Below are 72,089 nucleotides of genomic sequence, written 5' to 3'. Positions count from 1 at the left end.
ACGTATGCCTTTGTAGTGGAGGCTCTGCAGACCTAACTGGCTACCCTTCCAGAAAATGGAGGTGATATTCTAGTGCTTTTTATGGTCTTTCTGGGGAAGTTTATAAGATGTTGGTAAATTTGCTTACACTCACTACTCATGGGAAAATCCCATTAAATCTTGGTTCAGGGTTATTTTATTTGGGAAAGAGAGCCTTCCCCTCACCTTCCAACAAAGACTTGCATATGTTATTCCCCCTTAGTGCAGATATGCAGATATTTTATAAGAAACTGTGCAGACCTTATTTGGCATTATTTATGTAAGGAAAGGGCTTCCCTGGTGGCTCAGATGGTAAAGAATCTGCCTGCAGTGCAGGAGACCTGGGTTCAATCCCTGGGTCAGGAAGAGCCCCCAGAGAAGAGAATGGCAACCCACTCCAATATTCTTGCCTGGGGGATTCCATGAACAGAGGAGCCTGATGAACTACAGTCCATGGGGTTACAAAGAATTGGACACGACTGAGTGACTGACACACATTTCAGGAAAAGAACCACAATTTTGTTGGCATTCACCATTTCTCAATATTAATTTTTTTTTGGCTGCACCACACAGCATGTGGGATCTTAGTTCCCAGACCAGGGATCTAACTCACACCCGCTGCGTTGGAAGCACAGTCTTAACCACTGGACAGCCAAGGAAGTCAGCATTCACAATTTTTGCAGGGAGGAAAGTCATCCCATGGCAGGGGCTGGGCCATGCAGTATCAGGTGGAGAAATTTCAGAGAAAGTCCCCACCGGAGCACCCTGCAACCAGAGCCCTGTTGAGAGCTCAGATACACTTGGGTTTTCTAAAGATATGAACAACTGGGCCAAACCCTGAGTATTTTTCAGATATGCTTGCATGGAAAAATCAGACTAAGAAAGCAAGTCAGATTCTATCTTGAGAAGAGCTTTAGTGATTCACCCCCACCTATTAGGGAGCCCCCTATAATGACTTAAACCGGTTCAGGTGGAAAATTATATTCTTGGTCATCTGACCGTGGAGATTTTTCTTAGCAAGACAGGAAGTGGACTCAGGCTGTTAGTAATGTGGCAAAAGCACTGAAAGTTTTCCTTTCAGACAGAGACAAGGCAGTGAGGCTCTCTGCCTGAAGGTGTGGTGAATTGTCATTACCAGATTGGTCCTTTGTTTGTATTACTTGGTCCACTCACTTTCACCATCTACAATTCACACACACACAAATCTGCCCCAAGGTGCATTGTGTAGAGTAATGCTTTTCTTTGTGCAAAGTAGATGTTCATTGAGAAAGGAGGCCTGGCCCCTTGTGATCCCTCTGTCACTCTGCGGTCAGATTGAGCTCTTGGAAGACAGAAATCTTTCTGACCCTGTTAACTTCCTGCTTAAAATCCCTTAGGCTTCTGGAAGATACCCAAACTCTTTGATGATCTGGTCACAGACTATCCCTCTAGCCTCTACTCTGATGACTCCTCACTCCGCGGTTTGGGTGCCAGTCATACCTAACTATTTTTTTCTAAGGTAACATTCACTGAGCTTCTTCTGTACTACAGAGTCTAACAGGATTTTTACATGGGTTTTCTCATTAGTCCTGATGACAACTCTAGGAGGCAGACACACAGAGATTACAGTGACCTGAGATCCCGGAGCTCATAAGTGCTAAACCAGGGTTGGAACTCAAACTGACCACTGAACCCACATCCATCACTGCTGGGCTCCACCACCTTCTCACCTGAAGGCACCATGCTGTCTGTTGCGTCACTCTCTTTGTTGATGCTGTTCCGTTTGTTCTTCATTCCTCATAGCTGCCTTTCCTTGTTTGGAAATCATATGGCCATCACCTCCTTCAGGAAGTCCTCTCACACACACTCTCCTAGCACCTGTGCTTAATTGTCATGTACTTGTCACATGTGTGTGTGTGCCTGTGTATGATATTTTTTATAGTCTCCCTTGTCACTAGGCTAACAGCTTATTTTAGGTAAGAACATCTTTTATCTCCATAGCCCCACTCAGAGTTCCCAGAACTTAGAAAGTCCTAAGTATATAGTAAGACAGTTCTGCTTTTTGTTTTAGGCAATGAATGCATGATGTATACCTTTTTCTCACCTAACAGTCTGGATATAAGGATCCAGGGCTGAGCAGCAGCACCAGAGTGAAGGGCCCCAGTCTCTGTGTATCTTTTTGATCCACTCTCCTGCTCTCATCCACGTGGCCTACATGGACAGTCTCCACCATGTTCACCTGCATTCAAACCAGTGGGGAGGGAGAAGGGGGTAAAGGGAGCCCTCACTCTTTCCTTTTAAGGGCCCAAATTGGTATTTGCACTACTGACCTGGGCTCACATACCATTGACCGGAACTGAATGATGCGGCTGTAACTTGCTGCAGGGGAGCCTGGGAAATATATTCTGAGAGGTCATCTGCCTAGATGAAAACTATTAGCATGGGCCTTCCCTGGTGGGCCAGTGGCTGAGACCCCATGTTCCCAATGCAGGGGGCCCGGTTTTGATCCCATATACTGCAGCTAAAGGTCCCACATGCCACACTTGAGACCTGGCAGAGCCAAATAAGTAAATATTTGGAAAAAAAACTATTAGTATAACTATACTACTATGCTGCTGCTGCTGCTAAGTTGCTTCAGTCGTGTCCGACTCTGTGCGACCCCATGGACTGCAGTCTACCAGGCTTCTCTGTCCATGGGATTCTTCAGGCAAGAACACTGGAGTGGGTTGCCATTTCCTTCTCCAATGCATGAAAGTAGAAAGTGAAAGTGAAGTCGCTCAGTTGTGTCTGACTCTTAGCGACCCCATGGACTGCAGCCTACCAGGCTCCTCCATCCATGGGATTTTCCAGGCAACGGTACTGGAGTGGGGTGCCATTGCCTTCTCGCATACTACTATAGAGAGAGGGAAATGAATATTTGAAGATAATTATCATTTCTGCCACAGTGAACAAGAATTTTAAAATCACTGGAGAGTCTATTATTATGAACATGTTAAGTTAAAACAACACTTGGAGTATCAAACTTTTAGTTTACTGAATATACAGACTCTTATTGTTTGTTGTACAGTTACTAAGTCGTGTCCAACTCTTTGTGACCCTGTGGACTGCAGCACGCCAGGCTTCCCTGTTCATCACTATCTCCCAGAGTTTGCTCAAACTTATGTCCATTGAATCAGTGATGCCATCCAACCATCTCATCCTTTGTTGCCCCCTTCTCCTTCTGCCCTCAATCTTTCCCAGCATCAGGGTCTTTTTCAATGAGTCGACTTTTTGCATCAGGTGGCTAAAGTATTGGAGCTTGAATTTCAGCATCAGTCCTTCCAATGAGTATTCAGAACTGATTTCCTTTAGGATTGATTGGTTTGATCTCCTTGCAGTCCAAAGGATTCTCAGAGTCTTCTCCAACACCACAGTTCAAAAGCATCAATTCTTTGGTGCTCAGCCTTCTTTATTGTCCAACTCTCACATCACTGCATGACTGCTAGAAAAACCATATCTTTGACAATATGGACTTTAAGACCTTCAGTGATTCTCTGGTTGGAAGTGTTGGTCAGTGTATGTATGAATCAATTCAGTGGAACCATGGAGGAGTGGCCTGTTGGGGAAGGTTTCCTGGAGGAGGAGCATCTGACCTGATATTTGAAACACTTGTAGGAGTTAGCCAGGTGGTGAGCAAACCATGTCTGCAGGTCCAGCTGCTGCCATGGTGACCAGCTATGTCACCCTTCCCCTCCCACCCACAGCTTCATGCTTGCTCCTCAGACCTCTTGCCTCCCTGCTGACAAGGAGGCATGGGAAGTTATGAAGCCCCCACACATACACAACCAGAAATGCAGGGCAGATAATGCTCCCCACCAGAGTAGACCTTCAACCTGAGATGAGGGCTGCTGGACACATTTTTGTCCCTTTCTCGCCCAGGTGAACTGTCCTGAGGTGCACTGTAAATGGCTTCTCAGGAGCGGCAGGAGGGCAAGCATCTGGTGTCTCCCCATGTGTCGCACCCCTGTGCATCCCTCCTCCTTCCCGCCACCCCAGCCCGTGTCCCTCACTCCTGTTCCATGGAGTTGCCACTCCTAGATAAAGGGGACATTCAGAAGCCTTTGCCTGCCAGACTCTGCTTTCTGGAGAATACCTGGTTTCCTCTAATCCCATTTGCCATTCCATCCACAGCATAAATCCACTCTCTTCTGTGCTATCTCTGTGAAAGGCGCACAATAGCCATCCACATGAGTACCCCCCCACTGCTGCCACCTGTCTCCTTTCCCCAAAGGAGACTGCAACTTCTGCAAAGACTTAGAAGCATGGGACATTTTCAGAACGCCATTCAACCACACATTTCAATTTAGATCTCATTGATCCCATGTTAGCATGGAGAGAGAGAAAGTTATTAAAGTCTGCAGTTGAGTGGTTCCTGCCCTGGCCTCTGTCTCTCACAGAAGAGCTGTCGGCATGGCGATGGGGCGGGGAGCCAGCAGGCAGGGAGGTGGAGGGATCATCATGGCTTTCAGCAATAGGAGACATTTCTCTGGAGTCAAGTTAATGTGAGGATGAAAGTCCCTCCTCCTGACCCCATACCCACAAAAAATCTCCCGCAGAGACTCAGAAAAGTGCAAGAGTCTCATCTAGACTGTGGAGTTTCTATTTTTTTTTTTTTTGCCACACCCCAGGGCTTGTGGGATCTTAGTTCCTGCACCAGGGTTCGAACCCATGCTCCCCCTGCAACGGAAAGATGGAGTCTTAACCACTAAACTGCCAGAGAAATCCCCCTACTTTTTAAAACAGTTTTTTAAATTTTTGTTTTTTTAATTGAAGCATTGTTGACTTACAGTGTTGTTAGAATTTCGGGTGTACAGCAAAGTGATTTGGTTATATATATATATATTCTTTTTCAGATTATTTTCCTTAGAGTCCCTACCTCTGTCCTGGCCTCTATTTCCTCCTAATACCCAGAGGAAATGTTATTAAGGTTAACTTGTTGACCAATCTTGATTTTGCCTTTTATTCGTTTAATTGTGAGAACTTGACATTAAAGAAATTGAAGTAGAAGATCAATGATCAGCCATGGTCCCACCCTCTGAATGCAGTGTCAGGGAGCATATAGGGTGGGTGACGTTCATGGTGTCACCTGCATGTAGGAGCCTGTGGATCTTGAATGTGATTTTGCTTCTCTTCTCTACCCTGTTGAGGCCGGGTGACAGCTCATCCCTTCCCAAGGCCCACAGTCTGCCCACAGAAGAGCCCCCGCATCCACCCACACACTGCCGTTCTCCCCTCTGCCTGCAGTGGAGCAGATCCTGGTAAGGTCTGAACTGGAGGGTCCAATCCAGGTAGTTCCCTCATTAGCCCTAAAAGGGCAACCCTCTGGTGTGGGAGCATTTTCTTGCTATTAGGAGGAACTTGAATGTTTATAATACAACAGCAACACACGTGAGTTTGCAGTTTACTTTTCTTATAGAATCGTAAAAAATAAAGTGTAAAGAAAGTCATCCACAATACCGTCATCTCCTGGGAATCGTTCTTACTACCTGAGTATATTTTCTTCTGTGCGTGCTGGTGTGTGTGCTCAGTTGCTTCAGTCACATACAACTCTTTACGACCCCACCAGGCTGCTCTGTCCATGGGATTCTCACCATTTTCAGCCTATCCAGGTGACGCCACTGGACTTGGCATTGGGAGCTGATGCACACAGTTGGCACACTCTGTCCTGGGAGTCTAGCCAGCTATGGGACGCCACAACCTCCAGAAGGATGCTGAGGGCACCTTTCATCTTTGCCTACAGAGAGCTGCTGGAAGCATTTTCTGAGTCAGTAAAGTATGTTGTTGTTGTTGTTATAAGTCGTTCAGTCATGTATGACTCTTCGTGACCCCATGAACTGAAGCACACCAGGCTTCCCTGTCCTTCTCTATCTAAAGTATACCACATTATATACTTTAAAACTGAGATCATAGCAAAAATATATTCTCTAAATGTTATTGAAATAAGGCTTTTGGTATCCAGGGTTTTTTTTTTTTTTTTTTTGTACTTATCAAATATCTCAGAGGAGGTTGATTATTTTGTGTTCAATTATTAGATGTAAGCCTATGGCTGATTCATGTTGATGTATGGCAGAGGCCATCACAATATTGTAAAGTGATTATCCTCCAATTAAAAGAAATTAATTAAAAAACTGCCCATCATTTGAAGCACCTCCTTTCCTCTCCTCTCCTCCCCGCCACCCCTGCTATACAGAGAGCACCCCCTTCTGGGGCAGCTCCCTCCATCACGTTTTCCTTCTGGAGATTTTGCTCGTGGCCTTGAAAAGACATGGTGGTAAGACGTAACTTAGTCAAAATAGAAAAAACTTATATAATCTGTGTATTGATTCAGCATATTTTTATTAAGAGTTTATGAAGTTCCAGGCACTATTGTAAGTGCTGAGATTTATCTCTGAACAAAACAGACAAGATTCCCGTCTCATAGCGTTAACATCCTAGAGAGAAGAGGCAGACAATGAATGAATGAGTGAGTGAGTGAGTGAGGTCTGTGCAAACAAGGCCCGATAGCCTGCTGGGGCAGCATTCACTTTTTGCTGGAGGAATCAGAGGAGTCCTGGTATCTTTCAGAAGAGTTCCAAACGCCAGTTATCGTGTTTATCCTGTCCTCTTGGAGGGCACTGTTTGAGGTCAGAGAGCTGGCAGAACAGCACTCAGCTTTGCAGTCCCCCTTTTTCCCTCAGCCATCAAGACTCAGACTCAGTGATTCGAGAGCAGTGCCAGGTACCCTCGTCTAAAGGTCCTTAGAGAAGATGGGTTAACCCCTCGTCCCCATGCCTTACCCTGTGAGTCATGTACCTTGAACTAATGTAACACATAGATTAGAGGGCAGAGGGAGGGCTAAAGGAAGGAGTCCTGGAGGGAACTGGAAACTCTTAAGTCCTGGCCTTGCAATTCATTAGATGTTAAGACTTCAGGCAGCTTGCTTACTTTTTCTGAATCTACTTCCTCAACTGGAAAATAGATTATTAAATCTAACTTCAAGATCATTGTGAAGCTTACAATAGCTGATACATGGGAAAGCATTTTGAAAACCTAACACAGTTTAAATGTCATCCATTTGATATCATTTTGATTATGAACTAAAAAATATAGCGCTGAGATTAGTTACTCTGGAAATTCACCATGTGCTTTCTTTGTGATTCCCTTGCCCTGTAAACAGCATTTCCAATACAACACTAAATTCTGAAGCTCTTTTCAAGTGGGGATTTGAAGCAGAGATTAAAGAAATGTATATGGTAGCCAGTGGGAGTGTGCGACTTCTGATTGAGTGTGAACCTCCAGTGTTGTAGCAGCGGACTCTTGGAATTCGACCTAGTAGGAAGGTTGCAGCTGTGCTTCCTTGTTCCTGGATGCTGCTGGAAGAAAGGGAGGTGTTCCCAGGGTGTGGGACTCTGGTGCAGGTGGGGTGTGTTTGCAGAAGATTCAGGTGCAGGAGTGTTGGAGGAAATATCCAGTCCATGTGGACAGTGGCCTTTTTATAAGTCTCAACCTTTCCACTGTCTTGCATCACATTCCATCCTGTGGAGTTTAAGGAAAAAGCCCTTTCCTCCGGTTGTAAATTGCACACACAAGGTGCCCCTTATTGTAACTTCATAACAAACTTAATTTTGGATCATTGTTTCCCTGTTAACACAATGCTACTATCATTTCATAGGCAGCTCGGAGTGTTTACTGATGCTCTAAAAACATCCAATTTATGTCAAGGCATTTGCATGAATAAAGTGGTTACTTTTAAAATTTGGTAGTTAAACACTCTTTATACCCGGCAAGGCAGGAGTGGGGAGAGAGAGAGCAACTGGCAGAGTGTGGACTTGAGTCAGTGTTAGGAAACATTATGTATAGTCTTCAATAATTTGTTGTTCAGTCACTGAGTCATGACCGACTGTTTTGTGACCCTGTGGACTGTAGTCCGCCAGGCTCCTCTGTCCATGGAATTCTCCAGGCAAGAACACTGGAGTGGGCTGCCATTTCCTTCTCCAGGGAATCTTCCTGACTCAGAAGTTGAACCCGCATCTCCTGCATTTGCTTGTTGTTCAGTTGCTGAGTTGTGTCAAACTCTTTGCACCTGACTGCTGCATGCGAGGCTTCCATGTCCTTCAAGTAAACTCCAGGAGTTTACTCAAATTCATGTCCATTGAGTCGGTGGTGCCATCCAACTGTCTCATGCTCTATTCCTCGCTTCTCCTCCTGCCCTCAATCTCTCCCAGCATCAGGGTATTTTCCAATGAGTTGGCTTTTTGAATCAGGTGGCCAAAAAGTATTGGATTCAGCTTCAGCAGCAGTCCTTCCAATGAATGTTAAGTGTTGATTTCCTTTAGAATGACTGGTTTGATCTCCTTGCTTTCCAAGGGACTCTCAATAGTCTTCTCCAGCACCATCCTGCATTGGCAGATGGGTTCTTTACCACTGAGCCACCAGGGAAGCACTATGCTCTTTAATAACTTGTGTTTAAAGTACAGACACATTGTGTTTTAAAATGTATGCCAAGTTCTTAACTATTAAACTTCCACTAAAGCGTGAATCTTTTTTTTTTTTTTTTCTTTCCTTGGGGGCTTCCCTTATGGCTCAGCTGGTAAAGAATCCGCCTGTAGTGCAAGAGACCTGGGTTTAATCCCTGGGTTGGGAAGATACCCTGGAGAAGGGAAAGGCTACCCACTCCAGTATTCTGGCCTGGAGAATTCCACAGACTATATAGTCCATGGGGTCACAAAAAGTTGGACACGACTGAGTGACTTTCATTTTGGTGGTTGTTTCACTATTGTCTGAAGGAACGTAAAGTAGTTATTGTAATTGCTGTCATCCTGTTGGTTTTGGATATAGAAGGTGGGTTGTAGTTATTTAAAAATGAGAAAACTGGAGCTCAAGGAGGGAATACTATTTTCTTCTGGTGTAAAATATCAAGGCAGACTAATTATAAGAAGTCAGCTTTTCTGACTATAGAGGTATCTGCTGCATCTTTTCTATAAGATATATGTGCAATTACTGCGCTGTGCTGTTTTCTTTCTTCTCAGTTTAGCTCTCTGGGCAGCTTGCCCCTTACCAGTCTGTCTTGAGATATCCTGGAGGTTCTTTCTGTCTGTTTATCTGTGTCTCTCTCTCTCTCACACACACCCATCAGCATCACCCCTGCTTTATTCCCTATTCTTTTCATCCAAAAAGTGAACTGTCTTGATTAGACCACTGAAAGATGCCTTTCTATCAACATGAAATGACTGATTGAATGTATCTGTCAGGGCAAAGATGACTCATAAGGCAGTGTGTGAAAAGAGAAGAATGGGAGGGGATAGATGGCTTTAAGAGTTCTTGGCTCATAGTAATAGAAAACAAGCTTACAGTTACCAGAGGGGATAGCAGGGGAAGTGGGGGAGGTAAATTAGGAGTTCAGGATTAACCCATACACACTGCTAAGTATAAAAGAGATAAGCAACAAGGACGTACTGGATAGCACAAGGAACTATATTCAATGTCTTACAATAACCTACAGTAGAAAAAAAATCAGAAAAATAATATATATTTTAATACAAAGTGGAAAAAAAAAAAACAGGGCAGTTATGGCCTGTATGTCGGATTGGCGGTTGTTCGCACAAATTTCTTTGATTGTTCCTGGGAAGGGGTAGCACACTGAGGGACAGAGCAAGGAGGCCCATCACACCCTATATCCTTGAATGTCTTAAATTCTTGGATCCCGATTTCATTCCTCCATTATGCTGGCAGCCGCAACCTGAGCACACAGGGCAAGGTGACCTAGATCATTACAGGGAGCAATGTATTTTCTGTGGTGCTCTGTTCCCTTTTTGAAATGGGAAATCTCATTCTATGGAAAAGACTCCAAATTGGCTTTTCATTTTACACACCAATAGCCGGGGCAGCTGCTAACGACTTTAAGTGGTAATTACAGCTATGGGCACGTAACAACTTTCTGCCTTTTTATTACCCTGGGAATTCAGGCTCCGGAGTAACTCTGATGTTCCTCTTGGCTGCATTCAGCATTCAGAAATGACTCATAGTGCGCGTGCTCACACCCTACCTCCCCAGTGACCTGGTGCTGGGTGCGCCCCGAGACTGTCCTGGGAGGCGCCTAATAGCCAGAGGCTATTATACTTTCTATGGTGACAGTTGAGTTCACTTAAGCCAGCTCGTTTGCGTGTCTGTGTCCTCCCTGGTGATTTAAAATTGCTTAGTTAGTGACTCTCTCTTACCTCTAAGCAGCAGTCAAGCAGGTTGCTCACCTGCTACTTTCGTTTTGCCCGTCAAGGCTGCCCTGTCTTTCTATCTGGTCAAGTCTGATTAGTTCTTGCACCCTGTGGCTTCTTGGGCTGCTGCTGAGGGGTAACCTGTGTGTTCCCTGCAGCACTTCTCTCGTGGATGGTGGTCAGCCATTCAAACACCCAGGGCAGGAAGGGGAGGGAGTGCAGTGAAGCTGGGGTCCTCTGGAAGAGGAAGGGACCATTTGCACTGTTGCCCTGTTCCTTGTGGGTTTATAATTTTAGGCAAAATAAAAGCTAATTAGAGGTGAAGCAGCTTCATCAAGTAGGGGAGGGTCTGATTTCAGGTGTGAAACAGACCAAATGCCAGTTTGTGTTTAGGGAACTGTGTGGTTATATTGGGTAGGGAGTGATGATGAAATTTTCACCCTCTTCCTCCCTAGACATAGTCATGCCTCTCAAAACATGTTGGTCAGAGGTAAAGGCTTTTTGTCTTTGCAGATCTGTCAGATCCTTATTCTTTTACTATGGCCCCTTTCAAATGAATGGTGTTATTAATAGTACCCTTTATAAATAGCTCTTTTTTTTTTTTACAAACAGCTTTATTGAGATATAATTTACATTCCTTAAAGTTTACCTGTTTAGCTGTTCTTCAGTGTATATTCAGAGTATGTATTCAACACTGTGACCTAAGTTTAGAACATTTTCATCATCCTGAAATGAAACCTTGTGCCGGTTAGCAGTCACCCTCCCCTCATTCTAGTCTACCTTCTCCTTCTCCCAGCCCTAGTGTGTGGTCGTGTTGGTTGCTCAGTCATGTCCGACTCTTTGCGACCCCATGGATGGTAGCCTGCCAGGCTCCTCTGTCCATGGGGATTCTCCAGGAAAGAATACTAGAGTGGGTTGCTATTCCCTTCTCCAGGTGATCTTCCCAACCCAGGGATAAAACCCGGGTCTCCTTCATTGCAGGCTGGTTCTTTACCATCTGAGCCACCAGGAAGCCCCTCCCAGTCCTGGGAAACCACTAATCTACTTCCTGCCCCTATAGATTGGCCTATTCTGGCCATTTTATGTAAATGGAATCATACACTATGTGGTCTTCTGTGACTAACTTCTTTCACTGTTTGACATTCATCTGTGTGATAGTCAACTGTGATGTGGTTATCTGTGTATGCCATTGCTTTTTATGGCTGAATAAGACTCCACGGTATGATCTATGAACACAACGTATTATTTATGTGTTTGTCAGTTGATGGACCTTTGAGTTGTTTCTACATTTTGACTGTAATAAATAATGCTGATATAAACATTTGTGTGCAAGATTTTGTGTGGACATAGGCTTTTCTTTTTCTGGGGTACATATCTAGGGGTAAAATTTGAAATTGCTAACTAATACTGTAATGTGGGATCTTCCCAGGTGGCTCAGTGGCAAAGAATCCACCTGACAATGTAGGAGATGTAAGAGATGTGAGTTCAATCCCTGGGTCGAGAAGATCCCCTGGACTAGGAAATGGCAACCTACACTAGTATTCTTGCCTGGAAAACTCCATGAACAGAGGTGCCTGGTGGGCTGCAGTTCATGGGGTCTCAAAGAGTTGGACACGACTGAGCATAGACACATACACACAAACACACGGTAACTGCGTGCTTAACGTTTTGAGGAACTAGCAAACTACTTTCCAAAGTGGCTGCAGCATTCTACATTTCCACCAGCATGAAGCAATCAACACGCTCACCAACACTTGTCTTTTTGATTACAGCCATTCTAGTGGGTGTGAAGTAGTGTCTCTTGTGGTGTTGATTTGCATCTCCCTAAAGGATAACGATGTTGAAGATTTTTTTGTGTGTGCTTATTTATCCGTTTGTACATCTTCTTTGGATAAATCTCTATTCAAATCACTTCACATTTAAAATTGAATTGTCTTCTTATTATTGAGTTATACAGTACAAGTTCTTTATATATTCTGGGTACAAGTCTCTTATTAGATGCATCATTTGCAAATATTTTCTCCCAGTCTGTGGTTGTCTTTTCTTGATGGGGTTCTTTGAAGAACAAATATTTTTAATTTTGAGAGGCCCAATTTATCGATCTTTTCTCAATGAATATTCAAGACTGATTTCCTTTAGGATGGGCTGGTTGGATCTCCTTGCAGTCCAAAGGACTCTCAAGAGTCTTCTCCAACACCACAGTTCAAAAGCATTAGTTCTTCGGTGCTCAGCCTTCTTTATGGTCCAACTCTCACATCCATACATGACTACTGGAAAAACCATAGCTTTGATGAGACGGACCTTTGTTGGCAAAGTAATGTCTCTGCTTTTTAATATGCTGTCTAGGTGGGTCATAACTTTTCTTCCAAGGAGCAAGTGTCTTTTAATTTCACGGCTGCAATCACCATCTGCAGTGATTTTGAGCCCAAGAAAGTAAAGTCTGACACTGTTTGCATTGTTTCCCCATCTATTTGCCATGAAGTGATGGGACCAGATGCCATGATCTTTGTTTTTTGAATGTTGAGTTTTAAGCCAGTTTTTTCTGAGATACCATTGCATAGTATGAAATCACAGATTTATTCCTATGTTTTCCTCTAAGAGAATTATAGTTTTAGCTTTTGCGTTTAAATCAGTGACCTGCTTGGAGTTAAATTTTGTGTGAGATATGAGACAGGTGTTTAACTTCATCTATTCCATGTGAATATCTAGTTGTCCCACCACCATTTATTGAAAAGACTATTCTTTGTTCCATTTAATGGTTTTGTCCTCTTTGTCAAAAATCAATTGACAATGAAATTTAGGGTTTATTCCTTTCCATTGATATATTTGTCTATGCTCAAATGTCCTAGTCCAGAAAAAATATTTTTTATTAATGACAATATATATATATAGAAAAGAGCATAAATTTAAATGTATAGTTTTGATTAATTTTTGCAAGTGAACACAGTTGTGTAGCCAGTACCCAGACTTGGTAATTTAATATTGCTGCTGCTGCTGCTGCTGCTAAGTCGCTTCAGTCGTGTCCGACTCTGTGTGACCCCGTGGACTGCAGCCTACCAGCCTCCTCCCCAGGCAAGAGTACTGGAGTGGGGTGCCCTTAATATTGCTAGCACCCCACAACTCTCTGTACCTCTCCTGATTGCTTCTCCCAAAGGTAACCACCCTCCTGACCTTTATTACCACAGACTAATATTTTTTTGTCCATTTTTGAACTATATATAAGTGTAACCATATAGCATGTATTTCCTGTCTGGCTTCTTTCCTTCAGCATTATGTTTATGAGCTCTATCCATGTTATTTCATGTAGCAAAAGTTTATTAGTAACTAATATGAGTTTTTGATATGGCATTATAAAATATGACCACATTTAATGATCTTCATAATTCAACAAGCCAGTATTTTCCAAATGACTAATGCATGGGAAAGATGGATTAGGAGTGCAAGATACACCAATAGATTCTAATATAACAGAGTTTGAAAAGCACATTAGTGCAGTTTCCTTTTCCACATTGCAACGAACTTTTAAAGAAATAACTAACTGTAGAGTTTTGGTGTAGTATCAAAGAAGAATAACCACAAGGTTATTACATTTTCCATTGTTTTCCAGCTAAATATGTAAGACCAGATTTTCTTCATGTGTTTCAGCCTAAAAGCAAATCACAACAGATTGAAGTAAGAGGTAGATATGAGAATATATGGCCATCTCGCATTAAGCTGGCCATTGACTAGATTTATGGAAATGTAAATAATGCCACTGTTTCCTTTGGAAAATATAGTTTTTTTCATAAGATGGCTTCCCTTTGGCTCAGCTGGTTAAAAATCTGCCTGCAATGAGGAAGACCTAGGTTTGATTCCTGGGTTGGGAAGATCCCCTGGAGAAGGGAAAGGCTACCCACTCCAGTATTCTGGCCTGGAGAACTCCATGGACTGTATAGTCCATGGGGTTGCAAAGAGTGGGACACGACTGAGCGACTTTCACTTCACTTTCATAACCTATTATTTTAGTTAACATATAATAGCTTTATTATTGTTATTTAAAATGAATGAATAGATTTTTAAACAAATGTTCAGCTTTAATTTCTAACAGGATAAATATTAATAGAATAACCCTGATAAACAGGGTTGTTGATAATTTTTCAGAACATAAAAGGGTCCTGAGAGTAAAAAATTTGAGAACCACTGTGCTAGGGGGTAGTCAGGCATTTTAACACATAATCATACAAATAAGTGTGTAATTATAACCCCCCACAGTGAGTGATAAAAAGTAGAACAAGGTGCTAAGAGAGGCAAATTGGGGGATATTAGATGGGAATCAGAGAAGGCAATGGCACCCCACTCGTGTCAGAGAAGGCCCGTCTGAGAAAGTGGATTTTAAGTAGACATCTGCAGAGTGAGATCAGGGTGAAGATCGTTGTTGGCACAGGGAAAAGCATATGCAGAGCCCCTCAACTGGGGGTGAGCTTGGCTTGGGTGAAAACATGGTGATGATCAGGAGTTGGGTATGAGATGAATCAGAAGCTAAATCCCACAGGCTCTTGGAGATCATGTTAAGACTTTTGGCCTTTTTGTCCAAGGTCAATAAAAATGGCTCTATCACATGATCAAAAGTCAAATTTTTAAAAGATAACTATTGTGTTGAAAAACAATTATTAATAGAAGGGGACAAAAAAGAAGGTGAGGGTAACACCTGGGCAGCTGTTTAATAGTCCAGTGGTGTCTGCACCAAGAAGGTGGTGATGCAAATGGGGGTATTTTAGAGCTAACATTTACAGTTCTTGCCGTGCCTTACCCATCCGCTTTCTGCCCCCGTTGGAGTGGAAGAGAAAGGAAGACACCTACAAGAGCAGTACTACCTACCATGCTTAGTGACAGCGCTTCTAAGTATCACAAAGATTAATACCCATTATATCGTTTATAATTATTTGCTTTTTTTTTTTAACGTGGTACCTGAATTGACCACATTTACTTTGATAATTATTTTTGATGAGGAGATTGAAAAAGTCACTCTCATAGCACCACCTTGTGGACAGTGGTGAGACGTTTTTAAAATTGGGTTTGATAACTTAAAAAAAAAAGGACGTACCAAGTTCTCCTGAAAGTTTCCTAGTTATCAGCCACCCTGTGTCCTTCTTGGAAAGGGATGGGATATGAATGCATTCAACAGAATTAATTTCAGCCTTAAACCTCATGTAAGAGTTCAATCATGTCTGACTGTCTGCCACCCCATGGACTGTAGCCCGCCAGGCTCCTTTGTCCATGGGATTCTCCAAATAAGAATACTGGAGTGGTAGCCATGGCTGCCGTCTATGGGGTCTCACAGAGTTGGACACGACTGAAGTGACTTAGCAGCAGCAGCAGCAGCAGCCATTTCCTTCTCCAGGGATCTTCCTGACCCCCTTCTTTCTGGTTGAGTTTTGACATAAAGAGTCACTGAAAAGACCTTTTATTTAGATATCAGTTGAGGGTCACCTCCTGTGTCTCGGGCTGTTTCCTCTCTGCTTCTTTTCCAGGCTCATTGGAACTTACTTGACCGCTAACAATGGGATTCCTCTGGGCTCAGATTCAGGCCAGCTCTCTAAATAGTCTCCTCAGGCAAATTCCCTCCCTACCACCATCTTCCTCACCATCAGTGCCTCCCGAATGTATTTTTGTGGTTCAAACCTCTCCTGTGAGATCCATAACCTTATTTCTAACCCGCTATTCTACCTCTCCACGTGAATCATGGTTTCACATCCAAGACTGAACTTGGGATTTCTTCCCCTCCTAACCTGCTATTCTCTTAGTGTGTCTTAAAATTCAACGAAGGCACAAACATCCATCCAACTTTCAAACCTGGAACTAAGAAACTATTCCTGATGCCTCCTTCTCCTTCATGTTCTGCCCCGACCCACCCCCAGTGTCAACCTCTTGGCCTTGTCTGCTTTACCCACCAAGTCGTTTCTCTTGAGTGGCCCACTTCAGTCTGCCTTAACTGCCACTACTCTGTTCTGGTCATCTCTTGTCTAGATCCCTGCTGTAGTCTTCTAACTAGTCTCTATGTCCACTGTGGGCTCTCTCCACTCTCCACAGAGACATCTTCTCAGAACGCACATCTTCCCAGGCCACTTAACCTTCCAAGGCTGCCCATGCCTCCTCATCTACAATGCCTAGGGTGTGTCCTTCCCTGCCCCTCCAGCTGCTTCTCAGCCATGCTGCACCTCGCGTTCTGCAAATGGCAGTCCCACTGGTTCTCTGATTCTTGAACTCGTTGGAGGCAGGGATTGGCACCTGCTCGTCCCTCTGTCCCTCTCCTGCTTCTCACCACTTAGCCTCCCTACCTCAGTTTAATTGTCTGTTTCTCAGAGATGTCTTTCCCTGAACTTCCAGGCCTTTGTTACAAGCTATTGCATGCCATGAATCCTCTCCCTCTGAACACTTATCTCAGTTTTCAAGTTTCTATTCATCACAGTGGTTTCTTGATGAGTGCCTTCACCTCAGAAGACCTCCAGAGAGAAGAGGGCCTGTGGCTGGTGTTGCTCACTGTATCTCTCTAGCACCCAGGCGAGTGCCTGGTACATGGGGGATATTTAAAAAGTTCCCTGAATGAGTAAACAGTTGTGTCTCTAAGGCCTTGACAAGGCGATTACAACAGTCCACAGCGTATATCCATTGTCTGTGCTATTTTTCAGTTGCTAAGTCTTGTCTGACTCTTTGAGAACTCGTGAACTGTAGCCCGTCAGGTTCCTCTGTCCTCCACTATCTCCTGGAGTTTGCCCAGAATCATGTCCATTGAGTCAGTGATGCCATCTAAACATTTTGTCTTCTGCCACCCCTTTCTCCTTTTGCCTTCAATCTTTCCCACATTGATTTTCAATCTTGCCATATCCTCCTTGACTATGTCCCATTTACCTTGATTCATGGGCCTAACATTCCAAGTTCCTACGCAATATTGTTCTTTACAGCATCAGACTTTACTTTCACCACCAAACACATCCACAGCTGAGCATCATTCCCACTTTGGCCGTCACTTCATTCTTTCTGGAGCTGTTAGTAATTGCCCTCCACTCTTTCCCAGTAGCATATTGGACAACTTCCGAACTGTGGGAACTCGTCTTCCAGTGTCACATCTTTCTGCCTTTTCATACTGTCTGTGAGGTTCTCCAGGTGAGAGTGGTGGATGGGTTGCCACTCCCTCCTCCAGTGGACTACAGTTTGTCAGAACTCTTCACTAGGACCCGTCTGTCCTGGGTGGCCCTGCAAAGCATGGGTCGTAGCTTTCATTGAGTTACACGGTCTCTTTGCCATGTCAAAGCTGTGATCAATGAAGCGGATAGTTTGTGTTACTCACTCATAGATAAAATTAGGCTCAGGTGTAACTAAGGTTGCACACAGCCTGGAGATGACCAGGGAATTTCAGGCCTGCCTGGGACCTGGCTTGGTCCCACCTGGTCTTGTGACATTGGCGAACTTACACTTAACAAAATGATACATACATCTTTGCTAAAAACAAACAGTAATTTTGAGGGACAAACCAAAAGGATTTGCCATCTCCACAGGGACATGGTCTCACTAAAGAGATACTCAGTTTAGTAATTATTCAGAAAAATTATCATCTGACAAAGCAAATAGCGTTTTCCTGCTTCATGTTTTAGAAGCTGACAAGACAATTAAAGTCATTTATCTCAAAACACAGAGAGTTCAAAGGTGAACTGATGGTCCTAGGAAATTTCTAGCTACTTAAAAAAAAACATGTTTCCACCTTACCAAAAAAATTAAAATATTATTTATAAGATGAAATAAACACTCATTTCACTGAACATTGACATACAAAGTAATTAATACCTTTCTGTGTCAAAATGATTATACTACTATATATAAAACATGTTCTTAATATTTATTATTTTGCTTATTAATAAGTTTGTTCCAGGAATAATAAGACAATATAACAGCTTGTAAAATATGGTAAAATACATAAATTATAAATGAATTTCCCAATGACTCAGTGGTAAAGATTCTGCCTGCCAGTACAGGAGACACAGGAGACACGAGTTTGATCCCTGGGTCAGGAGGATACTCTTGAGGAGGAAATGGCAATCTGCTCGACTATTCTTGCCTGAAAATCCCATGGACAGAGGAGCCTGGCAGGCTACAGCCCATGGAGTTCTAAAGAGTCGGATAAAACTGAGCATGCACACATAAATCAATTAAGAATCCAAAGAAAAATAGAGTAGAAATAGAAAGTAGATTCAGATATGAGGCCAATTGAAAAAGCACCTTTTGTAAGGACTAATACACTGCCAGGCAACACTGCCACATCACAGTCTACACCACACTCATCCTGCCCCTTTTCCTTCTGTAGAGTTCTGATTATGTCCTGGCTCTGAGACTTCTGTGCTTAGGCCTGGAGGAGAACCACAGTTGACCTAGGAGAGTCACGTGGATCCCTAACTGGCTCATTCTTGTTAGAGAGGAATGTCCTCACTGTGTGAGACACTTTTAGTGAGCTCTCTTACTTGTGGCTGGGAGCTTTCTGACCGATATACTTGCTATGGTTCTCATTAGGCTCTAAGTTTTCCAGTAGTCCACACTGAAAGGGAGATTTAATTAGAAATAAGTCAGTGTTCATAAAACCGAAACAGGCCTGCGCCTCAGAAAAGCACAATATTGCAAAGACCAAGAAATATGCTGAGAATCTATCAGGATCCACTCATTTGTCTGATGTATTTAAAATCCCAAATAGAAGCATCAATGATAAGGATACTGAAATCAGCAATCGAAGCCAAATTGGCTTTCTCTTTTGACATAATTTATGATTCACCTTGAAGTTTCATTTTCTACATGCTTCTTAAGTTAAAACATTGTTCTTGGGGCCAAAAGAAAATGCATTTAGCAAATTAATTTGGACAATGGGTGCAGAAAAGTTGTTCTTTGCAAACTAAAGTTTGGCTTGTGAATAAGAAACCCTATATCTGTGAGTCAGTAGACCAGTGGGGTGGCTAGGAGAAAGGTCTAAATGGTTCCCATGGGCTTCTTTTAGAAAGAATATGTATCTTGCTCTGTGTATTTCTTCAGAAAAAGTGTAGGCATTCAACAGAACAGGGAAAGGTCAAGTTCTAAAAAGAATTGTTTTCCCCTTTGAACATTGACAGAAGGAGAGATTTTACTTTTGTATATAATTTTATTTCATTTAGGAATCAGGCTTCTCCGTGTATGTTTGTCCATTTGTATATTTATATCCAGGGGCTTCCCAGATGACTCAGGGTAAAGAATCCATCTGCCAATGCAGGAGACATGGGTTTGATGCTTGGGTCAGGAAGATTCTCTGGAGAAGGAAATGGCAACCCAGTCCAGTAATCTTGCCTGGAAAATCCCATGGATAGAGGAGCCTGGCCGCCTACAGTCCATGGGGTCGCAAAGAGCTGGACCTGACTGAGCACACACCCATTATTTACATTCAGCTTATAAAGAAATTAAGCAATCATAGCACTGATGGAAAGAATGTCTCCTGTGTGCTCACAGGATGGTTTGCACCCACAGCCAACTACAATAGCCAGCCTACCAGGAATAGCCCCCGCTTCAATCCCATTTACTATTTTAATGACAAGAACTTGCTAATGTGGGCACTTTGAAATGTAACCTTGGAAAGGAATGCTCTTCATACCAGGAAATCTTTGAGAAGGCTTGAGTTCTTGCCATAACTAAAAATCTAATGATTTATTACTGATGACTTCATCCCCAAATGAAAGCTAGCTCCCTCCTTCTGTAATCCCCAGGGAGAATCACACTGAGGAGAGAGGAATTTGGAAATAACATGAAGGAAAGAGACTTCAGTTTTTCTTTTGAATAAAAATGAGGAACCCGTTTATATGAGCATAAAGGATACGACTTCCAGACCCTGAAGTAAGGGTTCTGTGTCTCCAAAAATACCAATAGCAACTGCAGAGAGTTCATAGAGACAAAAGAAAAAACATACTGCTTATGGGAGTGTTTTGGGTGGGGTTTCTGAATAAGGAACATAAAATGGTCTTCCCCAAGTTAGGCTTTTGTGTCCCCATAGTACTGATGCTTCAGACTTCATTGTACATCTTGGCTTCCTCTTTAGAAAAAGGGAATAGATCCATTCCAATTGATGGTGGCATCTCTCCACTTGGTTCTGATCACCATCTCCAGTGGGGAAAACCGTCTTCCTGGTCTGTGTTCATCTTCGTGTTGGACGCTTTCCCAGTGATGGGAGTGAGTGTCTGAGGAAGGAATAGCCAACATTTAGACCCCAGCATTTGATAGTATATTGAAAAGCAGAGACATTACTTTGCCAACAAAGGTCCATCTAGTCAAGGCTATGGTTTTTCCAGTGGTCATGTATGGATGCGAGAGTTGGACTGTGAAGAAAGCTGAGCACCGAAGAATTGATGCTTTTGAACTGTGGTGTTGGAGAAGACTCTTGAGAGTCCCTTGGACTGCAAGGAGATCTAACCAGTCCATTCTGAAGGAGATCAGCCCTGGGATTTCTTTGGAAGGAATGATGCTAAAGCTGAAACTCCAGTACTTTGGCCACCTCATGTGAAGAGTTGACTCATTGGAAAAGACTCTGATGCTGGGAGGGATTGGGGGCAGGAGGAGAAGGGGACGACAGAGGATGAGATGTCTGGATGGCATCACTGACTCGATGAACGTGAGTCTGAGTGAACTCCAGGAGTTGGTGATGGACAGGGAGGCCTGGCGTGCTGCGATTCATGGGGTTGCAAAGAGTCGGACACGACTGAGCGACTGAACTGAACTGAACTATGTATACCATTTCAGAAGAAGCCAGGAAGGAAGGAAAATAGGATGAGTGGGCAGGAGTTGGGCTCAGCAAGCTGTGTTCCTAGAAGTGAGTGAGCTGATGGGGATTCAAGTGGATGGTGTGTACATATGCCCCACACAAGACATGTCCATGATAGTCTGGGTTGTTGTAGATTTTGAAAACTCAGTATTGATGTCATGTAATGGTGTGGTCCCGCACCGTGATGGAACACATAGAGTTAGATGTATCAATAAATCACTGAATGTTGTCAGGAAAAAATAAGAAAGAGAGAGCTTCTCAATGCTAAGAGTACATTTGCATTTGGGGGTGAAGTGCGAGTATTCTCGTGAGGTGGTCTAGAACTGAGTTCAAGGCCCAAGTTTGTCGCAGATGACCTTTGGGAAGGTACTTAGTATCTCTCAACCTCATCCATTAGAAATCATTTTTTGGCCACTTCAGTTTCCTCTGTGTAAAATAAGCATCATAGTGTCTACTTTAGATGACTGTTAGGAGGATTTAATGGAATAATGTATGTAAGGCTTTCAACACAGTGCCTGGAACACAATGCTTGCTATGTGTGTGAGCTAAAAAAAAAAAAAAAAAAAAATCCCAGTGCTTTCCTCAAAGAAGAGAGTAAAGTAGAAGCAATAATAGTAGAAAAGTAGAAACAATAAATATCTTAAGAAATGTATTGGCAATATCCCACTAAATGAAATGGGTGTGTATATATATAATATACATTTTTCTGGGGTCATATATATATATATACACACACACACACACACACACACACACACACGCACACATATATATATATGTATGTATTGGGCTTGCCTGGTGGCTCAGATGGTAAAGAATCCACCTGCAATGAGGGAGACCTGGGTTCGATCCCTGGGTTGGGAAGATGCCCTGAAGGAGGGCATGGCAACTCACTTCAGTATTCTTGCCTGGAGAATCCCATGGACAGAGGAGCCTGGCAGACTACAGTCTATGAGGTTGCAAAGAATTGGACATGACTGAGAGACTAAGCACATGTATGTGTATACACATACACACAAATATAAATTTCTCATAATTAAAGAAAAAGAATTAGGAGCTACATAGACAAAGCAGTCACTAAAACACTCTTCTAGATGCAGTCATAATAATGAAAAGTTGCCTAAAGCCAGACCTGTGATACTAAAGGCAAAGAGTCAGACACCAAATCAGCAAGGCTCCATGCATGGTGCCTTGGTAGCAAATACGGGCTCCTGGTTTCATCATGTTTATTCCCTTGTCCAAAAGGCTAGTGTTTTAAGACAGCTTAAGGTTAATCTTTTTTCTTCGTGTTTTGTTTTTTTTTTTAAACATGGTGGGAATTGGAATGAAATGGCTTATATGATCACACTGGAACCTCTGCCAAGACTGTGCCTTCTTGCTTTCCTAGTGTCTGGTATATGCCTGGTGCTTAGTAGGCCTCAAAAATGCTTTTTGAACTGATCTGAATACAAATGCACTCTCAGTTTAGTTACTGTGTTCTGGGATGATCAGTCATCTGATACTCTATCTTGGGATTAGAATTCATCAGTTGGAACCCCAAGATTACAATGCTTAGGTTAGACCCATGACGTTGAAGCCTAGGTTTCATTTTAGAGATCAGGCCTCCACATCTTCCTGCAGAGCTAGCCCAAGCGTCCACACAGCTGTAAACCAGCACAGCCTCGGCTCTCTGAGCACATTAAGCTGAGAGCACTGGGGTCTGGAGTGCTTACCTATGGTAAGGTGCGCAGGCTTTTTCTGTGCAGGCTGGCCACTGTAGAAGTACAGATCAAAGAGGCGCTCCACTTTCCAGTCTGATAAGAGCTGCCTGTTTGTGCTAAACAGGACACTGTAATTTCCGTTGATGTTGCACAGCCAGACAGGTAACTTGGGAGTCTTCAGCATGCTGCCCACCTGCAAGAGGAGAGAGGACCGCAGATGAACATTAGATTTGGCTGCCTACGAGAGAACACATGTCACCAGGATCAAAAAGCAGCTCGGGGACTTCTCTGGTGGTCCGGTGGTTAAGACTTTGCCTTCCAATGCAGGGGGTGTGGGTTTGATCCCTGGTAAGGGGGAGCTAAGATCCCACATGCCTCATAGCCAAAAAACAAAAACATAAAAACCAGAAGTAGTATTGTGACAAATTCAATAAAGGCTTAAAAAAATTTTTTTTTAAAGCAGCTCAGAGACTTGGCATTGCGCTTATAGCTGGGCAGGGCACTGTGCATGGAGGAAGATTTCAAACAAAGGCTTTCTTGTAAATGAATTTGCATTTATGAATGATGTGGTGGTGATGTTCCAGTTTTTCTCTTCATGGATTTTATTTTAAAACATTTTGAGGGTGGGCTTATGGAGCTGGTGGAACCATCTCAGTTTGGTTTGTTAGTGAGGTGGAGAATAAGTAGACCGAAATAGAAGTGTAGGAATGGAATATGAGAACTTGAACTGGTCTTTTTGTTGACTAGTGTACTTATTTCTGTTCCCAAGATAGGACAGTATTTCATTCAGCAGGTGGTCATTCTGGCAGCACTAACCATTTAGATCCTAGGAAAAAGAGCCTAGAATATGGAAAGAGAGGATATTTTGAATACAGAAAAAAGCTTCTGGGAAATGAGTGGAAAGCACACAAACACTCTCACAGATGTACACATAACTGCGTGTTAATATGTAGATCAATTGTGAAGATGTACTTACAGCTGAATGTACTAGTTCAGTATTACGCATAATATTAAGTTCACTGTTTTTAAAAATTATTTGTTTTTGGTTGTGCTGGATTTTTGTTGCTGCATGGGCTTCACCCCAGTTGCGGCAGGTGTGGGCTCCTGTCTAGTTGTGATGCATGTCTTCTCTTTGTGGTGGCTTCTCATGGAGCAGAGGCTATCGGGGACATGAGCTTCAGTGGTCGCAGCCCCTGGACTCTAGAGCACAGGCTCAATAGTTGTGGTGCACGGGCTTAGTTGTTCTGTGGCATGTGGGGTCTTTCTAGATCAAGGGTCAAACCTGTATCTCCTGCATAGGCAGGTGGATTCTTTCCAGTGAGTCACCAGGGAAGCCTAAGTTCAATGTCTTAATCAGCTTGTTTTCTGGTTTTTCCAGGCAATCCAGGCCTTGAATTCTCAGGCCAGTGAATTAGATTCACCAAAGCACCACTCAGGAAGGCTCACTAGTAAAGGATCCTGCATACTCCAGTAACCCCTGAGGTTCGTTGTTGCTGTTCAGTCACTAAGTCATGTCCAATTCTTTGCGACCCCATGGACTGCAGCACGCCAGACTTCCCTGTCCTTCACTATCTCCCAGTTTGCTCAAACTCATGTCCATCGAATCAGTGATACTACCTAAACATATCATGCTCTGTCATTGGCTTCTCCTCTTGCCCTCAATCTTTCCCAGCATCAGGGTCTTTTCCAATGAGTCAGCTCTTTGCATGGCCAAAGTATTGGAGCTTCAGGATCAGTTCTTCCAATGAATATTCAGGGTTGATTTCCTTTGGGATTGACTGGTTTGATCTCTTTGCAGTCCAAACACATGAGGGAATCAGGATTATAGTGTTTTTCTTGATGATATCTCCCATTTTGTTTAAAGAGGCAGGGAAGCACAAATTTTTTTAATGCCATTGAAACTCATTAATGTTTTTTAAAAAACATTAAAAAAAAACATGTAAAGAGATTAACGTGAGCTACATGGAAACCCCCATCATTTCCCAAGATGCTAGGGAGAGCTCTGGACCCTCAGCTGTGGCATATCTTCCCATAACAGAAGGATTCAATTCTGTTTCTTTTCTTCTTGGTCCTCAGAGTTGTACTGTGTGTTCAGGAACAAATTCTGTTGCATGGAAAATCCAGTTTTGAAAAAAAATGACTGCGTGTTTTGTCAACCCAAGTATTAAAGGCTAGTAACTTGACATTTTGATTTCTCAATCATTCTATTCAAATCCCTTCTTTCTCCTAGAGTTGAAATTCTTCAGTTGTGGGTGAATCAGAGGTGCTTTTGTGTTTAAACTTTACTCTTCAGCTACTGGAGAAAAATTATACTACTGTGTTTAAAAGAAATGACCTAGGTTTTAGCTGATAGTTGAAAAAAGGGGTGTAGGCCCAGCACCCCAGTCTGGACATGCTCATAGTGGGCATGCTCATCTGCTCACATCAACACCAGCCCTCCCTGGACTGAGTATAACATGAGTATAATACACCAAACTTGGGGCAAGTCACCCACTGGCTACATTGGAAATAAAACACAGAGGATGTGCCATTGAAGCAACCCCATGTATTTACATCCCAGAGTCCACCCCCTACATTCCAAAGAACATCGTCACCATTCACTAGTTATAAAATAAGCTCTTTCTTAGGCCTTCTTGTGATAGTACTAAGGTTATGTATAATCAAAATACGATCCTCAGGACTTGGAATTATTAAGTTTGAAAATATGGATAAACTAATTAGGAAACTGAGGGCTGTTTGTAATAAAGTGCCACTGCATTTTAACTCCAGATGCATATTCTGGCTGATTTTAAATCAGTGAAAGTTCCTGTAAATGATGTGTGGGTGGATGTAATTGACTGTAGACATACATGATATTGTTTCACAAAATCTTTGTGACGTTGGCAAAATTCAACTGGAGCTCAGATTCATACTCTGTAAGGTGTGGCCACTGCACTGTTGTGATTTTATGCAACAATGCAACAGTTTTCTCTCCTGAACTCAAAGCTACTCATGATCTTATTAAAGTAGGAGGAAAACGAAGGAGTCATAAATATAGCAATCTCCAGCACTCAAAGTGACCATTCAGAGACCCTACACTGAGTAGGCAGAGTCCCACTTGCCCTGAGAGATTCTGGTCAAGAGAAATATGTCTGTCACAGCACTTTAGGTTTTAACTCCAAGAGGTGAGCCTCAGGTTACAGCTTAGAACATGCTTGGTTTAAAGGGAGTTCTGCAGAACCAAAACTGAGTACCTCCCAACTGAACCCAGTCAAATATCAAAGCCCTTTCCTCAGTGCACCATGGAATCTGTTTGACTGGCATCTTCAGTTAAGAATTTGTATTGCTTTGGGATAGACACAATTTATCAGCTAACCTCCCCATGAAAGAGAATTCTAAGTATGTTTTACTGGTGAGATGTCATCAATGCAGAATTTGTGCATGTTGCCTCATGTTGCCATGGTAAAAAGGAAATTAAATTGTGATAGAGTGGTGCTATAAATAAAATACCTTTCTCCTTAAATTCACTCATTGTGTAATAAGCCCAGTCAGTTCAGCCTTCCATGCGGCAATCAAACCTTCCATAGCAGGTGTCATTGAAGGTAAAGTTACAAAGATAGGAAGAAGGGACAAATTCTAAGCACCAGAGAGTGAGGATCCATCTGTCCGTGTGGTGGCTTAAGTGGTAAAGAATCCGCCTGCCAATGCAGGAGACCTGATTCGATCCTTGAGTCAGGGAAGAGGAGCCTGGAAAATCCCATACACAGAGGAACCTGGCGAGCTACAGTCCATGGGGTTGCAAGAAGTCGGACCTGACAGTGACTGAGCACTGAGACTGAGCCATAGGCCGGCTCCAGAACAACGGCTCTTGGAATGCGCCTCTGCATAAGGAGCTTGATGTGGAAGTCCCAGGGCCCCCATCCGGCGATCTGATTGGGAGAAAGTTGTGGAAATGTGCTTTCTTCGCTGATTCCTGGTGACAACTCACATGCGTGGCTCTTCACAGTCTGGCTCTCATCTCTGCCACCCGGAGCACGAGTTGATGTAATTTCTCTTAGCCAGTTTGCAGGGGTGTTGTCATGTTTTCCAGGCGCTACCCCAGCGACTCAGGGGTAGAGAACAGTGGGTGGAGCTTCATCTGGTACTTTGAGTGTTGGATTTCTTCCTGTCAGTCTCTTTAAAGGGAAAAATGTAAAGAGGGAAGAAGGTAGGACTCAGATGGTGATGTGCTCTGCCAGGGTTGTCGGGGGAATAATTCCAGCAAGACCTAAATGGCTTCCGTTCCTTCTAAAAATCAGAGTTGATTTTTCTTCTCGGTGGCAGGTGCGAAGATAATGTGAACCTCCTGAGGTTTTCCAGATGGTGTTAGACTCAAACTACTTTATGTTCTCACTTAGGTATTGGAACCACACACTCAAACCTGTATCTTCAAATAGAAAAGTGATGGGAGGCTTCAAAACAGTGCCTCTTCTTGCGGGGAGCTGGCTGTGTGCTGCAGGAACTGTCAGTCTGGTGGGTTCTGGGGGGCTTGCATGTCATCTAATGAGAGCTCCTTTTTTTGTTTTTTTTTTTAATCTCACCTACTGGGCTGTGACATTGGGACTGAAAGACGTGCGTTTTTGCAATCTCTGCAATTTTATCACTGAGTTAGAAGAGATTCACTTAGGGAAGACAGATGCAGTGGCGGATGAGGGGGTTTCACAGCGACAGCAGGTTCTGCCAAGCAGCACATTGATTTTCTTTTGAACTCAGAAAACTTCTTATATTAGGTTTCTCTTACCAATGCTTACATATAATCTTCCAATTTAGAACGCCCACCCGAGGCAGGGACTCGAGGCAGGAGTCCCTAAATACCCCAAAAAATGCTTATGTGCGAGCTAAGTCACTTCAGTCATATCCGACTCTTTCTGACCATGTGGACTTTAGCCCACCATGCTCCTCTGTCCATGGGATTCTCCAGACAAGAATACTGGAGTGGGTTGCCATGCCCTTCTTCAGAGGATCTTCCCGACCCAGGGATTGAACCTGCGTCTCTTATGTCTCCTGCATTAGCAGGCGGGTTCTTACCACTTAGCACCAATACCTATATGCATTTGGCATATCCATGTGCAGAGTCACCATGCCTCAGAGCAGAAAGGGAAGGGAGTGACTGTGAGGTCCTCAATCCAGTGATGCTTAAAGCACTGCCCTTGAACCACATCTGGTTCTTTTTTGAGCAAACAGCTGTGCTGCAAGAAGTCTTATGATTGAAGGTTATGAAATATTAGATATCTGTATGCACTGCCATCAGATGAGTCTTCTGGTTAGCACATCTCTGAGCACCACTGAGCTTGTCCTCCTAGCATATAGTGACAGACACAGTCCGCCAAACACACAGATACTTGAAAGGGTGTGTGCCACCAGTACTTGCGGATCACAATCAACTCACACTCACCACTGCTTTAACCTAGTAGTCAGTGGATAAAGTTTTAGATATTGAGTACAACCACCATGCATTGTAAGACCGAGCCATGATTTTGCCATTATCTAACCATTTGCAGTTCAGCATTAGAGGATCTGTAATTTGTTGTTTGGTCACTTAGTCGTGTCCGACTCTTTGCGACCCCATGGACTGCAGCATGCCAGACTTCCCTGTCCTTCACGATCTCCCAGAGTTTTCTCAAACTCATGTCCATTGAGTCAATGATGCCATCCAACCATCTCATCCTCTGTCCCCCCCTTCTCCTCCTGTCCCTGGTCTTTACTTTGGCCACCTGATGCAGAGAGCTGACTCATTGGAAAAGACCCTGATGCTGAGGAGATTGAGGGCAGGATCTGTAATAGATCTTATATAATACAAATATACATGTCTATGTCAATATGTTGATGTGATTGATTACAGAAACACCTCTGAAAGATATCTTACCCAGAACAAATGTTTTGTATTTACCACTTTATCAGAAACAAGTAGAGATGATCATGACAGGCAGTGGGCTGAAAGTGCCTTGGAACACATATAGATCTGGGCTCAGAATCCTGGCCCTGACACCTCCTTAGTTGGTGGCCTTCTTACACTTTCTCAGTCTGGGATGTCTCATCTCTGAAACAAACAGCTAGTGGGAAGCTACTGTGTAGTTCAGGGAGCTCAGCCCTCTGCGATGACCTAGAGGGGTGGGATGGGGGCAGGGGAGGAAAGGTCAAGGGGGAGGGGAAATATGTACATATATGGCTGTTTCACTTCATTGTACAACACTGTAAAGCAACTATACTCCCAATAAAAAGAAATAGAATGAATGATCACACAACAGCCCCTGTACTTGAACTAACACTGATTGTAACTCTGAGTGGAAATGAGGGTTAAATGAAAGAAGATATCATTACCAGTGACTTGGAGAGAGCCCAGCACACAGTATGTGCTCTGCACAAGTGGCTGTTAGACTATAATGACTAAATGAGCTTTAAAAAATACCGTCTTCAGGAGTGATTGAGCTTTAAAAAATACTTTAATTGCCAGCTTCGGAAGTGATGGGAAAATATAAAATTCTTATAGATATAAAATCATTATCTACAAAAATTATTTTGATACTATTTGGTGAGTTATAGATTGCTTTTTTCCCAGAATATAATGAGCTGCTATAGAAAGAATAAAAAAGCATCTTCAGGTTAAATAAACTTTATATGTATGTATGTAGATGCCTAACAGAGTCATATATCTCAGCAGTTCAAGTAAAACTACCTGCCAGCCTGTATTTGCTCTTTAATACATTTGTTCTGAAACCAAACTTCAAGTGCATGTCAGAGACAACATAATAAACATCCTCTGGGTTTCAAGCCATTAGTGTACAATTTCAGGCAATTTTCACTGAGGGCAGGATTCATAGGCATCTCCCTGGGGAGAGAACACTGACTCTAAGAAGGGAAAATGAAAAGCCACATTAGTCACTTTTTGAAAAGATGGAAGCTTTGTAGATGTGATTTTTATGTAGATTTTAAAGCTAACCCAGTGTCTCACCATCCTTTGCCCTACTTCCAGTTTGTGAGCAGGCATCTGGATGGTGGTCCTGAGGTCGGCTACATTTTGCCCTCTTCCCAGCAAGAAAGCTTTTGCTTTTTTTTTTTTTTTAAACCTTAGACCTTGGCCTCTTGATGGAATTTAAGGTCCCAACAAATATCCACTTTATTACTGGAGGATATTTTAGGCTCTGCAGGTAATTTTCTTTAGAGCATGACTTAGCAGTGCTGTTGGTCCGAGCTGACTTGTATTGAAAGGTATGTGATCCGCGGAAAATGGTAGCACTGGATTGCCATGAATTCTTGCTTCTCTGAAGCTCTCTCTCTTTTTCTCTCAATCTCACTTTCTTTGGGGCTGGGGTGCATAGCCTTTGATACAGTCCCTTTTCTCAGAGAAGCTTAGTCACAAGCTGCTGTTTAATTTTAAGGTTTAGCAAATGCATGTTTAACTTTAAAGTTTGAAACTTGCCCCTAACACCTTGGTAAAAAGGAATGGAAAGCTGTCAACATTTCTCATACTTGAAGGAAATATCAGTATTGAAAGAAGATACTCTTTGTTGTAATTTCACTTGAAATGATAGTTTTCTAATTCTGTATACCATGGATTTAATCAGTTAAGTCTAACGAGATTCTCCCCCACACACACCTTTTTTAGAGCAGTGATTCAGTTGGGACAGTTTTGTCCTCTGGGGAACATTTGGCAATATCTGGAGATATTTTTGGTTGTCACATGGGGTGGGGCAGTACTACTGGGATTTAGTGAGTAAAAGCCAGGATGGTGCTGAATATCCCATAATGCACAGGCCAGCCCCCACCGCAAAGAATTATCCATTCCAAAGTATTAGTAGTGCTGAGGTTAAGCAGCCTTTCTCTAGAACAGAGATTTCTAACTCTGGATGCACCTGAGGGGTTGCAAGGTAAAAAGCTTTGATTACCAGATGGTCTCCAGGCCAGATAAACCAGAGTCATTGGATAGGACCAGCTGTACAATTTGTGGGGTCCAGTACAAAATGAAAAACTGGAGGCCTTTGTTCAGAAAATGTTAAGAATTTTAAGGCAGTGACAGCCGAGCCTTCTAAGTGTGTGGCTGTGTGTTCACACAGGTCCTACACACATATAGCTGACACTGTTCTGGAGGATGACCTGAGCACTGGTAATTTTAGACGCTCCCTATGAGTAACAGATGAATCAACAAAGACAATAGACAGATGGCAAATAAGCATATGCTTATTATCAGGGCAATGCAAATAAACAATGTGGTACTTATTAGAGTGGCTGAAATCCAGAACACTGACGACACTAAATGCTGGCAAGGATGCAGAGCAACAGGAACGCTCACCCATTGTCGGTGGGAATGTAAAATGGTACAGCCACCTTGGGAGGTAGTTTGGCAGCTTCTTATAAAACTAAACATACTCTTACCATGTGATCCAGCAATTGCCCCCCTCTTGATATTTACCCAAAAGAGCTGAAAACTTATGTCCACACAGAAACCTGCACATGATGTTTATAGCAACATTATTCACGATTGCCAAAATGTGGTAGCAACCAAAGGATCTTTTATAAGTTAATGGCTAAATAAACCATGACATATCAGTGGAATAATATTTGTTCACAGAAATATTATTCACAGTATTCCAATGGAATATTATGCAGTGCTGTAAAGAAATGAGGTATCAAGCTATGAAAATATATGGAGAAAATATAAAGGCATATTATTAAGTGAAATAAGCCGATCCAAAAATGCTACATACTATAATTCCAACTATATATTAATAACACTCTGGAAAAGGCAGAACTATGGAGACAGGAAAAAGATCCATCATTGAGGGAGATGGAGGGTTGACTTGGCAGAGCGCAGAGGACTTTTAGGGCAGTGAAACCACTCTGTATGATGCTATAATGGTGAATACATGTCATTATACATTTGTCCAAACCCAAGAGCGAACCATAACATAAACTATGGACTTAGTTCATGTCAGTGTAGGTTCATCAGCTGTAACAAATGTACCACTCTGGTGGAGGATACTGATAATGTGGAAGCCATGCATGTGTAAGGACAGGGAATTTGTGAAAACCTTTGTGCTTTCCACCCAATTTTGCTGTAAACCTAAAACTGCTTTCAGCTCAGTTCAGTCGCTCAGTCATGTCCAACTCTTTGCGACCCCATGGACTGCAGCACACCAGGCCTCCCTGTCCATGACCAACTCCTGGAGTTTACTCAAACTCAGGCCCATTGAGTCGGTGATGCCATCCAACCATCTCATCCCCTGTCGTCCCCTTCAATCAGGCGTCTCCTCCCACCTTCAATCTTTCCCAGCATCAGGGTCTTTTCAAATGAGTCATCTCTTCGCATCAGGTGGCCAAAGTATTGGAGCTTCAGCTTCACCATCAGTACTTCCAATGAATATTCAGGACTGATTTCCTTTAGGATGGACTGGTTGGATCTCCTTACAGTCTAAGGGACTCTGAAGAGTCTTCTCCAAAAACTGCTTTAACTGACCTAAAACTGGTTACCTATTTATTTAAAATGTGTTAGAAAGAAATAGTGTATCAAGTCCATTGCTTATATTACTGCTATAGGAAATGTATATTTGTATGTGAAAGTCGCTTTGTCCTGTCCCACTCTTTGCAGCCCCATGGACTCCAGGCCAGAATACTGGAGTGGGTAGCCTTTCCCTTCTCCAGGGAATCTTTCTAACCCAGGAATCTAACCCAGGTCTCTCTCATTGCAGGAAGATTCTTTACCAGCTGAGCTACCAGGGAAGCCTGCTATAGCAAAGGTTAGATTCAAATTTTAAAAGTGAGTTCATTTAAAGGAAAATATTAAGCAAATAATAACAGAGGTGGTGTGAAGATATGACAAAGCTTGTGAATTACCTACTCAGATGACAGAACTATGAGAAACACTGTTTTAAATCTTTGTAGTTTGTAGTGAGGATATGGTGAAATAATATTGTGAAAGAACTTTATAATAACAGAGAAAGCACTAAAGTTGTGGTTTTTGTACCTCACTCCTTGAAACTTGCCCCCAGTGTAGCCTACCAGACTGAGTCTTGTCCTATTCCTGGGTTCTAATAGATACAGAGTGCTTAACCAAGGACATGAAGTGACCTTGTGCAGTTGAAAGAAAACTATGGATAATGAAATCTATAAGTCCCCTATTTTTGGCTTAGTTTTCCTTGTTATTATATACATCAAATTCTAAGATGAATTCCCAAATTATCAGGGACAAGCAATTAGGAATTTTATAGTAGTAACAGAGCCATTCTCTGTTTAGGACATATTCAAAGTACAGTTTTTCAGTTTCATATAGTGGAAATGTTTGCATCCATTAAATATGACGAAGGACACATATCCATTGACATATAAGGACATTTGTATTACATGAGAAAGACAGGGTTCAGAAGAAGTAGAATAGGACATATTTATATGAGAAGGAGAAGGAAGCATTTCTGAGAGAACTGACCGTGGGTGACGGATTGGGTTGATTTGTTTTAGTTTACCTGTCACTTCTCATTTTTTCTTTTTTTCAAACTGAAGTGTAGTTGATTTACAATGTTATGTTAGTTTCTGTTGTCATTTTTCTATGATGGACTAGATTTCAAACTCAAGGAATACTTAGCAAACTTTGAAGACACACTTGTACAAAAAAGATGCAGTCATTCTGTGATAGTCAGATGCCACGTTCCCAACATCAGATATGATTTGTGTGTGTTGTGATGTGCTGATTTCATGAATAACACGTTGTAGCTGGACCCAACAGTAGAGGAAAGCCAGATGAAGCAATAGATATAAAAAGACCTTATAAAGTGTAAAGTCCTGTACATGTGAAAGAGACTTTGAGCCTGAACCAGCAGAGTGAAGGACAGGACAGGCTCTGAGCAGTGGGGCTATTTGGCGCTGACAGACCGTGAACCTGGGAGGGTTTGTCACCATCATATTGAATTCCATCCCAGTTAGTTTCAGGATTGCTCCAGAGAAGCATTGCTTCTCACAGAACCTCCTTGCCATCCCTAGGTTTTAGGATGAACTTTTTGGGAAAATATCACAGAAGCATCTTTGATTTGTGGTTTGGGTGGGTGTACTTGCTTCCTCACTCTCTTTACCAGTTGTTTTTGCAGAATCACATCTTACTCAATTCTCTGGTTGTGCTTTTCAACAGCACAGTCTACATTCTGGTTGTCAGAGGTTATAAATCCTCAGAGCTGGAAAGTGTTTTGAGAGGCATTTCATAAGTGAGATTCCCTTTTATTTGCAGTGATTTTTAAAGCTCTGAGTAATAGATACAATATATGCATTCATATTTGCATAAATAAAGGGTTGGGAAGATACTCATTGTCAGCTGACAGTATCGACTTCTGATGAGTGGAGATGCTAGGGGACTTTATTTGTATACTTCAAGTATTGTTTTAAAAAACAATTTGCATATTACTTGTATCACCTATACTCTATATACATAAAAATTGATAAGGCAAAATATAAAGCAAGACTTGTGTATTTCCATTTAGACCCTGAAAAATCTCTGTGTGTGTCTGTATGTGCATGTGAGAGGCATGCAGTAAAGTAGTAAAGGAAAAAGTAAGCTCAGGTTTGAATTAGGACTTCCCAGACGGAGCTAGTGGTAAAGAATCCAACTGCTAGTGCAGGAGACGTGGGTTTGATCCTTGGGTCGGGAAGATCCCCTGGAGGAGAAAATGGCAACCCACTCCAGTATTCCTGCCTGGAGAATCCCATGGACAGAGGAGCTTGACGGGTTACAGCCCACGGGGTTTCAAAGAACTGGACACAACTGAGTACAGACACATGCAATCTAGAGACTTAACAAAATGTCCAAATAGTGCCACTGGTGGTGTGGTTGAGAACTGGAACACACTTACCTGTGAAAGTCTGTCATCGTCTGAAGTGCCCTTCCCCCACTGCAAATAGCCGATGTCACTGCGGGTCGGGACCCCATGTAATATTTCTTGAGACTTTCCTTTCTGACAGCCGTTAAAGGTGTGTGGACTTGCTCTTCCAGTTAAAATCAGGTTCAAAACTGCCTAGATGACATATTTTACAAATATGTGTAAAGATAACCTTGACACAAGGACTTAATTTTTTTATTTTCATAATCGCAAAGATTACCATTTTTAGTGAAAAGAATGAAATCCCACAGTATATAATTCTGGAAAAACATATGTTATAAATATTTGGTAGAGTTAAAATAGGAGTTTATTAATTTTTTTCTTGAGCCATGCCCCATAACTCCCTACAGACCCTTAATATTTTCTTAAACTTTGGTTTCTATAATTGTGATTTAAGATGCATGAAACTAAGATATTTTTATAGTGCTTCCCTTTCAGTTATGAGGGATTCCTGGCTGGAAGGGGGGGTCTTGTCAAGGTATTTTCTAACATTTCTAGACTTTCAGGGATGGCAGACTCTCAGAGGTAAGCTAGAAAGGACAGTAATGGAAAGTGGAAAAGTGAAAAGGGTGGGGAGGCATCTTAGTATTTCAAAGATAATTTGATCACCCTTCACTTAAGGAGAGAATATACTTAATTGAAAAAATAAAAGCCTCATTCAGATTCTACAATAAAAAGTAGTCTTAAAAAAAAATTAATAAAAAGGTAGTCTTACAACCCACCTGCCTGCACAGGAAACCTCCAGCATTTGGTTGTAGTAGGTGAGTGGTGGAGACGTCCAGCTCCTCCTGAAGCCTGCGGAATGGGAGGAACCATCAGCACTCAGAGACCATGACTGCTCCAGGGACCCACAGCCTTTCCTGCCTTCACCCGCAACACGGAGCAGCACCAACGTGAGCTCGTCTGGTCACTGTCCTTCCCATGTGCCTGGTGTGTTTCCGTCTGTCCCCTGGAAAGCTTCTAGGACTGGCGCTGTAGAGATGATTGGGGAAATTCTGATGCCATTGGGGGAAGCCAGTGAGAAGCGATGAGGGAGAAAGAAGAAGTGACAGACCTCACATGTGACAATCCTTCGGTATGGGCTCTGTGGGGATGCTGGACTCAGCAGAGAAACTGTTTGCTCTGAGTCTCAGGGATGCTTGGCTTAAGGTGGTGACTTGTGACCACTCCAGAGAGTTCTGGCCCAAGGCAGAGCTGAACAGCCTGTTTAAGGGGAAAACGCCAGCTTGGCATTAAGCCCGTTTCTTGGTTGTAGTTTCCACTGTTTCATCAGGGACCAGGGATCAGGGTTCTACCCAGGGCAATGTAATATCAAGGTGGAAAGTGGCTTCAGCTGTAACCCAGAGGGAGCTGCTGAGTATGTGAGCTGTATGTGTTCTTGGATGAACCTAGTCACAGGGTTGGAAGGTCAGGCGCTTCTGTGAATCAAACCTAAAGACATGGGTGAAGCATCAGATATAATTCAGGGCAGTGTTTTCTAAAGTATGGCTTGATGTTAGTTGATATAGATATGAGCATTTTAAAAGTTCCACATTTATATGTTTAATACATTTTTTCTTTAGCACAGCAAATAAATGATTTAGATCATATATATTAACATATTAATATTTGAAGGGTATTAAATTTAAGAAGAGGATATTTAAATGTGTATTGATTTTGAATTTTTCTTCTTTTCTTTTTTTGTCTGCACCATGGAGCATGTGGGATCTTAGTTCTCTCATCACAGATAGAACACTTGCCCCCTGGAGTGGAATCACAGTCTTAACCACTGGACTGCCAGGGAAATCCCAAATGTGTGTTGATTTAAGGAAATTGTTAAGCAAATAATAATACATCATAAAAGTATGATATGCAAATGCATAAGTTTCAGGAACACTGCTTCAAGGTTTGAAATTTTTCCTTTCTGGAAGCCCTGTGTTTCTCTCTCTCTCTGACTTGCAAAAGCTTATCCTTTTTTCAAGGTCCAGAAGAAGGTCTCCTTCTTCCATGAAGCCTTCCTTGACTACCCTATCTGTTGGGGACCCTTTCTCCTCTGGCATCCCTTAAGAGTCATTGTCTTTGCACATCATCTGACATACCAAGTACCATCTGGGACTTCCCCAGTCTCTGTATGTGTTTACCTGGATTTTGCCAAACTAGAACCTGAGAGGCAATCAGGGCCATATCCTGTTTTATTTGTATATCCCACAGTCCCAAGAACAGTGCTTTGCATTTCATGGGGACAAAATAAATATTTGTGGGTATATATTTTATTGTATATAGAAATCATGAATTGTTTTCATTTATGAAAGTTGTACAAATAAGCCTGAGTGATATCTGCCAATATTTATAACCACAAGAAGGAACCTCCCACAGTGCTAGAAAAGTAGATTTGCACTTTTCTGATGATATCCACTCTCCCATGAATATGGCCAAACCGACTATAGAAAAGGATGCATCAACAGAAGAGTGTCTATTAGAAAAAAAAATAGCTCTCATGTTTCCAATAAGGCATGAAAATACTTTCCAACACAGGAGAAGGTAGTTCATATGACCCCAAAGCTACAGGAAATACCTGTGCAAATATTTGTAGCATTTACCTTTCAAATGTTCTGGAGAAGATCAGGCTGTAAAGAAATAAGATGACGCCATGGCATCCTTCTCCTTTGAACTATTTGGAAAACAAAGGAAAAACACATTTGTCTAAATGCTGTGCATCTCTGTGTACCTGTGGGCCTGAATTCAAGGATTTACAGCCTGAGGGATTTTTTCTAGCTGATGAAAGGACAGTGGAAGCTGTCTCTGCTTCCCTAGGTCATCTCCTCTCAAATGCATCCTCTTGCCTTGCTTCAGGCCTGCCCGTGGCACCATCATTTTCTTGGTTTTCAATCTGTCTTTCTTTCTTCCACTTATATCACGTGACTCTCTTTGACTCATGGCTAAGACTTCGTGTATTTTCCCTCTCCGTTTTTCCAGCATCCATCCTAGCCCAGCCCTTCAGAGTTGCTCTGGATGGCCTTTATCTAGCCTCCCTCAGTCACTGCTTTCCTCCTCATTACCCTGTTAAACTCAAGGGGAGCAGAGTTTTCTAGAAATTGGAGTTACAGAAATCTGAATTCAAAACCAATTCTATTATACTAACTCCAACTCACTTTGAGTTTCAGTCTCATCTGTAATTGCAGATAAAAATACCTTTTCCCTAGGATTATTGCAGAAGTTGAAGGAAATAATGTACAGTGCCTACCTTAGTTTTGTTTTGTTTTTTTGTCATTGTTTAGTCACTCAATCATGTCCTACTCTTTGCGACCCCATGGACTGCAGCACGCCAGGATTCCTTATCCTTCACTATTTCCCAGAGTTTGCTCAAACTCATGTCCAATGAGTCAGTGATGCTATCCAATCATCTCATCCTCTGTCATCCCCTTCTCCTGCCTTCAATCTTTCCCAGCATCAGGGTCTTTTCAAATGAGTCAGCTCTTTGCATCAGGTGGCCAAAGGATTGGAGTTTCAGCTTCAGCATCAGTCCTTCCAATGAATATTCAGGACTGATTTCCTTTAGGATTGACTGGTTGGATCTCCTTGCAGTCCAAGGGACTCTCAAGAGTCTTCTCTAACACCACAGTTCAAAAGCATCAATTCTTCAGTGCTCAGCCTTCTTTATAGTCCACCTCTCACATCCATACATGACTACTGGAAAAACCATAGCCTTGACTAGATGGGCCTTTGTTGACCAAGTAATGTCTCTGCTTTTAATGTGCTATCTAGGTTGATCATAGCTTTTCTTCCAAGGATCAAGTGTCTTTTGATTTCATGGCTGCAGTCACCATCTGCAGTGATTTTGGAGCCCAAGAAAATAAAATCTCTCACTGTTTCCATTGTTTCCCTATTTATTTGCCCTGAAGTGATGGGACTGGATGCCATGATATTTGTTTTTTGAATGTTGAGTTTAAAGCCAGCTTTTTCACTCTCCTCTTTCACCTTCATCCAGAGTCTCTTTAGCTCTTTGTTGCTTTCTGCCATAAGGGTAGTGTCATCTGCATATCTGAGGTTGTTGATATTTCTCCCGATAATCTTGATTCCAGCTTGTGCTTCATCCAGCCTGGCATTTCTCATGATGTGCTCTGTATATAAGTTAAATTAGCAGGGTGACAGTATACAGCCTTGACATATTTCTTTCTCAATTTTGAACTAGTCCACTGTTTCATGTCCAGTTCTATCTGCTGCTTCTTGACCTGCATACAGATTTCTCAGGAGGCAGGTAAGGTGGCCTGGTATTCCCATCTCCCTAAGAATTTTCCATAGCTTGTTGCAATCCACACAGACAAAGGCTTTAGCATAGTCAATGAAGCAGAAGTAGATGTTTTTCTAGAGTTCTTATGGTTTTTCTATGATCCAACAGATGTTGGCAGTTTGACCTCTGGTTCCTCTGCCTTTTCTAAATCCAGCTTGAACATCTGGAAGTTCTCAGTTCATATACTGTTGAAGGCTAGCTTGGAGGATGTTGAGCATTGCCTTGTTAGCATGTGAGATGAGTGCAATTATGTGGCAGTTTGAACATTCTTTGGCATTGTCCTTCTTTGAGATTAGAATGAAAACTGACCTTCCCAGTCCTTTGGTCAGTGCCAAGTTTTCCAAATTTGCTGGCATATTGAGTTGCAGCACTTTCACAGCATCATCTTTTAGGATTTGAAATAGCTCAGCTGGAATTCAATCATCTCCACTAGCTTTGTTTGTAGTGTTGCTTCCTAAGGCCCAGTTGACTTTGCACTCAAGGATATCTGACTCTAAGTGAGTGGTCACACCATTGTGATTATCTGGGTCATTAAGATCGTTTTTATATAGTTTTTCTGTGTATTCTTGCCACCTCTTCTTAATATCTTTTGCTTTTGTTAGTTCCATACCATTTCTGTCCTTTATTGTGCCCCATCCTTGCATGAAATATTCCCTTGGTATCTCTAATTTTCTTGAACAGATCTCTAGTCTTTAGCATTCTGTTGTTTCCCTCTATTTTTTTTGCATTGCTCACCTTGGTTCTTAGAACATGCTATTAATAGAACCACAGAAAAATTACTATCTGCCCCTTTCTAAGGGACTTCTCCCTGTCTCTTTTCTTGGCCAGGTTACTTTTCTGCTCTGAACTTTCTGAAGGTGCCCTGTGAGCTCCAGGATATAATCCACCCACATTCAGGGCCTCCCACTGGTTGGCCTTATCCTGGCTTTGTGTCAGTACTCTACCTGCTGAGGAGAAGAAACTCCTTGGCTGGCTTTCAAAGTGCCCAGGGTTAAAGCCTTTTCTTTAAAGGAAGGTTTCTGTGAAAATGCATATGCTTTCCCTTTTGTGAGTTAATCTGTGCTTCACTATCTGTGTGCTAACAAGGGCTGGAATCTCATGCAGGAGAACAAATTTCAGTGCCACTAGAGCCAGATGGGAACCCAAATGGCTGTACTGCAGGACGTGAGAGAAAAGGGGAGAGGTGGAGCCTGAGGCACAGGACAGCACCCTTGGGTCAGTTTCCTGTTGCTGTCTTAACAGATGACCACAGACTCGATGGCTTAAAATAATGGGAATCCATCATCTCAGGGTTCTAGAGGCTAGCTGTCCAGCCTTGGTATCTGTGGACTCGATCCTAACTGCTGGTCAGTCCACGTTCCTTCTGGAGTCTTTATGGGAAATGGCGTCTCCTAGTGTTTTCCAGGTTCTGGTAACGGTCTTAATTCCTTGGCTCGTGACCCCACATTGCATAGCTTCTTCCCTTCTGCTTCTCTCATTGCATCCTTTTTTTCTGACTCTCCTGCCATCCTCTTTCTGTTTTAAAACCATTATGATTAATCAGACCCACCAGAAAAATTCAGAATAATCTTCCATCTGAGACGGTGAACTTAATCTCATCAGCAGTTCCTTTTGACCAGTTAGGTAACATCATTCAGTCTATCACGACTTGTTTAATGGGAGTCACTGCTCCCCGTATCAGCTAATGGAGGGCATGCTAGATAGAATATAGGTCTAGTGCAGCCAGATTTTCTGATTTGGCCAGAAGGCGCTAAACCTTTAGGTTTTGATATGGAATTTTCTGATTCTTTTTGAAGTTCACTGACTCAAACTTTTAAAAATACAACACCAGGTGAACTGACACTGCCCATCCTGTGTGGTAGATGTATGAGTTTCCTACAACTGCCTACAAGTGGCCAGAAATTCAACAGAAGTTTATTCTTTGAAAGGCTTGAAACAACAGAAGTTTATTCTTTCACAGTTCCGGAAGCTAGAAGTCTGAAATCAAGGTGTCAGAGGAGGGCCATGCTCTCTCTGAAGGCCCGAGAGAAGGAACCTTCCTGGTACCTTCCTAGCTTCCTGTGGCTGCTGGCAGTCCTCGGCGTCCTTGGTTTGGGAGATACATCTCTCCAGTCTCCACTATTGCATGGCGTTTTCCCTGCATGTGTCAGTGTTTATGACCAAATTTCTCTTTTCTTATAAAGATAGAAGTCGTTGGATTGAGGCCCACCCTCAGCCAGCATGACCTGATGTTAACTTGATGACATCTGCAAAGACCCTCTGGCTGAATAAGAACACATTCGCAGCTGCTGGGGCACACACATTTGGGGGGGGGGGGCGGTGATGCAACTCAACCCATAATAACAATAGGCCTGCTCCCACATGTAGCCCTCAGTTCTTCAGCTTGTGATCCCTGCCTCAAGATAGGCACAGAGATGCTTTTTTTTTTTTAATGTTTTTTTAAATTAATTTTTATTTGGTGTATAGTTGCTTTACAAGGTTGTATTAAGTTTCTAGTGTACAGCAAAAGGAATCAGCCATATATATACATATATCCCCTCCCTTTTGGATTTCCTTGCCATCCAGGTCACCAAAGAGCATTGAGTAGAGTTCCCTGGGCTGTACAGTATGTCCATTTTGTACATAGCATCAGTGATGTATATGTGTCAGTCCCAATCTCCCACTCCTTGCCCCACCTCCAGAACTGTTGTTCTTTGATAGTAATGACATTGGGCGAAGGTCTGAATGGAGGCTGATCACACAGGCAGCCCCTGGTCTGGGAGTGCCCTTGAGAGGGGTATCTATGAAGCAAGATTCCCCCTCACTCAGGAAATGGTGCTGGCCCTTCCCCAGCATAGCTACGGTAATGGTCAGCTTGACACGGGTAGCTCTTGTGCCGAACCCACCTGCACTGTGCAGTCTGATTCCACTTCTGTTTATTACTTATTCCAGCTTAACCCTTAGCCTTTGAGGCGAATCCCTATATATAGCTCTAGCTCTGATTTTCCAATTGTCAGCTCTGGCTACACTTAAGAAACCGTTGCAGATGTGAAAGTCCTTCTTATTGAATCAGACTCTCCCAGGGCTGAGTTGAGGAGATGGAAGGTAGAGAGGGAAGGGTTTTCCTCTGTTGACTAGGAAAGTAATTTCTTAAATTGTTCCTCTCTGTGTAGCCCCCTTAAACATCTCTCTCTGCAACAGAGAGTCCCTAAGCAGGCTTCAATTGCACCCCACTCCAGTATTCTTGCCTGGAAAATCCCATGGATGGAGAAGTCTGGTGGGCTGCAGTCCATGGGGTCGCTAAGAGTCAGACACGACTGAGTGACTTCACTTTCACTTTTCACTTTCATGCATTGGAGAAGGAAATGGCAATCCACTCCAGTGTTCTTGCCTGGAGAATCCTAGGGATGGGGGAGCCTAGTGGGCTGCCTTATATGGGATCACACAGAGTCAGACATGACTGAAGTGACTTAGCAGCAGCAGCAGCAGCCTAACATTTCATGTCAGATAATTTAAAATCTATCACACAGCTTTGATTGCTTTCATATTGCTATTGGAACAAATTACCATAAATTTGTAGCTTAAATAGTACAGATTTATTTTATTATCTTATAGTTCTGGAGGTCAGAAGTCTGAAATGGGACTTACTGGTCTAAAATTAAGATATCAGCAGCTCTAGTAGAAACTAACACAACATTATAAAGCAACTATGTGTGTGCGTGTGTGTGCTCTGTCATGTCCGACTCTTTGCAACCCCATGGACATGCCCTCCAGGCTGCATGTCCGTGGGATTTTCCAGGGAAGATACTGGAGTGGGTTGCCATTTCCTCCTCCAGTGAATCTTCTGACCCAAGGATAGCACCCGCATCTCCTGCATTGGCAGGAGGGTTCTTTACTACTGCATCACCTGGGAAGCCCAAAACAACTATACCCAAGTGAATAAAAAAAAAAACATTGTCATCAGCCCTGCATTCCTTCTGGAGGCTCTAGAGGAGAATCCGCTTCCTTGCCCTTTCCATCTTGCAGCAGCCTATCCACATTCCTTGGTTCATGGCCTCCAGTTTCAAAGCAGCAATAGGGGTGATGCTCTTTTCATATCACACCACTCTTCCCCTCCCTTCTGCCTTCCTCATCCACATATAAGGTCCCTTGTAATTACACTGGACCCACCCACGTAATCCAGGATAATCTCCCTATTTTAAAGTTAGCTGATTGGCAACCTTAATTCCCCTTCACCATGTAATGAAGCAGTCATGGGTTCCAGGTGGTAGAGTACAGACATCTTTCAGGAGACTGTTCTTCTGCCTACCACATAGACCCAAGAGCTGATGGAGGAGGTAGGTCTGGGGTAACTAGTTTATCCAAGAACCTATTGCTAGTGTGTGTTTGACAGCTCATGCTCAAGTTTTCCATTGCTGTGACCTTTGAAAGGCCTGGAGCTCTGAGTTTCATGAATCACATTCCCCTTTCCACACATACACATGGACTTATAGTTACCCTGCTACATTGTAAGGTTCTGATTCTTCGGAAAACCAACTTTCCTTTCTTTCTCCGCAGAGGCATCTTACAAAAGCACCTTGCGTTTTCAACCATCGCTGTCTCCTACTTTGTGTCACGCCTACCCAGGGGGTGAGGAAGACTCATTGCAGGGGAGAGCACTGTGCAGAAGGGGCTGCTAGAAGAGGTGGGGGGGCACCTTTTTCAGACAGAAAGTCATTTCTTTGAGCCAATGTGAATGGTCATTTTGGCAATTTAGACTACAATTTTTATGTTTTATCCCTCAGAGGAGGCAAGAATGCTGTAAAATTTTCTCTTCCCATAAAAGCCATCTTGCTGTATATGCCCTCTATAGTATTATTCTTTGGGTTTGATTAGCCAAGGAGAAAGAGGCATTTGTGAGCAGGCCTGTGTATGATCTAGCCTCTCTCTAGATTGTGGGGAGGGACACACAGGCTTCTCTTTCTCTCATTCCGCCCTCTCTTAGTCCTCAAAATGACCTGGTTTTCTTAACAAGCATCATTAGAAATATACTTTATAAAAGGAAGAAAATTCCTGTAAGATCAGTTCAACATAAAGGAATTACCTCAATACTTAAACACTTACACATTGTAAATGATCATAGATGAATTTCTCAGTGGCTTCTTTGTCTGAAAGTTCAAACAGCTGGAGCTATAAGTCAGAAATAGAAGATAAAAATGAATAGGAAGATGAAAGTCACATCTAGAAGATGTCAACTCACTGTTATTACCTCAAGGGAGTTCTTTGTTTCATTGCAAAATCACAGTGCTAAAACTGACATATTATCTTACCCAAGGTCATGTAAAACATACATGGTAAAATTGGGAGGCCACCGGTCTCATGTTTGCATTCCTGTTTTAAACCAATATGGTATCTTGAGAAGGAAAACCATAAACACATTTTTTTCCGTAATAGGTAGAATTTAGCCAAGTTTAAAAGATTAGTTATGAAAGTGTAGTTTTATGATAATTTCAGGCATGAGATTTTCTTTTTAAAAATGTTTTTGTTGTAGTTAATATATGGTATTATATAAATTACAAGTGTAGTATCTAGTGATTCCCAATGTTTAATGGTAATATTTCATTTATAGTTATTATAAAATATTGACTATCTTCCTCGTGTTGTATAATATACTCTGTAGCTTATTTTATACGTAATAGTCTTCACCTCTTAACTCCCAAACCCTATGTTGCCCCCCGTCCTTCCCTTTCCACTGATAACCACTGCTTTGTTCTCTGTGTTCTGTGAATCTGCTTCTTTTCTCTTAGGTATGGAATATACTTGTTTGTTTGTTTGTTTTGATATGGACTGTTTTTAAAGTCTTTATTGAATTTGTTGTAATACTATTTATGTTTTGGTTCTTTGGCCATGAGGCATGTGGGTATCTTAGCTCCCGGAGTAAGGATTTAACCCACACCTCCTGCATTGGAAGATGAAGTCTTAACCACTGGACCACCAGGGAAGGCCCTGGAATATTCTTGATCATGGTAAATTTTGGAAGGAGAAATTCACAGCAGGCATCTCTGTCTTGGCTGCTTGGGTTCCTCATGGCCTTGATCCTTGCCTCTTTGGTCACATCAGATGCTTACATTGTAGAGGTCCACCCCAGAGCAGCAGTGGGCTTCTAACTCCCTTGCCATGGTGAGTCTAGTACTCACCCAGGCTCCAGCACCTTTATCGGGCAGGATGGGCAGGAGCGCACTCACCCGTTCAGAGAAACCGTCCCCAGAGTAGCCAGGAGTTGGGGCGACATAAGTGTCCTCAGTAATGAGGCAGATGGTGGCCTTCTGAGCTGCTCCTGCGGCCCACAGGATGCCTGCGAGCGCCGCCGCCAGCGTGTGGTCCTGATCGTGCTTGCTTATCCTGCACAAGCTTTAACGCAGAAGGAGGGGAGGAACACGTGGCAAAGAACATCACCTAGCCGAAGGCCCGGGCCTCCACTTTCAGGAGCCCTTCTGAGTACGGGATGGCTCTGTTGGGCTCCTTCATCAGCCTGCACTCCGAGAATGTCGTGGGGTCTTGTCCTCTCTGCCCCCACGAAACAGGCATCCTCATCCCAGCACACTGTTCCTCTTGGCTCTCCACCCTGTGCATTACGGTCGCCACTGAATCCCCACACTGTCCTCTCTCTTGAACTCTAGTCAGGCTCCATCCAAACTCTCTAACCCCATAACACAGGCCCTTCCAAAGTGCAACCCCGAACAGTCCTCCCAGGTTTATCTCCCAGACTTCATTTTGCAAACCCTCTGCCCCAGATGGACTGGTCCCCTGGATGTTGTTTCTGCGTTCCACCTCCATGGTTTTTCTCATGCGCTGCCTTTAATATGCATGTCCTGTCTGTGCTTCCTGCCTGATCACATCCTACGTGTCATTTGAGGCCGCCTTCAGGTTGCCCTTAGTGACTTGTAACTTACTCTCATCTGGCACTCACTGGGTCCAGCATTTTCCTAAGCACCTAACACATATCACCTCATTTAATCCTTTCAACAAGCTGTGAGGTGGACACTATTATTTCTCCTATTTTAGAGGTGAGGAAGGGAAGACAGGGAGGTTGAGTAGTCTGCCCCTAGTCTTCTGCCTTTACAGCAGTAGAGCAGTGACTTGAATGCAGGCAGTGTGGCTCCTGACTTAACCATTAGATTATCCTGAAGCATTAGCCCTGTCAAGTAATCCCAGCGGGTCCGACTTCCCTGGAAATGAGAGCCAGTCTTTACATCAGAGACCTGTGCTATGCTCATTTTCTAAATATTTAACATTGACAGCTGCGGTCCTAATGAAGAAACACCTGATAGAGGTTAGCGAATGAACTCAGCCATGGTTTATAAAATCCACCTAGATCTATGATGATACAGAAATGAGTAACAAGAGCCTCATACTCCAAAACCCCAGTGCAAGGTAGAATGAGAATAAAACAAAGTGCTGGGAAATTACAGAGGAAGGAGAAAGAACTTGTACCTGGGAACATTCAAGAAGGCTTCATGGAGATAGTGGATCGTAGCTGTTATTCATTACCATTGACTTAATACCAAGTACTGTGCTAAATGCTTTCTATTTGTATAGCAAATGTATGTGTTTCATCTAGACTTCTTGGGATCTCTTACTCAGTTGGTGGATACATCCTGCCATTGCTTTGGGTACTTTCGCTAGCGGCTCGTAGTTCTAAACTTTCTGAAGACCTGGAGCCATCTTCCCTGAAAGTGACTAGGAGTTGTGCCACCTTCCCATAGGAGGGTACATAGTAGATGCCTAAGCAGGAGTGAGAGGTGAAAAGGCCTCACCCCTTATCTGAAGGTGGAGCAGTGCCCCACTGCCGAGAGCTCCCATGGCTCAGGCGGAACCTAGCCATCACTGGCAACCACCTGCTTCCTCCACTTCTCTTCCTTCCTGAGCCTGTTTTACTCTGCTCTCTTATGGGTTTCTTCTGAGGACATTCATTCACTTAATAAATAACCTGCATAAAGAATTCCCGTCTTTGGCTCTGCTTCTAAGGAACCTGGCAATTCATGTTCTTAGGATAGATGAGTATTCAGTTCCTGTTTTGGGTGATAACTTATCCTGCTTGAGGATACGTAGGTGCCTTTTAATTATTTCTGTTTCTCCTAATAGCAATCATATAGCCTTGCACATGATAGGGGCTTGTTGACATCTAAGAACAAAATAATTTGAACTGATTTTTAAAAAAATAGGCAGCCACCAAACACGGCATTGCCAGCCTGATTAAACGGGAGGGTGAATTCTCCAGTTATGAGGCTTTTCATCACCCCTTTTGTTCTCTCTCTGGAATTGTTAGGTTGGGGCTTCCCATCAAATGTTGTCAGTGGAGCCCACCTGGAGACCTGGTGCTTCATTTTACCTGCCAGGGTGGTCTGCGGTGGAGCATAAAACCTGTCAGCATTATTCCTGCAGCTGAACCTTGAGGGGGACTCTGGGCGAGCCCTCCCCAGTTGTGAAATCCAGCCCCTCTGGGAGAACCAGGACCATTTCTGTCTCTTTTTATTTTTTAAGATTCTTTTTAATATGGACTGTTTTTTGAAAGTCTTTACTGAAATTGTTACAATATTGCCTCTGTTTTATGTTCTGGTTTTCTGACTGTGAGGCATATGGGATCTTAGCTCTCTCTCCAGGGATCAAACCCGTTTCCCCTGCGTTGGAAGGCAAAGTCTTAACTACTGGACTGCCAGGTAAGTCCCCACTTTTTGCCTTCTGAGTCAAGTCTCCTTCTTGAGGCAACCCAGGGGATTTTCCCTGGTGATTATTTAGCCCATAAAATTTTTCATAACATGGTTAATTCTTTTCTCATCTTTCTCATAGGCCTCTTACCTGAGGAAGTTACAGTCTTTTCCCTTCCTTGTAAACAGCAGGTATTTAATGATGGGTCCTTGTACAGCCATCTGAATGCTTTGGACACCTCCCTGAAATGGGAGTGGATAAATAGTGAGGAGCAGGGCTTTACAATGAATGGTATTGGAACCCTTAGGGCCCACATTATAAAAATGAACTCTTGGAAATGGATGTCATCATTTATTCTTCTTGGCAGCCTTTTCCCTCCTGATGCACAGCATCCCTAGGCTTAGCAAAGGGACACTGCACTCTACAATGCCACACCTCTCCATGGACTATGGCCGGGTGCCATGGCCAGACTAGAACCTGCAGTGACTTGCTTCTCCGTGGAGCATTATAGCCAGCACCCCAGGCTGTCTGTCTTCCTCTGTCCTGCCTTCACTGTGCTCCTGTCTCATATTCAACTTTGAGATTTGCAGGAAGTAAGGAACTAGTCAGCTAGCTCTTGAAATTCTGTGTGGCTAATGACCAATGATATGAATTATTGAGGTTTTGGCAGATTCATTTCTATATTTGGCAAAACCAATACAATATTGTAAAGTTTACAAATAAAATAAAATTAAAAAAAAATAAAACAAGTTAGAAATTCCTAGATCTCTCTCTACCTCTAAATTCTTAGTGATGCTTAGGACTTTGAAAGAAGAGCTAGGAAAACCAGAATTTGGAAGAGGATAGGGAAGAGTTTGAGACTTTATTACATTCTTGATAGTGTCTTAGAATTTTCAACACACTAATTCTGTTATCATTTAAGGTTACATTTTAAATTATAAACATGTTTCTACATTTGATTATAATGAAAACATGCATTTATATGGAGGAGGATGGAAGGAAACACAGGGAGCATAGGATTAAAAAAGAGATCACCTGCACTTACCTTTCCCACTTGCAACGCGAAAGCCAGGTCAGAAAAAGGCTCATGAAACTGGAAATAGGCCTTTGTCCAGTCAGAGCTGAAGACCTGGATGGTATTTCCAAAGAGGGTCTGGCGCAGTTTCTGAAAAAAAGGGAACAAATGGTTCAAAGGGTATTCTTCCTAGACACAGCCCTTAGCAAACAGCCCTAAGCCAGGTGGTGGAATCACGGAGGTGGGCCTGTCCCTTTCCTAGAGTCAGGTTAGCATGTTACTCTGTTCCTCTGAGCATGATTGTCCAGCCCTCTGCAAAAGGTTTGCATCAGGTTCACTTAGGACACTTTATCCTGAAGGCCCAGAGCATCGACTCTGCACCTGTTGCCCCCGTCTGAGTTTTGTCCCTGTGTCTGTCTCACCCTCCATTGCCAGCCATCTTCCCTGCTCGCTCTTACCATCCATGATGAGGCTGCAGTTCTGTTCTCATGCCTCTTGTCCCTCCATCCATGACTCTGGAACCTCTACCTCTCCTGCCTTTGGGTCTTTCTCTCTTGCTTAGAAAAAGGGAATAGGCAGGCCTCTATGATTGTAACCTGAGTGTGATAGTGGTGTCAATGGTATTCAACAAGCAGCCTCTGTTCTTGCCCTAGAATCTTTATGATTTTTTCTGGATGCTCTGCAGCATGTTGAGATTAGAGAGGGTCTTTTAGAAAATCCCAGAAAGCTTGGTACAAGCCTTTGTAAACCAAACACATGACAAAAAGGGAATGCCTTTATAACCAGAGACACAAGAATCTTTGAGTATGTGTTAGGTCCTGTGTGGGGTATAGATGCGTAAAGAGTCTAACCTTGCAACCATGTCCAATAAAGCATGTGTGACATTCCATTAGACAAAGTGCCAGGAGTGAAGACGACTTCTGACGGAAGCAGTCAGTGAAAGCTTCGTGGAAGAGGTGGCATTGAATGCTGGCAAATGGCATCTAGTATTTATTGAGCATTTTCTGTGCACCCAGGACTGCGCTAAGTGCTTTGAGTTCATTATGTTAATTTAATTCTTTGAGAAGGGTCCCATTTTATAACTGACCATTTAAATTGACCATTATGAAATGACCATTTTATAATTATCCTCCTTTAACAGGAAAGTATTTGCAGAAGATCACCCAGCCAGAAGAAGCCAAGCTGGGATGCACACCCAGTCTAACAGCACTGAGCTGCCTCCCAGCTTCAACCCTGTATGTGCCTTCCTTAGGACTGCTGTCATTTTTATGTGCTGATCATTGTTGAATTAATAGCGCTCATTAGCTTGGGCCACTCTTTGGTAATGTAGAAAACATTTAAAATGTTTATTTAATTATTTAAAAGGACCCTTTACACCATGCCCTTAATGGGGAATCAAAGTCACTTGCCATAATAAAAAATAGAGAAAAGCAAACACTGTATGTTAATGCATATATATACACGAAACCTAGAAAAATGGTACTGATGAAGCTATTTGCAGGGCAGGAATAGAAGCGCAGACATAGAAAATGGACTTGTGGACACAGTAGGGGAGAGGGAGGGACGAATTGAGAGAGTGGTGTTGACATTTATATGCTACCATGTGTGAAATAGCTAATGGGAAGCTGCCATATAGCACAGGGAACTCAGCCCAGTGTTCTGTGATGACCTCGAGGAGTGGGATGGGGGAGGCTGGGAGGAAGGCTCAAGAAAGAGGGATTTATATACACATATAGCTGACTCATGTTGTTGTACAGCAGAAACTAACACAACATTATAAAGCAATAAAAATTGCTCTATAACATTATAATAAAATTAAAAATTAAAAAAAACTGTACAGAATAGTGACCAAAAGTAAATACATAAATATATAATAGAAATAAAATGATCTTATTGAATCATGCTAGAAACCATTTTCTATGAAGTCTCTGACTGAGCCCTGAACTCTTTTTAATTAAAAAGGGAGATGGTGGTGATGGTTTAGTAGCTAAGTCATGTCTGACTCTTGTGACCTCATGGACTGTAGTCCGCCAGGCTCTTCTGTCCATGGAATTTCACAGGCAAGAATACTGGAGTGTGTTGCCACTTCCTTCTCCAAGGGATCTTCCTGATCCAGGAATCAAACCCAGTCTCCTCCATTGCAGATGGACTCCCCCATTGCAGGTGGATTCTTTACTGACTGAGCTACAAAGGAAGACATGAACATGTCCTTAAGTGGTCTTCTCCCTGGACTGCCAGAGTGAAGAGGGGCCTGAATTTCCATGATGCAACTCCATGTTATTCAATGTCACTTACTGCCGCAGCCCCAAACACCCCATACTCCAGCTCAGGGATACGTCCCACACTCTGCAACAGACCACACAATGGCCTGTCACTTGTAAAGGAGGGGAGGCGGGGCAGAGAGGAAGACCTACAAATGCACATACATGGTACCAGGGTATCTGGGGACAGTGAGCAGTTCAGTGAGGCTAGAACATTGCCTGTGTGTGTGTTCCAGGGTCATGGGGCAGAAAGTCAGTGGAAGCTCAGACTGGAAAGTACCTCGAATCTGATTCTGGAGTGTTTTGAACAGCACGCTCAGGCATTTGGAGCTAGTTGAAGAGTGTGGACAAATGGAACATGGAGCACAACTGATCCAGAGCCAGAGTACCTCTTCTCAGCAGTGTGCAGAGCAAACCCTGATGGTTTCCAAGAAGGACACATGCAGGAGAAGCATGCATCTGGAACAGTCTTCTCAATGTCCGACCAGGGTCTGCTTCCATGTGTCCGTGCATGATAAGTCGCTTCATTTGTGTCCCACTCTTTGTGATCCCATGGATTGTAGCCCGCCAGGTTCCTCTGTCCAAGGGATTCTCCAGGCAGGAATACTGGAGTGAATTGCCATTTCCTTCTTCAGGGGATCTTCCAGATGCAAGGATCGAACCCATGTCTCTTGCATCTCCTGCATTGGCAGGCAGATTCTTTACAACGAGTGCCACCTGTGGCTGGAGTTTATTTCCTGGCCACCCCGCTCCTACCTTTGAAAGAAAAGATTGTCTCGACAGAGAAAAAGGAGTACAGCAAGGCTGTCAAAGGCTGTATATACCAAGAGAGTCCCTTGGACAGAAAGGAGATCAAACCAGTCAATCCCAAAGGAAATCAACCCTGAATATTTATTTAAAGGACTGATGCTGAAGCTGAAGCTCCAATACTTTGGCCACCTGATATGAAGAGCTAACTCACTGGAAAAGACCCTGATGCTGGGAAAGATTGAAGGCAGGAGAAGAAGGGGACCTCAGAGAATGAGATGGTTGGATGGCATCACCAATACAATGGGCATAAACTTGGGCAAACTCCAGGAGATGGTGACAGATAAGGAAGCCTGGCATGCTGCAGTCAATGGTGTCTCAAAGGGTCAGACATGACTTAGCGACTGAACAACAACAGAGAAAAAGAGGCAGATACATTTCAGAGTGAGAAAGAGCCCCAAACTGCACTCAAGGGAAAATGATGTGTCCCGTGTCTGTCAAGGGGAGGGAGCAGAAGACACAAAGGCTGCTCTTGGAAGACAGAATCGGTGTGCACTCTAGCCAAAAAGGGCCACCAACTCCTGGGCAGAGGACTGCATATGGATGGAAAGTGTTTCTCTGACATCAAGACTGCATAGCGCAGAAGGAAAATGGCTCACTCCTGACTCCAGGGTTGAGAAGCCCCTGCTCTGCTCCTTGCTGACAGATTTCCAAACCTAAGACTTTCTTTGCTTCTTCTGAAACAGGGATAACCCCTGGCTCAGCCCCTATCCCTAAAATGGAAAGCTATCCCACTGCAAGAGAAGATGTATGGAAAGGACTCTGGGAACCATAAGTGCTGTTATTACCTCTGTGAAAACACAGTGTGTCTATGCTGGAACGTCTTATGCTGCATGGAAGAAAGTTCCAGCCCAGATGGAAAAAGACCAGAGACTGGCAGGAGTAAGGGAGGAGAAACCGTGGATAATGTGACAGACTAAGACCGTCAGAACTAAGAAAGCTTAGAATTCAAATTCAATTGAAAAATTCAGTAAGCCAAATCAAACTCCTGTTTATGTTACCAGCTGCCCCTTCCAACTTAGGGAGCATTGCCATCCAAATGCATCTTGGGGAGGCCTAGAGCAGAGGGGCTACAGGCCGCTTGGGGTAGCCCCCACTGGCCAGCATGGCAATGAAGATGACCCACCTTACTTATGTAACCCTAAGTTTAAAAAAAATTTTTTATTGGGGTATAGTTGATTTACAATGTTGTGTTAGTTTCGGGTGTACAAGAAAGTGAATCAGTTATCCATATGCATATATCTACTCTTTTTTTAGATTCTTTTCCCATATAAGTCATTACAGAGTATTGAGAAGAGTTCCCTGTGCTATACAATAGGCCCCTGTGTGTGTGTGTGTGTGTTAGTCATTCAGCCATGTCTAACTCTCTGCGACACTGTGGACTGTAGCCTGCCAGGCTTCTCTGTCCTTGGGAGTTCCCAGGCAAGAATACTGGAAGGGGTTGCCATTCCCTTCTCCAGGGGATCCTCCCAACCCAGGGATCGAACCCGGGTCTCTTTCATTGCAGACAAGTTCTTTTACCATCTGAGCCACCAGGGAAACCCACAATAGACCCTTATTAGACATCTATTTTATATATGAGTGATAGTCGCTCAGTTGTGTCCGACTCTTTGCAACCCCATGGACTGGAGACTGCCAGGATCCTCTGTCTGTGGAATTCTCAAGGCAAAAATACTGGAAATATTTCTCCAAAAATACTTCCCCATCCAGAGTATCTTTATATTATATATATTTTATATATAGTAGTGTGTATATGTCATTCTCCCAGTTTATCCCCCTCAACACTGACTTTTACATCAATATAATTTATAACAAGATTAACCTGACACGCAGTAAATGATACATATATTTTACGCTGCCTGGTAACTAGACACAAATGGTTGCTGCTGCTGCTAAGTCGCTTCAGTCGTGTCCGACTCTGTGCGACCCCATGAACTGCAGCCTACCAGGCTTCTCCGTCCATGGGATTCTCCAGGCAAGAACACTGGAGTGGGTTGCCATTTCCTTCTTCAATGCATGAAAGTGGAAAGTCAAAGTGAAGTCGCTCAGTTGTGTCCGACTCTTAGCGACCTCATGGACTGCAGCCCACCAGGCTCCTCCATCCATGGGATTTTCCAGGCAACAGTACTGGAGTGGGGTGCCATTACCTTCTCCCAGACACAAATGGTAAATGGTCCTAATAAATGACTGTAATGAGTGTTATTGTTTAACACAGTCAAGTGGGGTTTGTAGTTTTTCTCTCTTTACTTTGTTAGTTTTCCAGGAATACTTACCTCTCTTTCCTGATTGCTGTGATGATAATAAGGATGATGACCATTATTTCTCTCTCTCTCTCTCTCTCTCTCACACACACACACACACACACACACACAGACATGCACGCATCCACAGATCATTCTTCCCAACAGATTCATTTCCTTACCCTGACTGCCTTGTCTCTTGTCCCTGGGCTTAGAGTTTCCCTGTGACCACCTGTCTCTATCCATTGCTCAGCCACATCACCATACTTCACAACTTGAAGTGGAATAATTCTCTTTGAAGCTCCTTCCCTGAATCCTTTCCTGCTTTAGAAACTGCTAGACCATTGTAGAATCAGAGAATGTAGACCTAGTGAGTCCGAAGACATTTCTAAATCAGCCCACCAAGTAGAATGGCAATCTCTAGACCTGGTCATGTTCACTGTCAGTTTCTCAACATCTGGGGCATTACCTGGTACACAGTAGGCTCAAAAGAAGTATTTGTTGAATAAAAATCTAATTTGGCCCTTTCATTTTATAGTTAAAGAAGTTGGGGCCCAGAGCAGTGAAGTGGTATGCCCAAGGTCACATAGCTAGCAAATGGTACTGCCAGATCTCAAATGCAAACCTTTCAGCTGGCACCAGTCAGGGTCCCAGCAGGAAACAGATGGCACTCAAGTCAGGATAATTGACTTGAGGAAAGTTTAATTCAGGGACTGTTTACAAAGATGATGGCTGCATGTGGGGAAACCACAAGGGCTAATGTAGACTGCCAGAGCTACCAAGAATGAGAAGTTGTTATGTCTCCTAGACCTGGAGGTGGGAAAGGAAGAAAAGAGTCCTAGGGGAGCACTGCCTTCAAAGGAGAGGGATTCTGCCAGCTTGCTCAACCTGACTTAATTCCCATCCCTCCCTCCAGGGCTCCCATTGTTCAAACTCAACAGGAAGTCAGAGGAGGGAGCCCTATTGATGAAGTGAGTACAGCTCAGTCTCCAGGGCAGTAAGCAGAGTGGCAAGGGGTAGAACAAGTGTCTGAAGGGGCACACGGATGATATCCACTCTCCTGTACCGAGAAGCTTCTCTTGGAGATTGTCCAGAGGCAGTGAATTAATTAATTAATTAAATAAACATCTACTCAAGACCATCTATTAGACCTGTGCTGACAAAGGTCAGCCAGACCTCTGTCGATAAAGGTCTGTATAGTCAAGGCTATGGTCTTCCCAGTGGCCACATACAGTTGTGAGAGCTGGACCGTGAAGAAGGCAGAGCAATGAAGAATTGATGCCCTCGAACTGTGGTGCTGGATAAGACTCTTGAAAGTCACTTGGACAGAAAAGAGATCAAACCAGTCAATCTTAAGGGAAATCAGCCCTGAATACTCATTGGAAGGATTGATGCTGAAGCTGAAGCTCCAGTATTTTGGTCATCTGATGTGAACAGACACATTGGAAAAGTCCCTGATGCTGGAAAGGATTGAGGGTAGAAGAAGAGGGCATCAGAGGATGAGATGGCTGGATGGCGTCACCAGTGCAATGGACCTGACCTTGGGCAAACTTTGGGAGATGGTGAGGAACAGGGAGGCCTGGTGTACTGCTATCCATGGGCTCACAAAGAGTCTGACATGACTGGGCGACTGAACAATAACAACATGCTGAATTTGGACGAATTCCAATCATTAGGACTAATTATCAGTTACCAGGCTCTGGTAACTCAAAGCCAACCCATTGCCTGTTATCCTCTGTTAGAGCTTCATTCTTCTGGGTCTCCCCCAGAATATTTTGATCTCCCATATTACATTTTTTAGATGATCCTGCTGGGTGGCATTCCAAATAACCACTAGGCAAACCCCTAGTTTTGTTTACTGGCTGCTGATAAAAGAGGCAAGAAGAATATGTTCCAGGCTGGGTCCTGCAGAAGGGTTGGCTCTGGAGGAGGATGGAAGCTGCTGCTGGTGGGAAGATCAGCAGCTGTGGAGGGGAGGAGGAGGTGAGGGGGTGAGATGGGGGAGGGGATGGGCCCTGAGGAGGACTCTCTCCTTATCCGAGGACCTCACCTGGGTCAGCAGCCTGGCTGGCCATTCATTACACCACACCACCACACACACTGTAAGATGTGAGGCTGGGGAAGGGAGAAGGCTGTGGAACTGGATATAGGGCAGCAAAAAGCAAGAAACAGGAGAATTAGAGACAGCGAAGGGGCCTTGTGTGCATTGCCCACCCCTTACTTTCTCAACAGATTCCCAGCAAAAAGCATGTGCCAATGTCCGGAAGTCCCATGCATCCCAATTCCAAGTGGAGGGGGACAGCGAGAGTAGCAGGATGATGAATGAGGATGAGGATCCAATCACTCTGAAAATTTGCCAGGCAGCTACACTGCCGAAATGTCCTTTAGAACTGGTCTGATCAAGCTTCTACACTGACTCCTGGACATGCGTATTCAGAGTCCCAAGGCTCATCATCTTGAAATCCCAGGGTGTGTTTAATTAATGCTGCTGTTGTTTAAAGGACACACTATCATCTGGTCCTGATAATTGGAATTTGTCCAAATTCAGCTTTTTTGAAGAAAAATCAATTCTCTCTTCTTCTGGGACTTCCTTAACACTCCATCAAGTCTGATTCTTTTGTCTCCAAGCCTCTTCCAAAGGGAGAGAATTATCTTGGAAAAGTTACCGAGGAGGTCTCCAATTGTATCATGTCTGTATTTGTAGACGAGTGGGAGAATTCAGACCCAGGCTCACTGGCCTCCACAGTATAGAGAGAAACTAGAAGACTTTGGAAACATCGGTCACTGCCTCTTTCCCCCCCCCACGCCCCCCCCCCCCGCCCCGTTTTTAAAATGCATAAAGGCATTTTAAAAAATGCAGTTTTGGGTTTTTTGGGTGGGGGGTGGGTGTGCTGTGCCACACAGCGTGTGGGATCTCAGTTCCCTGACCAGGGATCGAACACACGTGCCCCGCCTTAGAAGCGCAGAGCCCTGACCCCTGGGCCTCCAGAGAAGTCCTATAATGGTGTTTTAAAAAATAGATTGTCCATGCACATGGTTCAAAATCCGGAGAGCACAAAAAGCTATGCTAAGAAGATTTCTCCCTGCCCTAAGTCTTTTGTCCCTCCACCCCTCCCCCCCACCACTACTGTCACATTTTAGGAAATCGTCTGGAAAATTCTGTGTGCATTTGCAGGCAAATACAGTACTAGTATAGAATCATAGTTTTCTCTGTTTTGCATATAAAAGGTAGTCTATTTCCTGTTTCCTGATATGTGTAAATTTTAAAATGACCTTCTCCATAGAAATTCATTGGTGGCCAGTAATACTTGTTTATTAAAGATTGAAAATAAAAGATGCTTATTCCTTGGAAGAAAAGCTATGACAAACCTAGACAGAAAAAAAAAAAAGCAGAGATGTTACTTTGCTAACAAAGGTCCATCTAGTCAAAGCTATGGTTTTTCTAGTAGTCATGTACGCTTGTGAGAGTTGGACCATCCGTACAGAAGGAGGCTGAGTGCCAAAGAATTTATGCTTTTGAACTGTGATGTTGGAGAAGAATCTTGAGAATCCCTTGGACAGCAAGATCAAATCAGTCAATCCTAAAGGAAATCAACCCTGAATATTCATTGGAAGGACTAATGCAAATGCTGAAGCTCCAATACTTTGGCCACCTGATGCAAAGAACTGACTCATTGGAAAAGACCCTGATGCTGGGAAAGACTGAAGACAGGAGGAGGAGGGGACGACAGACAACAAGATGATTGATGGCATCACCGACTCAATGGACCTGAGTTTGGGCAAGGTCCGGGAGATGGTGAAGGACAGGGAAGCCTGGTGTGCTGCAGTTCATGGGGTCACAAAGAGCTGGACATGACTGAGTGATTGAACAACAATAAACCGTTCATTAAAGACCTTGTACAGTAAAATACAGATACACTCAGCCCTCTGTCCCTGAGGATATTGGGGGACCGATGGTACTAGGCAATTTTATATAAGGGACTTGAGTGTGGTGGGCGTTGGTTTTCTCTGGGGGTGCCTGACACCCATCCCCCAGGATACTGAGGGATGACTTCAGTTGCCCTAACTACTGTTCCTATAGCACATCATAGGCAGAATAACCATGGAGGCTGGAGACTCTAACAGGATGACACTTTACCTGTCTTGATTATTCAAAAGGACAGTGGTAAACTAGATGCCTGAGATACAAGTTAAAGCACCATCCAGGGGCTGGGCCACCAATGAGCCAAGTACTGCATCTCTGAGAGCCCTGCCAGCCTGTCTGCCTGGGACATCCGGCATTCGAGCATAAGGGGGAAGGTGGGTTGAGGCAGAAAGATCTGTGATGATGAGACAGAGCATGTGTGCCACCCAGCACGTTTGTACCATAACTCCAGCAGTGGAGAGAGTTGCTCCATGGAGCCTGTGAGGATGTGCGTGAAGATGAAGAACATGGGGGCTGTAGGCTGTGTGTGATGATGTCCCATCTGGGAGCCTGAGGAACAGTTATGGGTTATGTTGAGGTTGGAAATACTGCAGTAAGGGCCAGCCTGGCCTCTGGGCTCACAAGGCAGGTGGAGACTGTGAGGTTCCCCCATAAAGGGGTCCGGCCCCCATCCCCACTCCCAGCGGGGATCCTGCCTATGGGGCACAGACTGCAGAACTTTCTGTCCATGGTGGCCTGACTGCAGCCTTGCTGGTCTTTGCCTGGATGGTCAGGCTGGTCCTGGGTGTGTTCTGAGAGTATACCCAGGTGTAGGGCAGCATGTCCTCAGGAAGAAAGTACCTCTTCCTACTTTTGTTCTTAGGGCCTCAAGGAGAGGCCTCTGCCTATGTCTCTATAATATAGTCTGAGGGGATGGGCTGAATGTGGAGAAATTATCCCTGATGTTCACTGTGATTGAAAGGGCGATATTGGAGGACAATCCTGTTGGAAAGATCGCTCAGCCTCACTGGTGCTTTTTTTCCTTTCCTTGATCCCTGGCTTTGCTTCCCCAGGTCCCAACAACACCTCATTGACCATGACAGCTGGTCCTTTGGCCACTTGTCAAGACATTGCCCCCAGCCCACACAAGGAGATGTGGCTGGGTCTCTGCCTCAGCCCCTCGCCCCCACCTTGGTCAAGGTTTGAATGGAGCAAATGGTCCCTGGAAACAGCAGCTTCCAGATCCACTTAGATTCTCAAACTTTTAGGTTCTCTTCAAATCTGACTATTAGTTGCCACCCCAGAAAGTGTTTCCTCCTTGGGATCATGTGTTTGCTGCGGGACTGAGCCAGGGAAGGTTCCCCATCTTCCTCCTGTCCACATGGCACAGGGGTCCTTTCTCCCACATCTACCTCGTTTTTCCACCTTTGCCATCTTTATCATCTACCCCATCCTACCTCAAATGGTCAATTATTTGAATTTAACACCCTCATGCCTTCACTTTTAGCGGTCAAATTGAGGAAGTCAATAAAGAGAGACTCTTTATTGGGAAGGAAAGACTGTAACATCACCAGTGTCCTTGAAAAATACCACGCATAAGTCATTTTCATTATATTCTCCTTTAGCAATAACAACTGTCTGTAGTCTTATCTTCCATAATACTCTCATATGACAGCTGATTAGATTCCCCCAGCCTTGTTGTTTGGGGAAGATTACGTTTCGTTTCATGTTTAATTGACAAGCTATACTTACCGTGGCCATTGCTAGGGAGACAGGAAAGCCGCCTGATTTTGAAGAGATGATAGAGGGTTTGGGAACAGAACAAAGGCGACTTGATGGCAAATGTCCTTGTCCTTTTGGCTGAGACCTTCCTGTCCCATCTTCAGTTTCACCAGCAGATATACGGTCACCTTCATGATTCTGTGTAAAATGCCACCACCACCAAAAAACAAAGCAAACAGCTGGTGATGACCTTTTCCTTTGCTTTCCTTCTTTTCTTTTGCTCCCTGAAATATCAGTGTTCATAAAATGTTGTCTCCCTTTTAGAGATGTCTGAAAATGATCATAAATAGATAAAAAAGAGGCAGAAAAACCCCAGTGTCTGTGTCAAAGGGGTTCTCCCAAGTTTTATGTGACTTGATGAGGTTAAGTGTAACTATGGAAACATAATTAATGCTATCAAGACCTTGACTTGAAGCTGTGTTTATAGACAGTTGTAAATGTTACTGTCTCTTGTTTTGAGGAGACAACATTTTATAAACAATGAGTGAATCTTTTTAGTCTATACGAAGTATTTCCCATTATATTGTTAACTGGCCAATAAACAAAGTCAGGTTACCTTCTTTTAATACTCTCAGATTCCTGATCCCTAGCAAGTGAGTGCAATGATTTTCTTCCTTAAAAAAAACCACTCCCATCTTTAAGAAAAAAAAATCCATTTTTACTTTTCTTAACTGATTCTTATAGCATTTAAATATAAGATAGCATCAGTTCTTCTTCCACTTGGTTTAGACTTCTATCCTAATGTCATGAAACATGTCTGACAAATTGGTAGCTGAAACATGAAGGAAACTGCCTTCCTTGTTTTCTGGATTCCTAGAGGCTAAGATACTTTATCTCAGAAACACAGCATCCCAGTCATAGACTACTAATGGGATAAGATGCATTTTGTAAATTACATGGAAAATCTTTACATTTGTAGCAGGAGGTTTCCCCCACCTTGTGGAAAGCTTAACTCAACATTTGTTTATTTTTTTCCTTGCAAAGATTGTTTTATCTTTTGACTGTTCTATTCCCCCAAACGATAGCTAGCTCCATTTAATACTTCTAGGACTGAAATAGAAGTATTCTCTCTCTGACTGTAATGTAGACTGGCTAAGAGAGTTTCAGCAGAAATAATAAGGTTTTTGATCTTATGTTACTTGGAGCAAGGTGCTTTAGTGCTATAGTTAAAATATTAATAATTCAGTTGTTTGACTGTATTATACATTAGTGCCAGGAAAATCACCTTAATATTTTGTGCAGAGTTTGTTCAGTGATTGAATTAATATCTGAAATACAAAGCCCGTTACCTTCTAACCTTTTCAGGTGACAGGAGAGGAAAACATCTTTCATCTTATATTGTATAACAGATTTTAAAATACCTTTTAACATCTGAATTCAGTCATCTTTTCCTTGTTTGAAGATAGTGAAGGAAAACAATTTTTCAGGAGCTGAATCAATATAACTATTTTCAGAACTACTTTTCTTCAGGATCACTGAAACACTTGGATGTCAGAGTCTAGTGCTGTTGCACAAGTGTAGGAACTCTAGATTCTCATATGATTTTTTTTTTTTGAAAATAATAACCATATGGTGCTTTTAATGATGCAAAGTAGCTCGTAAAAGTAAGAAGAGATTTTTATGAAAAAAGAAAGCACAAGAAAAGATCTCCAACAGGGTTTCCAGTTTTGTGTTTTCACACATTAAATGCCAAGTGCCCGAGTGACATTACATGCACAGAATAAATGGAGATTATGCTGTTAATGTGATTGTTTGAAGAAGCAACTAGAGGAAAACACTCTGGCTTTGAGAAAAGTAATTACCTGAGAAGTTGTATTATTGGTTCCCAACCTATAAATGAAAGAGAAAACATCAAGAAAATTACTCACTCTGTTCAACCCTTATTCCCTCAAACCTCCTCAACCTCCACTTTGCTTGGGATGCTTTTTCTGCAAACAGTTATACCTGAAGCATTTTAAATGTAAATCTGCAATGGAGACTTCTCACATAGCAAGCGTAAAAGCTGGTTGTTTAGCCACATAAAATCCCCCTGGTTCTAGGGGGGCTTCCCTGCTGGCTCATTGGTAAAGAATCCACCTGCCAATGCATGAGACAGGGGTTCCATCCCTGATCCAGGAAGATCCCACATGCCTTGGAGCTGTGCGCCAAAACTGTTGAGCCTCTGCTCTGAAGCCCAGGAGCCATACAGCCCATGCTTTGCAACAACTGAAGTCACTGCAATCAGAAGCCTGCGTACCACAGTGAGAGAGTAACCAGTGTAGCAAGGAAGACCCCCCAAAAGACCAAAAATAAATATATAAAATTTAAAAAAAGAAATCCCTCTGGTTCTAGAGGATTGAGAAAATGAGAACATCTTACCGGTGATAACTAAAGATTTCCCTCCATTTGTCAAGAAATAAAAGCTTTCTAGTTATCTCCTCTAAATCCAGCTCTTGGGAGTTTTGTGCCTCTTCTGAGGGCTCCATAATTATTAGATAATGTAAAGAATTGGAAGAAGGAAGTTGTTCAAATGGGAGAGAGAGAGGGCTGGCAGTGAAATGAGTTGGCTGGCAAAGATGCCCAGGTGACGGGTGTGCAGTCCCTACCTTTTGACCAATGAGGAGATCACGCCACACAGTTGCAGCTCTGGGCTTTTTTGTAAGACCTTGCTATCAGATCACGATTAAACTTTCATTAGGGGTGGAACACTTCTCTGTTTTTCTTCACTGTATGGATACCATGAATGTTTAATCCAAGACACAGATTTATAAACAAAAGGACTGCAATGACTTATCTGTATCAAAGCAACTGGGATAATTTAATTGATGAGAGATATCATGTTAGTGGAATGTGATAGCACCTTATGCTGTGTTGCCTCCTTGGAAATGTGTAGTCAAAGAGACTAAAAGCCATCATGATGATATTGAAAAACAGTATCAACTACTGTTGGGTAAAGTGTAGGCTGAGGAGGAAACTGGCCATATCAAGGCCAACTTGATATGGATTTTAGCACACAGAAACCTTACACAATTTGAAGAAGGACTGGTTTGATTTCTTTCTGGGATAAATTTAAAAGTATGTCTCTTCCTATTAGCTGAATGAATTGTAGCTTTAATAACTGGCATAATGAAGAATGTTGATGGTTGTGATGGTTAATTTTATAACTTGTTAGGCTCAGAGAAGGCAATGGCACCCCACTCCAGTACTCTTGCCTGGAAAATCCCATGGACGGAGGAGCCTGGTAGGCTGCAGTCCATGGGGTCACTAAGAGTCGGTCATGACTGAGTGACTTCACTTTGACTTTTCACTTTCATGCATTGGAGAAGGAAATGGCAACCCACTCCAGTGTTCTTGCCTGGAGAATCCCAGGGACGGGGGAGCCTGGTGGCCTGCCATCTATGGGGTCGCACAGAGTCAGACATGACTGAAACAACTTAGCAGCAGCAGCAGCAACTTGTTAGGCTATGATACCCAGCTTTATTGACTATATCATAGCCTTTGATTGTGTGGATCACAACAAACTGTGGAAAATTCTTCAAAAGATGGAAATACCAGACCACCTTACCTGCCTCCTGAGAAATCTCTATGCAGGTCAAGAAGCAACAGTTAGAACCAGATTGGAACAGTGTACTGTTTCCAAATTGGGAAAGGAGTACGTAAAGCCTGTACGTTGTCACCCTGCTTATTTAACTTATATGCAATGTACATAATGCAAAATGCCAGGCTGGATGAAGCACAAACTGGAATCAGGATTATTGGGAGAAATATCAATAACCTCAGATATGCAGATGACACCACCCTTCCTTATGGCAGAAAGCAAAGAAGAACTGAAGAGCCTCTTGATGAAAATCAAAGAGGAGAGTGAAAAAGGTAGCTTAAAACTCAACATTTAAAAGACTAAGATCATGGCATCTGGTCCCATCACTTCATGGCAAATAGATGGAGAAACAATGGAAACAGTGAGAGACTATTTTCCTGGGCTCCAAAATCACTGCAGATGGTGACTGCAGGCATGAAATTAAAAGACGCTCGCTCTTTAGGAGAAAAGTTATGACCAACCTAGACAGCATGTTAAAAAGCAGAGACATTACCTTGCAGACAAAACTATGGTTTGTCGTCTAGTCAAAATTATGGTTCTTCCAGTGGTCATGTATGGATGTGAGAGTTGGACTATAAAGAAAGCTGAGTGCCAAAGAACTGATGCTTTTGAACTGTGGTGTTGGAGAAGACTCTTGAGAGTCCCTTGGACTGCAAGGAGATACAACCAGTCCATCCTAAAGGAAATCAGTCCTGAATATTCACTGGAAGGACTGATGCTGAAGCTGAAACTCCAATACTTTGGTCACCTGATGTGAAGAACTGACTCACTTGAAAAGACCCTGATGCTGGGAAAGATTGAAGACAGGAGGAGAAGGGGATGACAGAGGATGAGATGGTTGGATGGCATCACCGACTCAATGGACATGAGTTTGAGCAAGCTCTGGGAGTTGGTGATGGACAGGGAAGCCTGGCATGCTGCAGTCCATGGGGTCGCAAAGAGTTGGACATCATTGGGCGACTGAACTGAACTGAACATTTAAATAGTAGATTTTGAGTAAAGGAGATTATCTTTCATAATGTGGGTGGGCCTTTTCCTATCAGTTGAAGACCTTAAGAGAAAAGACAAAGATCCCCAACAGAAGAAGGGAAGTCAGCCTGTAAACAGCCTTCAGACTTGAACCTGCAGTGTCAGCCTCTTCCTGGACCCCCAGTCTGCCAGCCTGCCCAGCATATTTTAGATTTGTCAGTCCCCACATTCGTGCAGCCAGTATACATGAAAGTGTTAGTCACTCAGTTATGTCCAACTCTTTGCAACCCCATGGACTGTAGCCCGCCAGGCTCTTCTATTCATGGAAATCTCCAGGTAAGAATACTGGAGTGGGTTGCTATTCCCTTTTCCAGGGGATCTTCCCGACCCAGGGATAGAACTTGGGTCTCCCAGATTGTAGGCAGATTCTTTACTGTCTGAGCCACCAGGGAAGCTCTGGCCGATATATATGTGTATATATACTGAAAGAGAGAGATTCTTATATCCTGTTGGTTCTGTTTCTCTGGAGAATGCTGAGAAATACAGTGGTTTTTTTTTTTTTTTTTTTAATCAAAAACAAATACTGGTTATCAGAAAAGGATTCCTATCTTTTCTGTTTGAAATAGAACCTCTTAAGCAGGAGGTCACTTTCTCTATGACATTTCTGATTATAAGGTTTGTAAAATCTTGGGAAGACTAAGAGGTCAAAGCAAAGAGGTTATGTGGATTTATTACGACTAGAGTGAGGGTCAGAGCTAAGGGGACTGATTGTATATGGAAATGCAGCAAGATACCACATCAACCACTTTTCCTGAGGATGCTCTACCTCATTTCTTAAACTAACTTTTAGTGATTGTTTAACCACTTAATATTCAGATGTCTCATAAACTTCCTTTGGGTTCAGTATTTTTGTTGTAAATATAAGAGGCATAAAGAAATTCGTTTTCATTTCCTCCTTTATAGTTTTAATGGTGGCTTGGAACTATGGGAATGCAGGGGACAGGTAGGAGAGCAGAGTGGTAAAGAGCGTGGCCTCTGGGCCCCAATTGTTTTGAATCATGTTTTCACCTCTTGCTAGTTGTATGGCCTTGGACTAGTTATTTAGCCTCTCTGCAGCCAGTTTATTTATCTGTAAAATGGGAGTAGTTGCATATCTATGAAAATGGTATATTACTTACTTGCTGCTGCTGCTGCTAAGTTGCTTCAGTCGTGTCCGACTCTGTGCAACCCCAGAGATGGCAGCCCACCAGGCTCCCCCGTCCCTGGGATTCTCCAGGCAAGAACACTGGAGTGGGTTGCGATTTCCTTCTCCAATGCATGAAAGTGAAAAGTGAAAGTGAAGTCGCTCAGTCCTGTCCGACTCTTAGCAACCCCATAGACTACAGCCTACCAGGCTCCTCCGTCCATGGGATTTTCCAGGCAAGAATACTGGAGTGGGGTGCCATTGCCTTCTCTGATATCACTTACTTACACAGGTCTTATTTATCTTGTTTAGTTTAATCCTTAAAAGTAGAGTGCCTGAACCAAATGATTTGGTTATTTAAAGACTTTTGCTACATAATGCCAAGTTTTACCATTGTTTGTGAGCATCCCTTGCCCAGTCCCTCTTGTTCCTTGTATTCCTAAATTGGAATTTGTGGTCCCATTCTTTTCAATCAAGAAAGTGCTGTCTTTACTTCTCTTATCTTTCTTCGCAGTTAGATGTTGATAAAGGTTCTAGAATGGAAAGGACTGGTCTGTAGATGACATCAGGAGTTAAGAATGTGATTTAGCTATATTCAGAGGAAGTCAATCTCTCTTGGGCATTTTGTCAAAGAACTTAGAGCAGGAGCCTGGGTGTAAGAAGTAGGTTGAAAAGAAAAGATGGAATTGGGGGATCTTGAGCCAGAGGGGTATAGAAATATGTAGAATTTAAGGTTGTCCCCCTCACTTTTTAATACCTTTGTTCCCACCACATGGCATGTGAAGTCACCTAAATCTCCCTAGACTGCCTGTGGTGTATCAAAGCTTCCCACCTGAATACAAGGTCTCACACAGCAGTGGATGCGTAGCAGCAAAAGGAGAGTAGAAAGCAGGGTTGTGGGAGAGGAGGGAAGTTTTGCAACCCTGCAGTGAATCAGGGGGTTAGGGAGGATGGTGGAGAGCCTGTATTTGCCTATGAAATACACTATGTAAGTACAGAAACTTGTGCCTGAATCCATTTCCTTTCTTTGTTGATAATTAAAAAAAATAATTCCAATGATTTCATGAGAAAAACTACTTTTTATTCTAAACTTTTTATTCTAAACATTTTATTCTAAACATATGAACACTTAATGTTATTACTATTTGCTATAGTTTCTAAGCAAACTATGATGGATATTTATAGTGTTACTCAGTTCATCCTTACGGTCAAATCCGAAAAACCTTGTGCTTCCAAGTGTTTTGACCAGCTTGCAAAATGATCCCCAACCTTTCTTCTTGCTGTTTTCATAGGAGGCTTTATATATAGAAATCTGGAAGGAGAATTTGCAAGCCTTTTGGTGTTTTTTCTTAAATAAAATCTTGTTAAGTGTTTTAATTAACCTTACCCATGGAAAGCTCTTCCTTCGGATTAAGTTAAATCCTTTGCACTTTAATCTTTCATTTTCTTTAGTTTTTCTTTCTGTGGAGATAGAAATTTCTTGATTAAGTCCTTCCTTAAGGCCTGGAAACTAGAAGATAGCTGATATATTCCCCCTTTTGTTCCTTGGTGGTGTAGTAAGGAAGAGAAAGAGAGTGTCAGGCTCAAGATCAAATGCCAGAGCCTCCCTCGTGACCTTAACCTTGGAGAAGTTACTTCATTTCTATGAGCTTCACTTTCTGAGTCTCCTTTGACTTACCTCACAGAATCATAATGAATATGACTTATGTGAAAATTCTTAACCTTTTACCAATGTTTTCTTGCCTCTCATATATTAAAAATTCTCCTTTAAAAGTTTTACTTTTTCCTACCTTTATGCATTTTACGGGTGGTAGCACAGGCTAGGGATACAATGAGAAGTCAGAAGGGCTCAGGCATGAAGACTGGGGCATTGGTCCCTCCATCAGTGGGCATGTGGTCTTTGGTTGGTCACTTAGACACTTGTGTTGCATCATACTCCTGCTCTGAAAGGTCTTAAAGACCAATGCGGTATGATAGGAAATATATTTGGTCTTTGTCCAAAGAATTCCTAGAAACCTTGGTATTTCAACTGTAGAACACCTAGGTGGTGTTGGAGAAATAGAGAATTCATTAGTTTGGGGGGAAAAACGTCTCCCAGTTGGTGTCAGAAAGAATCTGAGAACCAGTATTTAAAGCACATGTTCTGGAGTCAGAGTGGGTGGGAATTTTTGCTCCTCTTCTATGCATGCGTCAGTTGTCTTCAACTCTTTGCGACCCCACAGACTGTAGCCTACCAGGTTCCTCTGTCCCTGGGATTTTTCAGGCAGGAATGCTGGAGTGGGTTGCCATTTTCCTTCTGCAGGGGAATCTTCCTGACCCAAGGATATTATCTCCATTTCCCCAGGTCAGGAGTCTAGACATGGTTTAGCATCCTCTGCCTAGGGTCTCACAAGTCTGTTGGCCAGGCCTTGTATTCTCATCCAGGCTCCTCTTCTCTTCTCAACTCACATAGTTGTTGGAAGAATTCATCTCCTTGTGACTGTAGAAGTTATTTCTTCAAGACCAGAAAGAAAAAGGGAGGTTCTGCTGCTTCAAGTTTCTGATCTTGGGGAAAGCCTAAGCTCTCTTATAATAAAACTAACTTGATTAGACCAGGCCCACCCAGAGTACTCTCCCTTTTGATTAACTGAAAGTCAAACTGATTAGGGACTTTAATTACATCTGCAAATTTCCTTCACCATTGCCATATAAGGTAACACAATTATGAGAGTGATATCCTACCACCATTGCCATGGTTTGTTGGCTTTTTCAGGTGGTCTCTTTCTTGTGTGAGTTTTGGCAGATTGTGTCTTTCAAGGAACTGGTCAGTTTTATTATTTTAGGTTATAAAATTTGTGAGCATAGAGTTTTTTTTTATAGTATTCCTTTATTACCCTTTTAATGTCCATGAGATTTGCAGTGATGTCCCCCCTTAATTTCTGCTACTACTTATTTGCATCCCATCTCTTTTTTATCTTAGCCTGGCTAGAGGCTTCATTGATTTTACTGATCTTTTCAAAGAACCAGCTTTTGGTTTCATAGATTTTCTCTATTGAGTTCCTGTTCTTAATTTTATTGGTATCTGCTCTAGTTTTATACATTATTTGTTTTCTTTATCTTGCTTTGGATTGAATTTACTCTTCTTTTTCTAGTTTCCTAAAGTGGAAATTCAGATGATTGATTTTAGATCTTTTTTTACTAATATATGCTATAAGTTTCATTTTCATTCAATGCTATAAATTTCCCTCTAAACATTGCTTTTGCTGCATCCCACAAATTTTGATAAGTTGTTTTATTTTTATCTAGTTATCTTGAGATTTCTTCTTTGACCCATGTCCTATGTAGAAGTATGTTTAATCTCTACATATTTGGGGATTTCCCAGTTATCTTTTATAGATTTCTCATTTTATTCCATTGTAGTCTGAGTAGACACTGTATATTTTTTATTCTTTTAAATTTGTTAGCTTTTGTAACAACTGTAAGAGTTCAACTGGTGGACCAGGTAAATGTATCTCATAGCCTATCTAATACCTAATATAATGTTGGCACCAACCTAATAACTTAGAATATGTTGCTGCTGCTGCTAAGTCGCTTCAGTCGTGTCTGACTCTGTGCGACCCCATAGACGGCAGCCCACCAGGCTCCCCCATCCCTGGCATTCTCGAGGCAACAACACTGGAGTGGGTTGCCATTTCCTTCTCCAATCCATGAAAGTGAAAAGTGAAAGTGAAGTCGCTCAGTCGTGTCCAACTCTTCTTGACCCCAGGGACTACAGCCCACCAGGCTCCTCCGTCCATGGGATTTTCCAGGCAAGAGTGCTGGAGTGGGTTGCCATTGCCTTCTCCAATGCATGAAAGTGAAAAGTGAAAGTGAAGTCACTCAGTTGTGTCTGACTCTCCACAAGCCCATGGACTGCAGCCCACCAGGCTCCTCTGTCCATGGGATTTTCCAGGCAAGAGTACTGGAGTGGGCTGCCATTGTCTTCTCCACTTATAGTATATTAGGTGTGTTTTATAGCCCGAAATGTGGTCTATCTTGGTGAACATTCCATGTGAGCTCGAGAAGAACATATATTCTGCTTCTGGTTGGATGCAGTATTTTATATGTCAATTATATCCAGTTGATTGATGGCATTGTTGGATTAAACTGTGTCCTAGCTGATTTTCCACCTATTGGATCTGTCCATTTCTGGGAGAGGGTATTGAAGTCTCCAGCTATGATGGTGGATTCATCTATTTCTCCTTGCAGCTCTATCAGTTTTTGCCTCTTGAAGTTTCATGGTCTGTTGTTAGGCACATACGTATTAAGAATTATTATGTGTTCTTGGAGAATTAACCATTTTATCATTATGTAATATCCCTCTATATCCCATATTCTGTTGATAAGAAGCAAGTCACAAGTCCCGCTGACACTCAAAGGAAGGGTATCATACAGAATTGTGATTGTTGGGGTGGGGAGGTCACCTTAGGGTGTGTCCACCATATCTAGATGCTGGCAGTGATCTTGGACCAATCATTTCACCTCTCTCCCTTACTTTCTAACCTTGAAAAATGGGGATAATAATTTTAAATGCATTAGTGGATCACTGTGAGGATTTATTTACACCTAAGAAGCATTTAGAACATTGGGACATAGCAGATGTCTATGACTTTTAGTGGATTCTCTTCAAAACAAGGACAATTCCTGCTCTGTTGACCTCTTAGAGTTTTTACAAAACTCAGGGGAATGCAGATCTCTGTTAACTGAAAAGCACCACAAATAGTGGTGGGTTGTTGTTTTAGGGCTTGTCTTTCTCAGTCTTGTAAAAAAAAGTTGCTTTTTGACTACTTTCCTATGATTGTGCAGTGACACAATTGTGTGTTTACATCTGTAGATGAAAAGAAGTGAAGGCTCTGCACCTATTCATCATGTTGACACTCCACCTCTGCCTGCTTTGAAATACTTTCTGCCTTGCTAAGCAAGTAATGAGATATGAGCACACTCAAATTGCTGTGTGATTTTACAAAAGTCATCTACCCTCTCTGAGCCTGCAGAAGGAAAATAAGATGTTGGACGACACTAGGTAATCTCCAGATAACCCCTTCAGTGCGTACCTTCTCTGATTTTGGCTTCATTTGTCAATTCTGCCCAACTCCACCTGGAAACTCTTGACTCAGGCCTATAACTCTCTTCTATTTAATAGGCTGTTCACGGTTCTGTAATGCTTGGTGCTCTCTTCTTGGACTTCAGGTCATCCAATTGTCTATGGAATCAAGAAAACCCCTTCAAAGACAGAAGGATTCATTCTCAGGAGCATAATTCTAGGAGCCAGAAGCAAAGTAAAGCTAACAAAGTCAAAAGGCAGGCAAAATTAACAGATGCTCCCAGTAATGAACAAGGTGTAGAAAGGTTTCTCGTAATGACTGCCTCCGTAGAGCATAAATAGGAATGCATCCGTTCCCTCCTGTCTCCCCTCACACCATCTGTTATTTGTGTCAGGCAGTTGGTAATTGCTCTGTGTGACCCTTGTTGTTGGTAACAGAGGCTACACTGTACATTGCAGCTTTCTTTGCTTTCTCCCATCTCCTGGCAGCTGTGGCTATAAGGTTTGTGTCTATCCTGAGATGGTAGATCAGGGGTTCCCTGGCTCTTGTAACTAAATATAAACAAATCACTCACCCTCCCTATTGGGAAATAAGTTATAAATAACAAGTGGGAGCAATCTTTCATCAGAGAGGCTGTGGTTACTAGGAAACGGGCACTGTAGTCAGGCTGTCTATTGTCATTATGTATCCATATGGCATTGAGTATAAGCTCTGGTTCTCTGTCCTTGGTCTTTCAAATGGTTCTTGAGGGCACTCTTCTTGCATATTATTCTACTCTTTGGTACCTTGGGGGTTCTAATTTGACCTCTGTCATCAAACTTGCTGTGTGACTTTGGGTGAATTAATTCACATCTCTGGTCCTCAGTTTAATTCTCAGTTAAAAGAGATGAGAAGATTTCGGCTAGATCAGGGCTTCACAAATGACAGCCCATGAACCAACAAATCTGGTTTGCCATATGTGTATGTGTGGCCAGCAAACTAAGAATGGTTTTTACATTTTAAAATGGTTGAAAATGAATTAAAAGAATAATATTTCATGACAGAAAATACTTTACTATTTAATAGTGTAATTTAATAGTACATAATTATAATATGTAATATACACAATCATATTTATGAAAATTATATGAAATCCCAGTTTCTCTCTAGAAATAAAGTTTAATTGGAACATGGCCACACTTATTTATTTATTTGCTGTCTATGGCTGCTTTCAGACTCAACAGCAGAGTTGAATAGTTGTGACAAAGATTGTACGGCCTTCCAAGCCTAAGATAATTACTATTTGGCCCTTTACAGAAAAAGTTCACTGACCCCTGACCTAGATGGTCTTTTACCAGGGGTTCCAAACCTCTGGGATCTAATGCCTAATGATCTGAGTCTATGTAATAATAACAGAAATTAAGTGCACAATAGATGTAATGCTCTTGAATCATCCTGAAACCTTCCCCACCACCATCCCCCTGGCTATGGAAAAATTGTCTTCCACAAAACTGGTCCCTGGTGCCAAAAAGGTTGGGGACTGCTGTGTCTTAGTCACCATACAAATTGACTAAGTCTCAGCATAGAACCTTCTTAACCTGGGAAAGAATTTCAGGCTTTAGGTGAAACAGACCTGGTTGTCTAGTGCTTCCAACAAGACCTAATTACTGCCCTGGCTGATGAATGGCCTGATAAGGACTAGAAATATCTCAACCCAAGACAGGATTGGCTGCTGGACTCTGGTTCTGCCCTTGTCTGGGTTGGCCCAG

The 72,089-nt window shown here is 42.8% G+C and overlaps 1 protein-coding gene across 1 annotated transcript; it reads right to left on the bottom strand.

Moving 5' to 3' along the window:
* Positions 1 to 19,946: 19,946 nt before the first annotated feature.
* Positions 19,947 to 62,140, bottom strand: MINDY4B (MINDY family member 4B). The gene is made up of 12 exons (XM_059888907.1): positions 61,908 to 62,140; positions 61,352 to 61,379; positions 59,520 to 59,687; positions 48,586 to 48,705; positions 47,691 to 47,782; positions 45,077 to 45,242; positions 43,956 to 44,021; positions 37,183 to 37,253; positions 35,326 to 35,398; positions 34,577 to 34,738; positions 22,740 to 22,920; positions 19,947 to 20,446 (listed from the first exon to the last, which is right to left on the bottom strand). The coding sequence occupies exons 1-12, from the start codon at positions 62,012 to 62,014 to the stop codon at positions 20,304 to 20,306; spliced, it is 1,377 nt and encodes a 458-aa protein (XP_059744890.1). The 5' UTR covers positions 62,015 to 62,140; the 3' UTR covers positions 19,947 to 20,303.
* Between the last annotated feature and the right edge of the window lie 9,949 nt (positions 62,141 to 72,089).

Source organism: Bos taurus, chromosome 1 (assembly GCF_002263795.3).
Source record: "Bos taurus isolate L1 Dominette 01449 registration number 42190680 breed Hereford chromosome 1, ARS-UCD2.0, whole genome shotgun sequence".
NCBI classification, from domain to species: Eukaryota; Metazoa; Chordata; class Mammalia; order Artiodactyla; family Bovidae; genus Bos; species Bos taurus.
Note: the sequence above shows the minus strand (reverse complement) of the source record. Positions and strands in the feature narration are given on the sequence as shown.

Coding starts and splice junctions, on each gene's coding strand:
- MINDY4B (XM_059888907.1), bottom strand. CDS start 62,014: ATGGAGCCCTCAGAAGAGGCACAAAACTCCCAAGAGCTGGATTTAGAG. Junction 47,783..48,585: donor TCGCGTTGCAAGTGGGAAAG/GTAAGTGCAGGT, acceptor CTCCCATTTCAG/GGAGGTGTCCAAAGCATTCA. Junction 45,243..47,690: donor AAAGACTGTAACTTCCTCAG/GTAAGAGGCCTA, acceptor TCTGCGTTAAAG/CTTGTGCAGGATAAGCAAGC.